Genomic DNA, 71,812 nt, shown 5'->3' with positions numbered 1-71,812 from the left:
GTCTAATTTATCACACTGTTAAAAAAAATTAACATCTTGTAAGAATCCATGAAAGAAGAAAGAAGTTAGAGAAGAAAACAGCTCAAAGGCAACTGATTGCATTAACCCTTCACTTATAGTGGTTTGCTTCAAACAACGGTTTGTAGTGCTCAAGAGGCCCTAAACTGGCAAGGCATATAGAGTGGATTATGTCAATATTTATCTACTAGTTTGTGTGCAATATGCTATGTACATATATCTCTGTACAGTATCATTGAACTAGTTTGCAGGTGGACTGGGACCATAAAGGAATCTTCATTCCCTCTTACAGGCAAATACCCATATGTCATAGAATGTAATTCTGTAGTGAGATACATTCCCTGTCTCACAATTTGCAATCTATGACAATTATTGGTGCTATTTTATACAACTGTAGGAACAGGAATAAGAGATGGAAAAAATAGCTTTTTATCATGTTTAAAACAATGGGTAAGATCTAATACAACATGCAGTAACTCCTGGCTGACACCTCTATGCACCTGGCTATTGCAATCTTCAAAGGGCTGTAACTCAGTACAATTAAATTTAATTGGGAGAATTAGTTCCATGGTAAATTTCTGTTGTTTATTTCCAGCCATTTCAACAAAGGGACTTAAAATTAGAATGACTTTATAATGAGAGACATACTTTTCCCGCTACTCTTCTGGAACTGAATTGTTTGCTTAGATTTTCTCAAGTGTATGTACACAAAAAACACTTTAGCAGTGTCCATACCAGGAAAACTTCAGCTTGACAGGTGAAAAATCAAGTAGGTGTGAGTGACTGAAGGCAGGGTTAAAGTTAAGATCACACGCTTGATTTAATAGTAGCTGCAGCTCGTACTATATTGAGATTGGGCTGCTGGAATATGCCTATCACGGGGGATAGCATTTTCTGTTGTTCCAGGAACATCTCTGGAAATGAAGTGTGGTTTCAGAAGCCACCTTCCTCCAAGGGATAGTAATTTGCTGCTGACTAGAACTGTGCAAAGGATGGAAGTTTTGTTTTGAGAAGGATTTTGTTCCAAAATGGAAAACATTTAAATTCTTGACAAATAACTTTTTTAAAAAGTCATTTGAAATGTTTCATTTTGATTTTGACTGTAAGTCTGTTGTTCTACATAAGTGGTTCTCAAACGGTGAGTGGAGGCCCAAAAGAGGGTTGAAACCAGGGCTAGTGTTAGAGTTGCTGGGACCCAGGGCTGAAACCCAAGCCCCACCCCCACTGCCCAGGGCTGAGGTGACAAGGATTGGGTTTTGGCCCTGGGTGGTGGGCCTCAGGCTATAGGTTCCTTGCCTGAGGCTGAAGCCCTTGGGCATTGGCTTTGGTCCCTCTGCCTGGGATGGCAGGACCAGCGCTTTGACTTTGACCCCCTGCCCAGGGCAGCAGGGCTCAGGTGGCTTCAGACTTCTGTCCACCCTCTTGGGGTCATGTAATAATTTTGTCAGATCACAGTACAATGAAGTTTGAGAATCCCTGCTCTATATAATAGAAGAGACAATAAACAAATTAGACATAATTACAAAACAACAATACAAACTAAACCTTTTGTTCCAACCATGAAAGGGGAACCCTGTTAGAATTGGTGAGGAGGGGGTCTGCCAAAATGAAATTCTGACCCAAGCAACCCTATTTCATGAAGCATTTCTCTTTTAGCAGAACTGTGAATTCCACTGGAATATGATTCCATCAAGGACTTCAGCCAGCTCTTCAGCTGATCTGTATCTGAAGTAAATCACTAAACTTCCCCTGCTGTCTCAGCTCTATTGGACAATGTACTTGTTGGGCAGATCCAGGACTCTGCCCAGTCCATTCCACATCTCCTGCCCCCTGAAAACAATGGGGACTGGTCAGTAAACAGTTCCTACTTACATCTGCAAGCCCAGCCCTAAAGTTTATGTGCGGTGTAAGGAGGGATGTGAGGGCTTACTCATCCATGTAAAGGAAGAGTGTCCAGATACTTACTCTGTTTTAAAAAGAACTGTCCCGTATTCAAGCTTTCCTGCAGGTCTGCTGACTGTCCTGTATTTTCTGTCTTCCCTGCTTCTCCATTACCCCACCCCATCCCAACATAAGTACTGGTATAACCTGCTTCTGGTGGGATCCCTGCTTGTCAGCTGCCTGCCCACCAGCAGTGAATGGAGAGATCCAGTGGCCAGTATGTAAGGCTGGTAGCAGGGCAAAAATGTGTGGGGCTGTCTGCTAGTGGAACAAGGAGTAATGGTAGTTCGGAATAGGAAGCCTAGTCCGAACAACCTAGTTCGTGCCACGTGTAGCCGTGGGGCACGGAGTCCGAACTAGCGGACATTTAAAAATGGCAGTGCCCGGCAACATGCAAATGAAGCCCGGGAAATTCAAATCCCGGGCTTCATTTGCAACTCCGGTTGACTACATTACCACCCTAGTTCGAACTAGGGTGGTAGTGTAGACATACCCATATTTATTAATAACTTGGGTGCCACAGTGACACAGCCAAACAAGCCACATGAACTCAGTAGTGGTGCACAACACAAAATTCATTCTGCTCATGGGAGGAAACTCTTAGAGGGAACACTTCCCCCAGCCTCTCCGCCCCCGAGTTAATGTCACGCACATTGGGGTAATGCAATGCAATGCAAATGCAGGACAGTTGCGTGAGGGGTATTGGGGGGGCAAACTAATCCCTATTGGTAGGAGGACAGTGGGAAAAGTCCTTAGAGGGGAGTTACATGACACCTTTTGGTCATGTGTCCATCTTGCCCGGAGAGTGTTACCTCCAGAGATGTGTCGAGGAGGGGTCAGGGGTGTGGCTAATGGGGGTCAAAGTACATTTTTTAAAAATTCTTTGTGTGCACACCCTAATGAAATGTGCTGCGCACACCTATGGCCAAAAGGCTGCTGTTATCCACATTCTGGTGTGAACCCTGGCAGAAATCTGGAAGGAGGGAATGTGAGCCTGCATGCCCTCTGCCTATGTGTTGCCTCTGAAAGATGTATAACATATTGAGAGAGGCAGGTCTGTCCCAGGGGCCCAGCCAGGCATGGAAGGTGAAAAGGGCCAAGCAGGAAGGGTTGGGTCAATCGGTCATGTTTCTGCACCCTCCCATTTGATAGAGGTGTATGGCAATGTGTGTGTGTGAGTGACCTCTCCTCATGTGGGGGGAGTATGCAAGAAGGGGGTGAACCCTAAAGCCTTAAAGAAGTTAAATAAAAATCTAACTATGCAGTATTTCTTGATAGTGATAGAAATGTAGCCGTGTTAGTCTGGTGTAGCTGAAACAAAAAACAGGACAATGTAGCACTTTAAAGACTAACAAGATGGTTTATAAGGTGATGAGCTTTCGTGGGCCAGAGCCACTTCCTCAGATCAAATAGTGGAAGAAAATTGTCACAACCATATATACCAAAGGATACAATTAAAAAAAATGAACACATATGAAAAGGACAAATCAAATTTCAGAACAGAAGGGGGATTAGGGGGAAAAGGTAAATGTCTGTGAGCTAATGATATTAGAGGTGATAATTGGGGAAGCTATCTTTGTAATGGGTGAGATAATTAGCGTCTTTATTCAAACTTAGGTGTAAAGTATCGAATTTAAGCATGAATGACAGTTCAGAGGAGTCTCTTTCAAGTGTAGTCTTAAAAGGCCTTTGAAGCAGGATGCAGGTAATCAAGTCGTTGAGACAATGTCCTTTCTGGTTGAAATGGCAAGAAGCTGTTTTTTCTTTGTGATCCTGTCTAATATCTGTTTTGTGGGCATTGATCCTTTGGTGAAGTGTCTGAGACGTTTGTCCAATGTACATAGCAGACGGACACTTTCGGCACATGATAGCATAAATTATATTTCTGGATGCGCAGGAATATGTGTTCTTGATCTTATAACTCACTTGGTTAGGTCCAATAATGGTATCAGCAGAATGAATATGTGGACAAAGCTGGCAACAGGGTTTGTTGCAAGGGAAGGTACCAGGGTTGGTATTAGTGTGGTATGTTCTGTGGTTGTTGGTAAGAATCATCTTGAGGTTAGGTGGTTGTCTATAGGAGACTATGGGTCTGTCTCCCAGAGCCTCTCGGAGTTTAGTATCCTGTTCCAGTATAGACTGTAGTTTATTGATAATGTGTTGGACAGGTTTAAGTTGGGGGCTGTAGGTGATGACAAATGGTGTTCTATTGTTGGTTTTCTTGGGTCTGTCTTGAAGTAGATGGTTTCTAGGTATTCGTCTGGCTCTTTCAATTTGATTTTTTATTTCTCCAGGTGGGTAGTTGAGGTTTATAAATGATTGGTAGAGATCCTGAAGTTTCTGGTCTCTGTCAGTGGGTTTAGAGCAGATGCGGTTGTATCGAAGGGCTTGGCTATAGATGATGGATTGTATGGTGTGTTCTGGATGGGAGCTGGAAGCATGTAGGTAACTGTATGAGTCAGTGGGTTTTCTGTTGAGAGTGGTGTCTAATTTTCCATTGCTGATTTGTACTGTGGTGTTCAGGAAATGGATCTCTCATGTAGAATGGTCCAGGCTGAGATTGATGGTGGGGTGTAGGTTGTTAAAATCTCTGTGGAATGTCTCCAGTGTTTCTTGGCCATGCGTCTAGATCATAAAGATGTCATCGATGTAGCATAAGTAGAGAAGGGGTAAAAAGGGACGGGAGTTGAGGAAACATTGTTCTAGGTCAGCCATAAAGATATTAGCATACTGTGCAGCCATGCATATACCCATGGCTGTGCCGCTGATCTGGAGGTATAAGTTCTCAAACTGGAAATAATTGTGGGTGAGAACAAAGTTACATAAGTCTGCTATCAGATTGGCAGTGGTGTCCTCTGGGATAGTGTTTCTAATTACTTGTAATCCCATTTTTTTAAATTGTATCCTTTGGTATATATGGTTGTGACAATTTTCTTCCACTATTTGATCTGAGGAAGTGGGTCTGGCCCACGAAAGCTCATCACCTAATAAACCATCTTGTTAGTCTTTAAAGTGCTACATAGTCCTGTTTTGTATTTCTTGATGTTCATTTAAACATTTGTCAGCTTGGTGTTAATTTGAACATTTGTATTGCATTATTCTGATTGCTGTTGAATTTGCTTAAATATGAGTAATTTTACTAGGTGTCCTGTGTTCAGCATGTGGAAATATGGTCACCCTGTGTAAAGATGTGAAGCCAAGGGCTAACAGTTACTAAATGTTTCCTTTATTGCTGTGCTGCATTTCACATCCTAAAGGACAGCAGTCAAAACTGCATATTTAAAAGGAAAATGAAATGAAGCACATTTGGGCTTCTGAGTACTTGTTTGAATTCCAGGCCTCATTGTGCCATTCTTACTCAAACTGCTGAAGAGGCTCACTGGTGCTTTTTGCTTTTGTTTTGAAAGGTGAAGAAAAACACTTTTGTCTATTTCTGAGTAAAGGGGCCATGGGAGTTACAAAACAACGACCTTTATACATTCTTTATAAAATTCCTGTCACCTTTTTTTGAACAGCTCTAAAGGGAAAATGGATAGGTGTGAAAACTGAAATTTGGTAAGAAATAAGGAGTCTGACCCTTTCATATTTGCATGCTGCGCATGTGCAGTACTCATTGTCTTTCACCACTACAGGCAGTCCCCGGGTTACGTACAAGATAGGGACTATAGGTTTGTTCTTCAGTTGAATTTGTATGTAAGTCGGAACTGGCTCCAGATTCAGCCGCTGCTGCTGAAACTGACCAGGGGCTGACTACAGGAAGCTGGAGGCAGAATTGCTCTGCCCCCAGCTTCCTGGAATCAGCCACTGATCAGTTTCAACAGGGGCTGAATCTTGAGCCTGGGACAGAACAGCTGGGCTGCCAGGTAGGTCCCTGCAGGACCAACCCGGCAGCACCCCAGCTGCTCTACCCCAGAGTCCACAACAAAAGCCTGGTCTGCTGGGAGAGGGGGGGCGCAGCTAGTGCGCCCCCCCCCAGCAGACCAGGGACACAGGGAGCAAAGCCGCAGCGGCGGCGGGGTGCTGCGCCTCTGAGTCTTTGCTCTGGGAAAGCCTCAGAGGCGCGGGACCCCACCGCCGCTGCGGCTTTGCTCCCGGTGCCTCTGGTCTGCTGGGGACCGTCTCCAGCAGACCAGAGGCACCGGGAGCAAAGCCGCAGCGGCGGCGGAGTCCCACGCCTCCCCGGCTTTGCCAGAGCAAAGCCTCAGAGGCGCGGGACCCCTCCGCCTCCCCAGCTTTGCTCCAGGTGTCCCTGGTCTGCTGGAGACGGTCCCCAGCAGACCAGGGGCACCCGGAGCAGCTTTTCTCGCCCCGGAGGTCGAAGTGGCGGGATCACTGTGCTCTGGGCGGTCCCGCTGCCTGTGAGCTCCGGGGCGAGAGAGCCCCGTTCGTAAGTGCGGATCCTACATAAGTGCAGATCCGACGTAAGTGCGGATCCAATGTAAGTCGGGGACTGCCTGTACTGTAAAAGGTTTTGTACATTTAGGTCCTGATCCTCCAATACGCAGATCCTTACCTTCACAGAGAGTCAGTGGAGTTTTGCATAGTGTGCCTGTGTGCATAATTGAATGATGGACTCAGGATTTGACTAAAAAGAGATTCTCACTGTCTGTTATTTGGTCTATCAATCCTTTGGAAATATTCATGAAAATGCATAACTCACAGTCCCAAATATTTTTATTAGTGTTTTTTGGCTTTTGTATCATGAAGTTTAGTTACATAATACACATATTTTTACATAATCTTCTTTATTGATATTCCATTCATGGTCAAACAGGCCTACAAAAAAACCTGTTTTTGTTTTAAAAAACCCCACTTCTATGGATAGAGAGGAGGAGACTAAAATATGTCAAGCAATTGCCATCAGCTATATGAATACATATTAGATGGGATTGTAGAATACTTTTGGTGGGGAAATAGGGAAGTTAAATACCAGAAATGTACAAGTGCCAATACAGAACTGAAGAAATATCAGTAAAAAGGGATCAAATGTAGAGAAATATTCACACAGGAGTGATAGTAACTATCAAATATATGGAAGTATACAGTGTTATTGCAGATGTGGTCCTAGGACATTAGAAAGACAAGGTAGATGAGGTAATGTCTTTTACTGGACCAACTTCTGTTGGTGAAAGTGACAAGCTTTTGAGCTTATTTAGACCTAAAAAAAGAGCTCTTTGTGAACTTGAAAGTTTATCTCTTTCAATAAGAGAAGTTGGTCCAATAAAAGTTATTGCTTCACCCTCTTTTGTCGATCTTTGGAAAGACAGGTGTGACTCAGTGGTCGTAAAGTGCTTTAAAGATCGTCAGCTGTAGGTAAATCAGTCTGTTTAGCTACTTGTGCAGCCTCCTACACTCCTCACAGCATTTCACAAAAAATAAGAGCATGGCTCCACTACATGGATGCAGCTGTACTCTAATGTAGCTGCTGAAGCCAATTGAAGAGAGCTGTCCAATTGGCTTAACCACTCAGCACCCCAAGAAAAGTTACAAAGGAAACTACGGCAGAGCTGGAAATCAAACCCAAACCTCTTGAGCCGTGTTCCTGTACTGTAAGCTGAGTGCTTGGGTAGTCACCCAAGAAAGATTCTAATGCCACTCTGCTGTTTAGCAGAGCAGCCTCGTTTGGCAGCATGTGATTCTACAGGTGGTGCACATCTTTACATGCCTTGGTACACTTAACAAAATTTATTCCACTCATGGATGTAAACAAAACAAAAAATAGTGGGAACATTGCTCTTGAGTCCTAGGCCTTGTCAATACAGGAAAGTTGCACCAGTTTAATTCAAATCAGTTTTTAATTGAATGTAGTCTACTTGGTGCACACCCCTGCATCAATTTCAGAGAAACATTTTTGGTTTAGATTAAACCTGCTCCAACGAAATGTAAGTTAAACTGCCTTAAACTCTCAAACTGAAATAAGGCTGTCCTCAAAGGGATTTGGACCAGTTTAATTAAATCAGTTTAAAATCATACATTAACTTAATCCAGTGCAAACTTCTCATATAGGCAAGCTGCTACATGATGCCTTAGCCATTGCTTTCTATGGTACTGCTCATGTGAATACATTTATTCATGTAGTTAAGTGCTTGCAAAATCAGGCCACAGACCAGTCAGGCTTTGCTCTGTATCAGATTTCAGATAAAACATCACATATAAAAACAATTTTGCTACCTCTTACCATTTTATTAAAGTCCCTGTGCCTGGAGCCCTTGTGTTATCTGAGTATCTCAGTTTTAATTGTTAAAAAAATGTTTCTATACCTTGTGGTTGTGAAGGAAATCATTAATAACAATACTTCACTTAGATCTTACAGAGCATTGCTCATAAGCAATGATCAAAGCACTTTACTAAGGAGGTCAAGATCATTGTACCCTTTTTACAGATAGGAAAACTGAGACAGAACCAGGGGTTACTTGCCCCAAGTCACTGTCATAGAAATAGGGTCTTCTTAGTCCATGTCCAGTTTTTCCAATCATAATTGTTCAAAAATTACAAAAGCCAGAAAAGGAAAAGGCCCAAATGTTATTTTTAAATAGCTTATGATTTTTAGCCAATGTTTTTGAACATTTGATGTTTGCAATGCTGATAGCAATAATAATATCAGTAAGGAAGCTAGCAGTATGCAGACAGAAACTCCTTGATTTCAGGCTCTTGAGAAAAACATCTTGGTTTTATGAGAGTCATGGAGAAGCAAAAATGGCTTGAAATGCTGTCAGCTCAGATTAAGACACAATCTAAACCTGGCTGGTTTGCTTTTGCAGATGTTGGCTACATTCTGCAGGTCCACCATTTTCATTCTACAAGTACAATAGAAAATCAGTGTACGGCAGTCTTGCTTTATCTACATAAGAACAGACTGACCCACAAGGCCACTGAATAGTGGTTTTCCCCCATTCTCCTTCTCAGAGTGCTAACTTCAAAACTTTGTTTTGGCTATTGAAATGCCAAGTCCATTAAGCAAGCGGTCAAAGCACCAATAGCCAGTTGGAATTGCTGAATTTAATTCTAAGGGAGCAGCTGGGTTCACTTTTAGGGTTGCCAGATGGTTTCAACAAAAATACCGGACACACTTGACATTACATCACAATCTACATTACATCTTATTTAGAAAATACCGGACATTTATATTTTCTCATTTATATTTTCTCAATTTGTTTCCTGAACAGAAAGCTCAAATACTGGACTGTCTGGTTCAAAACCAGACACCTGGCAACTCTACTTCTGATTGAGTACCTATAGGAAAAACAAACATGCCAAACAAAAGTCAAAACTAGGCCCTCTGTCTGCTCCATGACAAACACAATGTCCATCACTTCTAGCTAGACTTCAAAGATGAACGATTTCAGAGCATGTGCAACTTAGGCATGCTGCATAAGCACACTTTTACAAGGGCAGTTATTTTTCTATAAATTGCAAAACCATCTTTTTGCAAATCCACCCTCCCCCCTCACCTCTACTCTTGCTGCCTAATTGAACTTGTCTGAATCATGATTTATGATTCAGGAATCAAACAAGAGTGGGGGTTTTCCAGAGATCACAGTTAATGGCAGCTCCTGTTTCTCTCAGGAGACTGCAGTTTAATTCATATCTTTTTAGCTGAGTCATGAGTCATAATTATGTAGTTGTATGTTTCTTTGTCTCAATGCACTAGGCAAGGAGGTTACTGTTTAGAGCCGCTGTCCCTGATTGCCAGAAAACACAAAGGAAGGGATTTAGAATGACTGAAAACACATTGCTGAGCTGGTGCATGCTTGTGGAACAATAGAGTGCTGGCTGGTCCCCATGCTATATAGAAAAGCTTGCAGTACACTCAGCATTCCCTCCCCCTCCCTCAAAATGACATTATGTTATGGACTCCCAGCAGCAAAGAAAAGAAGGTATATGTGGAGAATTACAGAAATTTAAGACATGCAGTTAATCAAAGTGAAAAACGCTTGGACCTAATTATAATTATATATTTAAAACTGATGCATTAAAGGATTTTTGGATCTGAGTCAAAAAAGAAACAGCAGAGCAGATAACACATTAGTTCAATAATACCAAAGCATTATTAGTTGTTTTTCATGATGTTGATAGCACCAAAATAGCACTTGATAATTTCAAACAGGTTTCAATCCTTTCCTGGGGAAGGCCCCTGCACTCACATGCCGCTGGTTGCTTGATTAGCACCTTACGCTGAGAAGTTTTAAAAGCATAAGGGCTTCATGTTGAATTTTAACACCCCTTTCTTCAAGATCAAAAGGGAAAAAGCTATACAAGACTTGACAAAAAAAAACCACTTGATCTTGGCATACCAAGGATTTGATTAAAAACTACTTGGTTCTCTGAGAAAGGAGGTTGGTTGGTAAAGTATAACCCTTATTCATGATGTGGTGATAAAGCATGAATAGCCATGCTTTATGCTTATCTACTGCTTTCTGTCTGGGGGTCTTAAAACAAGTTACAAGCAGCCAGTCTGCCATCCCCTCCCATTGGAAGGAAAGTATTAGAGTACATCTACCCTGCAATAAGACACCTGACAGCTGATTTGGGTTTGAGCAAAGGGGCTATTTAATTGTTTGGGCTCAGGCTGAACCTTGGACTCTAGGGCATTGCAAGGGGATGAAGGTCTCCAAACTTGGACTGAGCAGAGGCAGTCTAGGAATGGGCAGAAGGGGATAGACTGTTAGGTGACTGCCTTTTCTGTTCGGTCCTTCTGGGGCACATGACATTAGCTTCTGTTGGAAGACAGGCTACTGGGCTAGATGGACCTTTGGTCTGACCCAGTATGGCCGTTCTTGTGTTAACTGAAGAGCCTCTTAGCCCAAATCCTGCAAGTCTGAGTCAGTTGGCACAGGCTGATGGTGGTTATCTAATTGCAGTATAGGCGTGCCCTCACTGTCAAGGCTAGCCACGAGTTTGATGGATCATCCAATATTAGGATGATTACAGCCACTCTCCAAGTTACGAACAAGTTACGGACCAACATTTGGTCTGTAACTTGAACTGTTCGTAACTTGGACCCCATTGAGTTACACGTGACCACGCTGTTCGTAAGAGTGGGTCGCGTTTGTAACTCGGGAACCACCTTTACGACCGCTCCATGGGAGCTTTTGTTATAAGTGCAAACAGTCATAACTCGACTGTTCGCAACTCGGGGAGTGGCTGTATTTAACAGTCTTCTAGTGCAAACACAAAATGAGTAAGTAGCTCCTGGTTCCTTGCCCCCAAAAGCTTTAGGACTGTAACCAGTTTCTGATTGTCAGGAGGCATGAATGTTTTTTATTTCAGCCATTTGCTCAGGTTCTGAAGATGGTCTATGCAGTGATAACTGTTAGGTGGTTTCCATTTTTTTCCACAGCTATGGTAAGCATGGACACTGATTCTACAGCTTGGAACCTGTGTACCCAAAGACAGAATCCTGACCCCATTTTACAGAGAGGAAAACTGAGGCACACAGACACAAAAGGCTGTGCTTGAAATAGTCTGTGGCTGAGTTAGAAGGAGATCCAGGTTCAAACCACCAGACAGCTCTGTCTCCCAATGAAAGCTGTGATTGTTTGTAATGCTATTTGAAGTACCAAAGTTAAAATGAATTCACACTCTTTCGCAGCTAAGCCAGGGCTGGACTAAGGGGGGGGGGGGGGGACTAGCCAGGCAGCTGCCCAGGGCACCAACCTATGGGGGGCACCTGATGGTGGCTCTAAGGAGCGCCACGTGCCTGGGGCTGGGGGCCGCACGGTGCCCCTTAGAACTGCAATCAGGTGTCGCGCGTCTGATTGCAGCTGTAAGGTGCGCAGCACGCCGGAAGGCAGGGCCCGTATGGGCCATGCACCCGGGGGTGGAGCTGCGCATGCGTCACGTGCCCGCTGCCCGGGGTGCAGGAATAGCTCGAGCCGGCCCTGAGCTAAGCTGAAGAAGATGCATTAGTGAAGAGAGTGATATGATGTTTTCAAAAACAGAGAAATTGACTACTATTGAATCCCTAATGTAGTCTAGTCCAGCTTGAAACTTTGAAAGACAAATATTTAAAAGAGATTGGGTAGCGTTCTCTGAAATGCTTCCAGTTCCACATACAGGGTCAGATAGGCAGGCAGAGCTTCAGAGTTTCAATACATGGATGAGATGATGGGGTAGAAAGGAGGGGTTTAGATTTATTGGAACTGGGGAAACTTTTGGGATATGGGAGCCTATGTAGGACGGATGGGCTACACCTAAACCAAAATGGAATCAGACTGCTGGCACTTACATTAAAAAGGTTGTAGAGCAGTTCGTAAACGAAGGGCTGGGGAAAGCCGATGGGTGCAGAGGAGCACGTGGATTGGACAAAGACATCTCTTAGGGGAGGGTCTATTAATAGAGATTCTCTATGCTCTAGTCAAGAGAAGAGGATGGAAGTATGGGTCAAATAAGACCTAGTCAATTAAAAAAGAGTCTTAACACATCAGGAAATGGCAAACAGATAAATATTGACTAATTTTTAAAGTGGTTATACACAAATGCTAGAAGTCTAAATAATAAGATGGAGGAACTAGAGCGCCTCGTATTACAGGAGGATATTGATACAATAGGCATCACAGAAACTTGGTAGAATGAGGACAATCAATGTGACACAGTCAGATCAGGGTACAAAATATATTGGTGGGGGAGTGGCACTATACATGAAAGAAAGTGGAGAATCAAGTAAAGTAAAAATCTTAAATGAACCAAAATGTTCCATAGAATCTCTATGGATAGTAATTCCATACTCCAATAATAAGAATATAGCAGTAGGGATATATTATTGACCATCTGATCAGGATAGCGATAATGACTATGAAATGCTAAGGGAGCTTAGAGAGGCTATCCAAATAAAAAACTCAATAATAGTGAGGGATTTTAACTATCCTAATATTGACTCGGTACACATCACCTCAGGACGGAATGCAGAGATAAAATTTCTTGATACTTTAAATGACTGCTCCTTGGAGCAGCTGGTTCTGGAACCCACAAGGGGAGAGGCTATTCTGGATTTAGACCTAAGAAGAGTGCAGGATCTGGTCCAAGAGGTAAATATAACTGGACCACTTAGAAATAGTGACCATTATGTAATAAATTTAACATCCGTGTGGTGGGAAAAACACCTCAGCAGCCCAACACTGTGATATTTAATTTTAGAAAGGGGAACTACACGAAAATGAGAAGATTAATTAAACAGAAATTAAAAGGTAAGTGACAAAAGTAAAATCTCTTCAATTTGCCTGGAAACTTTTCAAAGACTCCATAATAGAAACTCACCTTAAATGTATGCCCCACATTAAAAAACAGTGAGATAACCAAAAAAGTGCCACCGTGGCTTAACAGCCAGGTAAAAGAAGCAGTGACAGATAAAAAGACATCTTTTTAAAAGTGGAAGTCCAATTCTAGTGAGGAAAATAGTAAGGAGCATAAATGTTGTCAAATTAAGTGTCAAAATATAATAAGAAAATCCAAAAAGGAGTTTGTAGAACAGCTAGCCAAAAACTCAAAAAGTAATAGTAAAATGTTTTTAAATACATCAGAAGCAAGAAGTCTGCTAAACAACCAGTGGGTTCCTTGGATGATTGAAATGCTAAAGGAGCACTCAGAGATTATAAAGTCATTGCAGAGAAGCTAAATGAATTCTTTGCTTCAGTCTTCACAGCTGAGGATATTGGGGAGATCCTGAAACCTGAGCCATTATTTTTTGGTGACAAATCAGGTATTGTCCCAGACTGAGGTGTCATTAGAGGAGATTTTGGAACAAATTGATAAACTTAACAGTAACAAGTCACCGGGACCAGATGGCATTCACCCAAGAGTTCTGAAAGAACTCGAATGGGAAATTGCAGAACTATTAACTGTGGTTTGTAACCTATCCTTTAAATCAGCTTCCATATGTAATGACTGGAAGATAGCTAATGTGACACCAAAATTTTAAAAGGGCACTAGTGATGATCCTGGCAATTACAGGCCGGTAAGTCTAACATCAGTACCGGGCAAATTAGTTGAAACTATAGTAAAGAATAAAATTGTCAGATACATAGATGAACATAATTTGTTAAGGGAATGTCAACATGGTTTCTGTAAAGGGAAATCATGACTCACTAATATGCTAAAGTTCTTTGAGGGGGTCAACAAACATGTGGACAAGAGGGTCCAGTGGATATAGAATACTTAGATTTCCAGAAAGCCTTTGACAAGGTCCCTCACCAAAGGCTCTTAAGTAAAGTAAGTTGTCATGAGATAAGAGGGAAGGTCCTTACATGGATTGATAACTGGTTAAAAGACAGGAAACTAAAGGTAGGAATAAATGGTAAGTATTCCAAGTAGAGAGAAGTAACTAGTGGGGTTCCCCAAGGACCTGCCATGGGACCAATATTATTCAACTTATTCATAAATGATCTAGAGAAAGGGGTAAACAGTGAAGTAGGAAAATTTGCAGATGATACCAAACTTCTCAAGAAGACTGTGAAGAGCTTCAAAAAGATCTTACCAAATTAAGTGATTGGGCAAGCAAATGGCAAATTAAATTTAACATTGCTAAATATAAAGCAATGCACATTGGAAAAAATAATCTCAACTATACATACGATATAATGGAGATTAATTTAGCTACAACTACTTGAGAGAGATCTTGGAGTAATTGTGGATAGTTCTCTGAAAACATCCATTCACTGTGCAGCAGCAGCCAAAAAAGCAAATAGAATATTAGGAGTCATTAGAAAAGGGATAGAGAATAAGACAGAAAATATCCTATTGCCTCTATATAAAACCATGGTACGCCCACATCTTGAATACTGTGTACAGATGTGGTCACCTAATCTCAAAAAGATATATTGGCATTGGAAAATGTTCAGAAAAGGGCAACACAAATTATTAGGGGTTTTGGAACGGGTCCCGTATGAAGAGAGGTTAAAAAGACTTGGACTTTTCAGCTTAGAAAAGAGGAGACTAATGTGGGATATGACAAAGGTCTATACAATCATGACTGATGTGGAAGAAGTAAATAAGGAAAAGTTATTTACTTATTCCCACAATATAAGAACTTGGGGTCACCAAATAAAATTAATAGATGGCAGGTTTAAAACAAACAAAAGGCAGTTTTTCTTCTCTCAGCGCACAGTCAAGCTGTGGAACTTCTTGCCAGAGGCTGTTGTAAAGACCAGGACTTTAACAGGGTTCAAAAAAGAACTAGATAGATTCATGGAGGTTAGATCCATCAATGGCTATTAGCCAGGATGGATAGGAATGGTGTCCTTAGCCTCTGTTTGTCTGGAAATGGATGACAGGAGAGGGATCACGTAATGATTACCTGTTGTGTTCCCTCCGTCTAGGGCTTTTTGTATTGGACACTGTTGGTGGACAGGATACTGGATTAGATGGATCTTTGGTCTGACTCAGTATAGCTGTTCTTAACCTCCTAAAATAGTATGTGGAACAGATTTTTAACAAAAGGCATCTGTATAATAACTCTTAAGAGTTGCAGCTGAGAATTTACTAGATTTTTTTTTTCTTTTTTAAAGACAGGTTTGTAAAGGCAGTGTTCATAGGGGCAGTCCCTGGAGCAGATTGCCTACATGCTGGGTGCAGACTTCATCATAACATTCAGAGATCAAAGGCAAGAATATTTAGAAAAAGCCAGGTACAGCTGCAGTAGACTGAACTTTTTCATTTAACAAGCAGGGAGAAAAGGACACTGGTGAGAGAGTGCATTACACTCATAGGCTATGTCTACAGTACAGCACTAATTTGAACTAACTTAATTTGAATTAGTTAATTCGAACTAAGCTAATTCGAACTAGTGCATCTAGACCTAAAAACTAGTTCGAATTAGCATTTTGCTAATTAGAACTAGCATGTCCACATTGAGTGGACCCTGAACCGGGGTTAAGGATGGCCGGAAGCAGTGCCGGCAGGGCATCAGATGAGGACTTAGAGCGTGGAACTGCTGTCAGGTGAGGTCCACGATCTCCGCACTAGACCAGGTGGGCACCCGCCTCTTGCAGACCTGGGCAGGCTCCCGGGAGCTGCCAGCCTGGTCCCGGAAAGAGGCGGAGGGCTGGGTGGCAGCGGGAGGCTGGTTCGTGCCGTGCCAGGTGCAGGGTCTGCTGGCTGGGTGCTGGCAGGCTTGCACCTGGCACGGGCACCGTAGCCAGCCCGTGCCCCTTTAAGGGCTCCGGGGCCGGGAGGGGGGCAGAAGAGTATCCCTGGTGGTGCCAGGGATATTAATTTTTGTATTAATTTTATTTGTTGCACATGTTGTTAATTACACATATATTGAGATTGCAAATAGATAAGATAGTAAAGATATAAATGAAATAATATTTTAACTTTCTAATTTTTAATTTTGCGCCCCTAAATGTACTGTGCCTGTGGCAAGTGCCCCACTTGCCCCACCCTTGTTACGGCTCTGAACCTTTTTCATGGTCACATCACACTTGTGGCTCATAGTCATCCTCTGATCAGCCACGACACCCTGGTCTTTTTCCTCCTCTGTAGCTTCCAATTGCTGTGTCCCAATTTATAACAATAGTTCTTGTTGTTAATCCCTAAGAGTATGTCTACACTACGGTCTTATTTAGAAATATCTTATCTTCTTATTTCGAAATAGTTATTTCAAAATAGCTTATTTTGAAATAACGCGTCTACACACAAAATGCATTTCGAAATAGCATTTTGCTATTTCGAAATAGCACGTTCACACTGAGTGGACTCTGAATCACATTTAAGGCCGGCCGGAATCAGTTCCAGCAGGGCACCAGGTCAGGACTTACTGTGTGGGGCTGATGCCTGAGGTCTGTGCTTAAAACTGCCAGTTCTCAGGTTTCCCTACTTGCTTGTCTACCTCGATGAGGAACGGCAAAGCATTTTGTATCTGCTTGCTCTGGTTGCCTTCACTCGGGACACCACAGCACTCTTCAACATGGAGCCAGAGCTGCCCCTGGGCACTCTGGTGCTTCTCTTGGACGTGTTGCTGCGAGCCTGGCTGCACTTTCTGCAGGCTGCCATCCAGGAGGTACATTGGGGGGCTGTCAGCATCCAAGAGGCCCTGCGGGAGAGCTTCCACCCTGAGGAGCACTAAGAGCCTCCCTGGTCTGCCCCACTGGGGGCTTGTGCCTCATTCTTCCCTCACATCCTTCCACTTACCCCTCCCTAACCTCCCTTCCTGATGTCAAATAAAATACACATATTTTCATGAACACAAACTCTCTTTATTTAACAAAACTTGGGGGAGGGAATGAAACTCTGGTGAGACTGGGGAAAGGAGGCAGGAGAAGGGAGAAGAGGAGGTGGAAGAGGAGAGGGGGAAACCTGGGAGGAGGGAGCTGGAAGGGAGAAGCAAGGGAAAGAAGGGGGAGGGGAAGCTCAGGGTTGGGGGGTCTTGCGGGACCAACTTGATTGTCATGCAAACCTGTTCCTGGATTCGGATGTGGCCTTTGGTGGCCAGGCAGGCAGCTATCCTGCCATAGACCGCCGCATTCCTCCATCTAGTGTAGAGATCATGGACGTTGGGGGCATCTCCCCCAAACCTGAATAAGGTCCATGATCTCCACCCTGGACCAGGAAGGTGCCTTCCTTCTCCGGGCCCTGGCAGACTCCTGGGAGCTGGCAGACTGCTCCTGGGAAGCGGTGAAGGGCTGGCTGTCAGTGGCTGGCTGGCTCATGTTTTGGGGCTACTGGGTCGGGGCAGTGACTGCTGGCTCTGGGCTGACAGGCTTGGAGCTGCACAGGCACTGTGGCCAGAGTCTACCCCTTTAAGGGCTCCAGGGAGGAGGGAGGGAGAGGAGTGTTCTTGGTTGAGGCTGGAGTGGCCACCAGGGCACCCTGGGAAGGCTAGAGGCCCCCTATTTTGAAAAAAGTGTCTACACAACACTTATTTTGGAATAGCTATTCTGAATTTGGTGTTATTCCTCTTAGAATGAGGTTTACCAAATTCGAAATAAGCACTCCGCTATTTCAAATTTATTTCAAAATAGTGGTTTGACTGTGTAGATACTAGGAAAGTTATTTTGAAATATCTTCTCTGTGTAGACATACCCTAAGTGTGTGACTTTACACTATTCATTTTCATCACTTTTCTATTACTCAAGTTTCCAATCCAATCTTCCTCTGTACTGACTTCTCAACTTTGGCTTCTCTGTACTGTACTTCTCAACTCAAGAAAAGAGTTCTTTCAAAAAAAGGCATGTGTGGACAGGGAAGAGGGAGTTCTTTTGAAAGAAGAGGAAAGAGGAAAAAGCACAAGTGCCCTGGTGACCACTCCATCCATAGTAATCACAACTTAAATGCAAGATAGCATTTGAGTATGGATGCTATCTTTCAAAAAAGCAGATTGCTTTTTTGATGTGCTTTTTTAGTGTGGAAGCTCTCTTTTGGAAGAAGTTTTTCTGGAAGATCTCTTCTGGAAATGCTTCTTTCAAAAGAAGCCTTGCAGTCTAGACATATCCTCAGTTATCTTCTCAAGGAAAGATCAAGTTGGGTTGGCATGATGTATCTTCTGTAAAACTATGTTGTATTTTATCCCAATTCTGTTTTCCTCTATGTCCTTCACTATAGCTGCCTTCTTTTCCAAATTTGTTCTAAAACCTTGCATACAATGAGACCAAACTAACAAGTCTGAAGTTCCTTTTCTCCTTTCCATTTGTACCAAGTTTTATTAAAAAAATAAGTAGTTCGCAATATGTCATCTGCTGCTAAGAGATCCCTTTTTACAAGCTATAAAAAACTGTTGGGTCAATACAGTCCCATAGTTCTTGAGGCAATCTTGGAGCTAGTCTACACGGGTGCACCAGTCAGCTGTACCACTGTACTGTGTCTGGTGAAAAACACCCTATGCTGATAGGAAAGATCCTTCCTGTCAGTGTAATAGCTACCGCCTCGTGTGGAGGTGGTTTTATGTCAGTGGGAGAAGCAGCCTTATCAAATAGTACTGTCCACACCAGGACGTAGCTGTTTAGATTGGTGTTATTTACGTTACGAGGGAGGTAACATTATTGGCATCATTGAGTGACATAACGCAGCTAAGAGAATCTGTATCTAGACAAGCCCTCACTAAGAAAAACACAAACAAAACACATCTCCATAACACAGACCCTTTTTTACTTTAGCTAATTTTTCTCTTTTCTTTCCCATTTGCTTTGGCTTGCACTTGCTGCACTATGCTGATCAGGTATACGTGGTAAAGGAGACCACCCAGGGGGCACCAGCCACATGATCTCCCCATCCCAGGACAACCCCCTCACCGCTCTCGTGCTCCACCCCCATCTTGCCTCGTCTCTCCCCTCCACTTCTATTACCTCCCCCAAAAAATGCAGCCGGAGGGACCTCTCTCCCCACACTCCTCAGCAGTGGGAGGGAAGGTGGAGAAATGTGGCCACAGCTCATTCTGCTCCCCTGGCCATGCTGCTTCCTGTCCATGAGTGCAGGGGCACTCCTGCCCCCTCCCTCCAGTGACATGGCTGGAGAAGTAGAGCAAGCTTGGAGCCACCTTGCTCTGCTTGCCCACTGCTGCTGGTGAGTGTGGAGGAGGGGGCTGGACCCCTGCTGCAGGCACAAGGCCACCCGGGACTGTGGCACCACTAGCTGCTGGTTGGCCCCTTGCCCTTCCCACTCATGGCATTGGGGGGCATGTGCTCCCACACATTGTCTATGATACTAACCCTGTGAGATATAGCCAAGACAAGAAAAGTGACAGCTTCTGCCCCATAGTTGAAAATAGGAATGGTCTACTTACTAGGACTTAGATTGAATGTGGTGTTAAAGATTGGGAGTGGCTGATGGATTACTTTCACCCAGTCAAAGAAAGTAGTAGAGAGGTAGTTGTGTTAGTCTGATCTTGCTAAAACAAAAGGAAAAACTATGTAGCACTTTAAAGACTAACAAGATGGTTTAATAGGTGATGAGCTTTCGTGGGCCAGACCCACTTCATCAGATCATATTCTGAAAGAGAATTGGCATGACCATATATACCAAGTGAATACAATGAAAAAAGTGAACACATTATTAAACTGACAAATCAGATTTAGAACAGAAGGTGGGGCAAAGGAGAGGGAGGAATGGAATAGCTGTTTATAAGTCAATGAATGGCTAATCAGAGGTGATAAGTGGGGAAGCTGTCTTTATAATGTGTAAGGTAATTAGCATCTTTGTTAAGGCCCATTCCTAAAGTCTCAAATTTATACATGAATGAAAGTTCTGAAGTTTTTCTCTGTCATCTGGTGTTAAAGTCCCTTTGAAGTAAGATGCATGTAGTAAGGCCGTTAAGACTATGTCCAGGTAGGTTGAAATGCAAACTGACATGTTTTTCCTTGTGAAGATTTCTGATTTGTGGGCATTAATTCTTTGGCGAAGTGTCTGAGAAGTCTGTCCAATATACATAGCAGAAGGACATTGTCAAAGAAATACTGTGTAAAACAGTTAATAATAATCTTTGCAGTTAGTTTCACCCCTCTCCCACCAAAAAATGATTCTTGAAACTCTCTACAAAGTTCTTTATTTGGGTTTGTCTTTATTGTGAGCTATTGCTGGTGAGCACTGCTTCCCACAGTTTCCCCTCTTAATATGATTATGGCAGACAAATAGTTTCCATTTCCCTGCTTTATTTAGGACTGAAAGCATAACTTGGCTACATGGCTCACTGTACAGCACTATGAAGTAAATATTTATGAATGTGTTAGCATACGAATGAAGCAGAAGTTATTTCCTTCAGCGATGTGATTTGCAGCTCACTTTCTATGACTCTGAAAAGTTGAATTTAGAGATGAAATCTAAAGTACCTTAAAATAGTATGTAGGGTAACATTCTGTATCCAAGTATTCACTTACTGTATCCACTTGTCCTGTTTTTCACACTGAAAAGATATTCTAATTTAGGTGCACATGTAATGGAAAAATAGTGCAATCTGTGCATGTAACTGAACTGTAAAATACCTCCTAAAGTTGAAATTCTTTATGCTCCTAAATCAGTCAAGATATTTATGTAAATTAAAATTTCTAAATGTATCTGACACTTGGAACATCCTATTTTGTGTGTGTATGTTTCAATGTGCTCTATGATCTTAAATGATCAGGAAATGTCCCAAGCAAACAGTTTTGACAAAAGCTTTATTAAAAAATGGTTTTCCTCAAAAAAAAAAAAATTCAGCAATTAAAATACATTAGGTAAAAGTTTTTGGTTTTATTGAAAACTTTCAGCACATACGATAAAAACTGTCAGTTGCCAAAAACCAACAATATTTGGAATATTGGGCTTTTAATTAATTGTTCCCTCTTTCCCCCAGAAAAGGTCTGGGGTAGGAGCTTTGAATAAGAGTTCAGTCAATTCTGATAATCATATCCATCTGCAAGCACCTTTAACAGTAATTGTATGTGTCGGTATTGGAACAAAGTTCTACTATGATTACTAGTTAGTTATACCTTGAATTGCTTTAGTAATTAGGCTTCATTGTGCTGCAGAATGTATCACATTTAAGTATCCAGCAAAAACAGAACTTTATAACCTCTTGCTGCATCTACCACTTGGTTTTAGTTAGCAGTGTAAGTACCATACACATCTGAATAGTTCCAATTCCAGCCAGTAGAGGGTAATAACACATGACTCACTGGGTAGTTTATTATCAGCTGACCTCTTTCTAAACGGCACTGCCCTTAAGCATGTTTAACTTGTGTAATGATTCCCTGACTGTAATGTGACTATATATTTTAAGTTCAGATTTGTGTGTCATATTTCTCCCACTTCATCCTTCACTCAACTTCTAAATCCTCTCTCTATCTGTGGCATTAGAGCTTGGCAGAGTTTGACAGTTCGGCATGTCAGTCTTGGCTGATGTTCATTCTTGAATTCCGCTTGAATGCCATGGGAGCTGACTCACATGAGTTGATGGTTACAGGGGCTAAAGTCTACTTTTCGCAACCTTAAATACAGGCTTTTAACCTGTACCATTCCTCCACACAAGCATGACTGTTATTTTAGAGAAGCATTACAGTTGAATAGATTAAGAGAGCAAGTAGTATATATGAATCTATGCTCATGATATTATATTATTTAACTGTTCAATAGCCATATTTCCAATAGCCATATCTGTTTTACTAACAACTGTGGGAAATCACGGGCTGTTGTGAGCACATTTTTGATCCTCAGTCAGGAATACAAGCTTTGCCAGATGTGTTATCGTGTATGATTGTAGTTGTTCATCTAGTCCAATATCCCTTTCTTAAGATTGATCAGTACCAAATGCATCAGAGAAAGATGGAAAGATCAGAAGGAGCATGTGATCATGTAATCTAATGACCTGCAGAATGCAGGCCTGTAAATTTCACCCAGGAAAAATTTTCATTCCTGTTTTCAAAACTCCAAGTGGTGGAAAAGCTACCACTTTCCTGAGAGGCTCTTTGGTTAATTTCTCACTATTAAAATCTTGGCCCTTCATTTCAGGCTTTTATTATTCTAGCTTCCACTTCCAGTCATGGGTTTGTCTTATCCCTTTGTCTCTAGATGAGATTCTTCTAATGTAGGACAGTCTGCTGACATAGGTCCCTATAATATAGACTGGCCTGATCTACACCTAAAACGTAGCTTGACCTAGCTACATCATTCAGAGCTGTGAAAATGTTTGCTGAGAAGCTGCAGTGCTATAGCTGTCACTCTGTAGCATAAATGTATTCTATGACTGGATTACCTATTAAAGAGTTGATTTAGATTTAGCACCTCAAGTCACTGTAAGGCGTGTTTTCCAGACCTTGAACTGTTCCCATGGTGGTTCTCTGAATCCTCTCCAGTTTTCCAGCATCCTCCTAGATTTTTGCAAATGGCTTGATGTGGTAACCATGGTTACCAAAGTGATGGTAGGCAAGTAGTGGAACTGCAATAGTATTCTAGGGACTGACTGACTTGTATGTTGCCACAGCATCAAGACAGGCTGAATGAAGCTAAGAGGTAATACTGAAACTGAACAAACTACTTGACATAGCCTTTCCTTCCCAGATTTTTCTGGAAGGAAAAAAAAGCTAATTTTGTTTGGTTCAGATTAAATTATCAATGGCACGAGAAGCAAGAGATTTAACCTTTTTAAAAATGCACTATGGAGACGATAAAGCATGTATAAAAAACTGAGAATAATCCACCTGACTGACCCCAACCAGCAGGCTTCCGTACATGTTCATGGCAGTCTGTCACTGTGCACAGTGAATACACATATCTTTTGATGAATTCCTTAGCTATTCCTTACAGTGCATAGGGGCTGCATAAGGTATCTGTATTTTGAGGTCTTTGCATGATTTCCATAGAAAGTGGTAACATTAAAATACCAATGTTTGTTTCACTACAAAATAAATAGGCACACCAGAAAGAGAGAGGAGAATTTTGTAACACACACACATATCAAAAATATTCAGGCAAAACCACACAACAGTTTAACACTAACAAATTATATCGTAGTGGTTATTCCTCAACTTCCTCTCCCTTTTACCTCCCAAATACTCTGACTTGCATTGGTGTTTGGTCACTCTTTCAATGCCTGGGGTGGGGCCATACTGTCAGCTGGGTTAACACTAAAGGATGTGAAGCTATGTCAGTTTATAGCGGTGGAAAATCTGGCCACTTTGCTTGGAATTAAAAGGTTCTAGTATTCTATAGTGATAGAAATGTATTCTATAGTGATCCTTGGTCTCTTCCCCATTCCTTATCCTGCCCCCGAAGAGGTAACTTTGTGAAATAGCTGCCCCTATGCAAGAGATTTGTTTTTCATGATGACTTGGGATATGTAGAATAGTGGTAGAAATGTAGCCGTGTTAGTCTGGTGCTAATTATCTTACCCATTACAAAGATAGCTTCTCCAATTATCACCTCTAATATCATTAGCTCACAGACATTTACCTTGCCCCCTTCCTCCTTCTGTTCTGAAATTTGATTTGTCCTTTTCATATGTGTTCACTTTTTGTAAATTGTATTCTTTGGTATATATGGTTGTGACAATTTTCTTCCACTATTTTATCTGAGGAAGTGGGTCTGGCCCACTAAAGCTCATCACCTATTAAACCATCTTGTTAGTCTTTAAAGTGCTACACATTCCTGTTTTTTGGGATATGTAGTAGGAGAGGTGAAAGTAGGCTGGTACGCAGATTTGGCAAGAGCTGGCTGAGCTGCAGCAAAAGCCAGCAGAGAGCTATTTAGAGTTGGCAGGGGCCCGGTTTTCAATAGGACAGTACATGTAGGAAATTGTAAGTTATTTTCACCGCTGTGCAGTAGAGACAAACTATAAGCAAGCCCCTTTTTCCTTTTAAAATGGGAATGTTCAAGCTGCCATGGAACTATTCTCTCCAGCATAGGTGAGCTATAGAAGTTCAGCATCAATGAGGCTGTGTCCAGACTGAGTTTTTTTGAAAAAAGTGGCCTTTTTTCAAAAAAAAACTTCACCTGCATCTAGACTGCCGTTGCATTCTTCCGAAATTAAATTGAAAGAACATGGCAGGTTTTTTTCAAAATTGTTAAACCTACTTTTACCAGGAAGAACACTTTTTTCAAAAGAGCTTTTTCGAAAAGCATTCTTGAATGCAAACAGGGCTTTTTCAAAAGAGAGCATCCAGATTGCAAATCGCTTTTTTGAAACCCTTTGGCTGTCTAGATGACCTCTTTGAAAAGAGGCTTTTTCAAAAGAGCTCTTTCAAAAAAGGTTCTTTTGAAAGAGGCTTGTAGTCTAGACGTACCCTGAGTGTCATTCCATACACCCAAGACAGTCACACTGGCTTTTTGTTTTTTATCATACTGGGGCATTTATCAGGCATTGACAGTCTAAGATGGTCCTATCAAATATTTACAAATTACATATTTCCCTGTAAATGACAGAGTTAAAGAAGTGCCCAGAACACAGCTTTTAAAATAGTTCAGACAAGAAAGAGGGATTCGGAAACAGCACTTAACCTGGAACAGTTATGGGGGAAGCTTGTGCATATCTGTACATACTGTGTCTGATTTAAACCAGCATCAGTCCATTTTCATGATCAATAAAATATTCACATGTGTAAAATCCTGTTTGTTGGGCAATAGACTTTCTGTTCTCTGCTCCTATGTGGCTAATCCAGTCAGGATGCTTTGGAATGGTAACTGCTGGGGTTTATTAAAAGTTGCTCAACTATAGGCCGTTCTCACTGATCTTAAACTTCTCTGTGATTTGATAGTAGAGATCTAGTCATGTCCTGGACGTCATGTGTTTTATGAGCAGGTAGAATGGGTGGAAAATCTGGCTTCTCTCTGAGTAATGGACTTGTTCATTGGCTTAACAGTTTAATAATGAAGAATAAATCTCTCAGCTGAACATCTCAAGAATCAATGTAATGCATTTTCCAAAGGATTAGGTAGTAAAGTGCTTTTTAGAGGTTGTGAGCAAGACACAAGAAGTCATTCTTCCCCTCTACTCTGCATTGATTAGGTCTCGGCTCTGGTATTGTGTCCAGTTCTGGGCACCACATTTCAGGAAAGATTTGGGGAAGCTCCAAAGAAGAGCATCCAAAGTGATTGATTCTAGGTTTAGAATAGGGAGTTTAACTGACTAGTTAATTAACTGATATTCAACTCCTGAATTTTTATTGGTTACTCAACTATTCTATAGACCTGGGGAGGGGGGCGGCAGCCAGTATGCTCCGGCCCCACTCCCAAGGAGCCCCCTGCCACTCTGCGCTGCTGCCTCTGTGCCAGGCAGAAGCTGGTCCATGAGGGGAACCAGTTTAAAAAGCAGCTCCACTCACAGGACTGGCTGCTTCCTGCCCTGTGCTTTTTCCGTTGATACAGAGGCATCAGCGCAGGGTGGCAGCAGCCCCTGTCTAGACTTGATTATTCCATCCACTTCTAGTATTCCATGAAGTCTCTTAAAAAAAAGTTTCCTATTTCTTTTACATCTGTTCCCCACTATTCATACATCTAAGTGCTTGTCTACATGTGGAGCTATTCCAGAAGTTATTCCTGAATAACTTCATGTGTGGACACACTCATTCCAGAACAAGTGTCCTGTTAATGATGATTAGAAAGTAACAGGTGTTCACTCTGTCAACTCTTCCCATGCCTACACTATAGGCCTGACTTATGAGTTTCTATAGCACTCTCACCCTGTCACCCTCAGGAATTAGGACATTCCTTGCATATTTAGCTGGTGGGTTCTTGGTGATTCTTATGAGGTCCAATAGAAGGGACTCCATGAAGCTGGGATAAGCCATGCTGCAACCCATGAAGGTACTTAGACATCTAAGTACCCTATTTTAGACTCCATTGCAATCTGCTAAACTTCCATTTGGGGGGCTAGCGACCCCTGTAAGTGCCTAAACTAACTTTGCACCTAAGCCTTGCCTCAGGACATGCATGCTGCAGTCCCATTCTGGGCACCGATCCTCCACCTGAGTATGTGCAATACTGCCTCCGGATAGGTGTCCAGACACTTATCACCTCTGTAAACCATAAAGCAGTTCTCAAACTGGGGAACAGATGGTTGGCCACGTAACTGATATGTGGGGACCCAGTTCAGGCGCACAAACCTCCTGAAGGAGAAAAGAGATGGGACCAGAGAGTTAGAATGACTCTATTTCCTCTAGTGTTTAGGAAACCTGAGAGATGGTAAATCCCTGCTCAAATCCCTTCTCTGCCTCTGGAGTAGCGGAAACTTGAATTGGGCGGGGGAGAAGGTTTCCTGAATCATGTGTGAGTACTCTAGACCAGTAATTGCTGACCTTTTTATTTTTTCATTTCATTTATGACCCCTCAAAATTTCAAATAGAGGTGCAGACCCTTTTGGAAATCTTTTACAGTAATACATAGTGGAATCCCAAAGTCTGGTCCACAGGTTGAAAATCACTGAGCTAAACTAAAGCTTGTAAGGAAGGTTGCTGCCTCTCCCACTGTTTGTATTTGACTCCACTTTAGTAAACTGTCAATGCCTCTTCCATTGATTACAAGCAGAGCTAGGCACCTCAGAATCTCCTATTGGTTAGCCTAGGCATTTCACCATCTACTGTACAAGCTTTGTGGATTTCATTCAAAGACACCCATCTCTTCCCATTCACTGAATAGGAAGCCTTGTATTTATGCTGTTCCTGTAGTGTTTTTTTTTCTAAACACCTGAAAGTTAAGTGTGTTAGTACTTGATGTTGCAAAACCTACCTTGAGTAATTAAAAGGTATCTCTCATAGAGGAGCATGTTATTAGGACAGAGAAATGAAAAGGCAAGTAAACTTGCCATGCAAAACTTTTTTTGTTTTAGTCTGGACTTTGAGCCCCTTCGTGATGTCTCAAGTTGGACACTGAAAAATAAGATGCCCAAAATTACACATCACTTTTGGAAACCTTGGCCTTTGTCACTGTCACTTTGTAGCCCCTTCTGAAATGTCAGACAGTTGTATCATGCCCCATGTAGGAAGGGCAGGTTACAACTGCCATTCATATAAAGAGAGAGACTACTGTTGACTCTGGCAGGCAGATCAATAGTCAAATAGATATTTCCCATGAAATCCACAGACTTTCAGCTGAATTACCGAAGTTGTTACTATCTTCAGGAATACGACTTCTGATTCAAAATTACTTTATTGCTGTAAATATAACTTCCTTTATGATCTTGGTATAATACTTGGAGATGCTGGATTTATAAGTGGCTATCAAGAGAAATAAGAAGGATTTTTGGTTTGGTTTTTGCTCAATGTGAAACAAAAGTCACTGAATACTCCTTGAAAGACTAAAATTGAACTGTTTGCATTCTAAATTAACATTTGCTTTAAATAGTCTCGTTTGTGAACATTCCTGCAAGCAAACTGAGATTGGTTGACTTAGAAGGGAAGATGCCAATTTCTAATGTTCAGGACAAGGGAGAAAAGGTTCCATTTGTTAAACTCGGCATTTATCACCTAAGAATAGTTCTGGGTGGGGAACAGTGAGTGCTGCAATTATATCTTTTACAACTTTTTAAAGATAATGTTGTCAACCATTCAGTACATTCTAATCTACGTACCAGAATGGGTGGAGGGAACTGAAAGATACTATTTCCAAAAGCCTTTCTTTTTAAAGTAAAGGCTAGAAATGGTGTTCAATTTTCTGATCAGACAATACTCTCTCAACCCAGATTTCAACCTTTGCCTCTGTTAACAATAAAGTATGTTGTCTTTTGGTTTAGAAAAGGCACCAAATTTCATGTCGGGGACTTCATTTCCCTCTCACCATACTGCATGTTCTCTTAGGTGATTGTTTGCTGTGACTGAATTAATTTTTTACCTTTTTGGTATGATCTGTAATATTAACATTCTGAAAAATAATTGAATTGCATTTAAATTATCCATGCTTTTCCTTGTATACATTTTTAGGAAGAAAATTGAAATTACCAACCTTTTACAATTTGTCTTTTTCCCTCTTTTATAAATCAGTGAGCTGATTTAATATTATCTGAACCTGTTTAACAGATTGTTATTGTTTGTCCTTACCCCTTCTTATTTGTTAATTATGCACTTTATTAAATAAAAATATTTAAAAATCAATTAACATTTGTGAAAAATAGGCTTTGAGCTTTAAAAACTCCTAGTTTGGCCAGATCTGTGTAAAATATTATATGCATACACAGGATGCAGTTAATTCAGGCAAACTTATCAAAAATTATGTTCACTTACATGTTGGAGTCAAATTCTAGTCTTCAGTTATTTTAATGTTAAAAGAATGCAACAGTTCACTACAGCTTGAAGAGAGTTTCATGCGTGTCTATCTTCTTAGTTGGAAAAACTTCCAGTAAGATTGGATTGCTTAACTTAAAGATAACTATTTAAAACTGAAAGTTCTCTTTGCAGTATAATGCTTCTCCACTTCTTTATTGTCCCTGTTGAGTGCAGGCATATGTTCAAAAGCATGTGAACAGAGCATTCTCACTGATTTCAGTGGACATGACTTGTGCTTAGTCACACGTGTTTAAGTGCTTTGCTCCATTGAAGGGGTATTTGTATGTGTGAGTGTGTGTGTATATATGTGTGCATTAACTTCTAATAGAGGCACTTATCATAAAGAATAGCTATGCGTAAGGAACAGTGAGGGCTTCGATTAATTTTACCATTTGGAAAGAACAGTTATTGGAAGTGGTTGGGTATGTTTCTTTAAATATTTCCCCTCATCCCTATTGTGAAAGCCCTCATGCTGTATTGACTTTTCTACTAACTTTCCCTATTCTTTCCCCCAACCCCAATGATAGCCAAAGGAAGTTGCAGCTAGAAGGAATCACTAGCAGTGCAGCTCCATTGCAGTCCTGAAAGACTGATAAGGGACACAAGATGCATTATGAGTGTTGGATGTGAAGTGGAAGTGTTCTCACTATGACCAGGATTTCTATCTAGTGTGAGTATATATATGTATATTTGTGTGTGTCACACATACAGGCTACAACATTTCAGTCCTCCTCTGGAGCATGATGAAGCTTCCCTCCACCCCCTGGTTTGCAGGGCACCTTTAAAAGTGACAAATAGAAAACTATTTTAGTCTGTTGTCTTCAAGTAATTTCTGTTCAAACTGAATTTCCTTTTGATACATTTATGTGACTTTTGGAATATTCCTGAGTTGGTTTACATAGTTTATTTTCAGATTTCTTACTTAGATTACTCAAGAGAATAGGCCAGAAATAATTCAATCCATGTAAATCATCAAAAAATTATCCCTAACAATATCCTCTTTTGTGAGCTGTTTTATACCTCACATAACCCTGACAAATAAGTTCTCATATTATCAGCACACTCAATGGTTCTCTTGCTCCATTGACATGTAAATAGAATATGTCCTTTTTTACAAAAAAAAATCTGACTTCTTGCATTTTAGAACATTGTAGAGGCTCAAAAATTTCTCTCAGCTTAGATTTTAAACTTTTTGTTTCTTACTCTACTAAAGATTCAGCCACAGTTGCAAAAAAGATGGACAAGAGACTACTTTGACAAACGCCCTTGGGAAGTGTGGCCTGTCTTGATGTAACTTTGAAGATGTATGTATAAAATGTCAATCACCTTTTGTATTTTTGTCTGATGTGAGGAGAAAAGTCCATTAAACCAAAATCCACCATACCACTACAAGTGTATCCACTGTGATAAAGCTGCTTTGATTTTTGTCATTCCTGTGGAAGTCCTGAGATAAAATGTCTTTCATAAAATTCTTGTGTGTTGGATTGAAAAACATTTTCCTATTGCCAGACTGAAGATCTTTGCATCTGTGTTAAGGAGCAGAATCGGTGTGTCTGAGGGCATTCACTAGGACAGAGCTATTCAACTTTGGAAGCCCTGGGGGCCACAATCATACAGCACTTGCCAAGGGCCGCAACTTAAGTGTGGTTGCATATACATGCAAATATATATGTACAGGGCTTGACTCGCCATCCCCACACTGTGTATGCGCAAGACCCGCATGGAGAAATCTACTCGCAATCCCCACACTGTGTATGCGCAAGACCTGCATTGCGCATGCACGTGCCGCCGGTGAACAGGGTGACCAGCTGAAATCTACTCGCCACGGGCGAGTAGATTCACTGATTTGTCAAGCCCTGTATATGCACATATATATAAATAGCTTCTTTCATGCTGTTGGGCATGAATACAAAGATTAAGGCAAGACTACACAACATGCAGGCCCCATTTAAGTCAATTCTGCTGATATTAATAAAATGCAATATTTACCCAATTTCCACCCATATGACAGCACTTTTAATGAGCAAAGACAGTCTGGGAATTTAACTACTAAAATGCATATCCACAGAAGACCATTATATTGACTACTTTTTTGTTTTGGCTCCGACCTGAGGATCGCGTGTTGATCCCCACATAAACCCAAATCACTACACAGGCCACAAACAAACAGGCCGCATGTTGAGTAGCCCTGCTCTAGGAGGTTTGTTAGTCTTATAGAAAAGGGCTCCCTGTTCTGTAGCAAATGTGGCAATAATCCAGTTAGCACAACTTGTGCCTTCTTAGTGGCACAAATGTGTGTGTCAGGAGGTGGTGTATGTTTAATTTTTATTAGATAACCAAACTTGCCCCATCCTATGCCCTTTAGGAAGAGAAATTACAGCAGTATCCTGCAGAGGAGTTGCTGATCATTTTTTATCTGTCTGGCTGAACAACTCCACCCACAATTCTCCTGTGCAGAAGCAGCTTTATCAGTAGAAGAAGGCTCCTACTGACACAGTTTGTGCAGGGAAGTGGTGGTCTTACACTGAGGCTGCGTCTAGACTGGCAAGTTGCTTTTGCGGAAAAACTTGCCAGCTGTCTACACTGGCTGCTTGAATTTGCGCAAGAACACTGATGATCTAATGTAAGATTGTCAGTGTTCTTGTGCAAATACTATGCTGTTCCCGCTTGGGAAAAAGCCCTTTCACAAATGCTTTTGCGCAAGAGGGCCAGTGTAGACAGCTAAAAACTGTTTTGCACAAAAAAGCCCCGATGGCAAAAATGGCGATCGGGGCTTTCTTGCACAAAACCACGTCTAGATTGGCACGGACACTTTTCCGCAAAAAAAATTTGCAGAAAAAACTTTTCCGTTTAAAGCATTTGCAGAAAATCATGCCAGTCTAGACGTAGCCTGAGAGAAAAGGCCCTTCTATTGGAATAAACTGCATCCACATTATAGGGTTACACTAACTGTATTCTCCGTTGTGTAGATGTACCCTAATCTTATCCTAGGAAAGGAAATAAATCTTGATTCTTCCCACATGTTTTAGGTAAGGAAATGAGGGAATTGCTCTGGGTAAGAAGAATCAAGGTGATGTATATGGAGGTTAAACAGGCTGCTTTTATGCCCCACCATAGAAACCAAATGGCAATTATTTGTTTCTGGCATGGTCAGGGAATCCTATCTACAAATAATCCAGATCATCTGGCCCCTTTCCCACTCTCCACTTGCTGCAGCTTTTATTTTGCTGTTCACTCAAAGCAACTGCAAGGGGACTTGGGAGAGGATTGAGAGGAGAAGCAGGGAAGAAGTAGTGGGTAGGGGAATTTGTAGGTCCCAAGGGATGTTACTGTCACCACATTTGTTCCATCTCCCTTTTTAACATAAGAACATAAGAACGGCCGTACTGGGTCAGACCAAAGGTCCATCTAGCCCAGTATCCTGTCTGCCAACAGTGGCCAGCACCAGGTGCCCCAGAGAGGGTGGACCGAAGACAATGATCAAGCGATTTGTCTCCTGCCAACCCTTTCCAGCCTCTGACAAACAGAGACCAAGGACACCATTTTATCCCCTGGCTAATAGCCTTTTATGGACCTAACCTCCATGAAATTATCTAGCTTCTCTTTAAATTCTATTATAGTCCTAGCCTTCACAGCCTCCTCTGGCAAGGAGTTCCATAGGTTGACTACACGCTGTGTGAAGAACTTTCTTTTATTAGTTTTAAACCTGCTACCCATTAATTTCATTTGGTGTCCTCTACTCCTTCTACTTAGGGAACTAATAAATAACTTTTCTTTATCAGCCCTCTCCACACCACTCATGATTTTATATACCTCTATCATATCCCCCCTCAGTCTCCTCTTTTCTAAACAGAAAAGTCCCAGTCGCTTTAACCTCTCCTCATATGGGACCCGTTCCAAACCCCTAATAATTTTAGATGCCCTTTTCTGAACCCTTTCCAAGGCCAAAATATCTTTTTTGAGGTGAGGAGACCACATCTGTACCCAGTATTCAAGATGTGGGCGTACCATAGTTTTATACAGGCGCAGTAAGATATTCTGGGTCTTATTTTCTATCCCTTTCTTAATAATTCCTAGCATCCTATTTACCTTTTTGACCGCCGCTGCACACTGCGTGGAAGTTTTCCGAGAACTGTCCACGATAACTCCAAGATCTCTTTCCTGATTTGTCGTAGCCAAATTAGCCCCCATCATACTGTACATATAGTTGGGGTTATTTTTCCCAATGTGCATTACTTTACACTTATCCACATTAAATTTCATTTTTCAATTTTTGATGCCTAGTGCCACACATCCTATATGAACCAATCTAAGATTGGCCTTTGGTGGTGGTGGTGGTTGTTTTTTAATACTAAGAATATGGGTGTTAGTGGCAGCAAAAGGATCCATTAAATATAGATGTATTTCTGATCTTCATTTGTTTGAAAAGAAGGTAGTTGCCTTAATTTTTCCATGTCTTCACACCTCAATGCTAAACCAATGGAAAACCATTGTCTGGTGTAACCATCTTTCCCAAACAAATGTCTCCTAGAAATAAGAAATAATATGGAACAGTGAACAGAATGGAGTTAAACCAGTGGTCTCCAACCTTTTTGAGCACAAGATCATTTTTGGCAATCCAAGATCTACCTCAAATATAAATACTCTTGCCCCACCTCCTTCCCACAGGTCCCACCCCAGCTCCCTCCAGCCTCCCTCTCTTGTCCATCCTCACTCACTTTCATCAGGCTGGGGCAGAGAGTCGGTGTCCAGGCTCCGGTCTTGGATTAAGGGATCTGGAGTGTGAGAGGGGCTCTGAGCTGCTCTTGGGGCAGGCAGTTGAGATGTAGGAGGGGGTTCTAGGTGCAGGCTCTGGGATGGTGTTTGGATGCAGGGGTGCTCAGGGCTAGGACAAGGGCTTGCGGTGCAGGAGGGGGATTCATGACTGGGGTAGGTGTTTGGGAAGTGGGCTCCAGCTGGACACTGCTGGTGGCTCCTGGTTAGTGATGCAGTGGGCTAAGGCAGGCTCACCCCTGCCCTGGCCCTGGCCCACTCCCTAAAGCAGACAGCAAACTCCATCCCAAGTCCTGTTGTGCCCCCTCTCTGCTCTGTGGAAAAAGGATACAGAGTGGGAGGGGGCACCTTGACATCAACACACCTCTTCTTCCCCTGCCCTGCACAGAAAGCAGGAGGCTTCCAGGAGCTGGGGGGGGGGGGGACAGCTCCAAGGCAAAGGGCAGGAGATGAGCAGCAATGGTGGAAGGGGCAGCTGAAGTGCAGGCATTTGATAGCATCTTGGCCAAACCAATCAGGATCACCTATCAGAGGCTCCAGGATCTACCAGTAGATCCCGATCTATTGGTTGGTGATCACTGAGTTAAACAGATGAGTTTCACTTAAAATGTCTTGATCATTATCTTCTTGTTCATTTCTTACACCCTTTCTTATTAGGTTCCTGGTAGGGCTAGTCATGGAGAAATACTGCACAGTGTGTAAACTTTCTGTATCTTTTCACTAAAAGATAAGACTTGTCATACTGGATCAGCTCAGAATTCCATCTAGTCTATTGACAGTAGCAAATGCCATCTACTTGAGAGGAAGGTGCAAGAAAACCTGTGGTGGATACTTATAAAATAACTTGCCACCAGAAGTTTCTATTTATCAGTCAGTGGAGGAAGGATTTAAAAGTATCAGGAACTGAATATTTGAATGGTCAGACCTGAGTGGTTAGACTATTAGAATACTTTGCACTTACACATACAAAAGCATTTGACTGATATTATTCCTATTTTTCAGATGAGGGAAGTGACATGAAGTCATTGCAGAACATGGATTGGATGTTGCACAGTGCGCAGCTTACAATAAACTGCTCCTAGAAGACCTAGAATCTAGATCAGCTCCTCCCCAGTGTTTATTGGAACTTTATTTTCCTCACCTTTCATCTTTCTCAATCATATCTGCCACCAGCCTGAAGGCTGAGAAACTCTTTTTATGCCATGTGGAACTGAGAGATCACTTGAAATTACAGCAACAAATTAAAAATTATTGCAGATACTGGATGAATTGGGGAACCAATGGTTGGACAGAGAGCTCTTTTACCTCCAAGACTGATGGCTGAGTGTTCAGAAAATACTGCCTATTTGACTGGTGTAGGAATAAATTGAGTAGACTTTCTAGGAGACACTATGTAGAACTCTGACTACTCTTGAAAATAGTCACTTATTTGCATGCTTAATATGGACTCTAGACCAGTGGTCTCCAACTTTTTAAAGCACAAGATTACTTTTTCAATGTAAGTCAATCCAGGATCTACCTTAAACCCAAATACACTTGCCACCACCTCCTTCCCCCCTACCTTCTTGGAGGCCCTGCCCTGCTATACTCTTTCTCAGAGGCCTCACCCTGCCCACTCTGTGGAGATGTGGTACAGAGGTGGAGAGAAAGGGAAACCCTGACATCACCACTGCCTTTTCCCCCCTCCCCCACCCGCACAGCAAGCAGGAAGATCCTGGGGTGCAGCTCCAAGGCAGAGGGCAGGAGAATCATAGTAGTGGGGGGGAGAGGCAGCCAAAATGCTGGCAAGTGATAACCTCCTAGACAAACCGGTTACGTTTTTAAATCAGTTAAAAAGCAAATAGCTGTTTATGCAAGAGCTTCCACTATTTCAAGCCCTAGTGGAACTGACCTGATGGTGGCAACCAAAGGATATCTAAAGGAAAAACAAAGACTATCCTTTCTCCATACAAGTTTTTATTCCCTTCCCCAGATTTGTTTAGAAAATGATCTTATAGGCTACATCTACACTGTAGCCTTCTTCCGCAAAAGCTTATGCAAATGAAGCACAGAGTGGAATATTGCTGCGCTTCATTTGCATAATTAATTAGCAGCCGCTTTTGCGCAAGAGGTTCCTTTTTTTGGCGTAGACGGCTCCTTTTTGTGGAAAATCCCCCTTTTGCGCAAGAGCCATTCTTCCTCATTTTTTCAGGAAGAACGGCTCTTGCACAAGAAGGGGTTTTTGCATAAAAAGGAGCCGTCTACACAGCTCCTTTTTGCGCAAAAGCCTCTTGCGCAAAAGCGGCTGCTAATTGATTATGCAAATGAAGCATGGCGATATTCCACTCTGCACTTCGTTTGCATAAGCTTTTGCAGAAGAAGGCTACAGTGTAGATGTAGCCATAGAGTGGACAAGAGCAGTCTTTATGGATTGTGGTCATTCCAAGCACAACTAAGCACAGCTCCAACAATGTGAGTGTTGAATAATATGTCTCCAAACTAATTACATGAAGAATTTCAGTATAAAACATTGAAAAATATACCCCCGTCATAATCCGTGGTCAAATTCAGTTAAAATGATTGCTAATGCATGTCTCCGTAATATGTGATAATCCATTGTAACACCTCAGTATGATTAAACTAAACTGTAATTCTTCAAATATACTCATGTACACATACCATGCAATAGTCACATAGAAGACTATTATCTAAATATGGTTAAATATCTACAAATACATTGAAAATTCCTTTGATTACCCAAAATCTCAAATATCCATTTGCTAAATGACAATGACAGGAAAGGTGGTGGTATTGAAGCTGCACCTTTATTTCAACATGTGCTCTGCTAATTTCTAATCTGCTTTAGTTTCGCGGGCTGGGAACCCTAATAATATGATGTACATCAGTCTCAAAATTCAATGTCCTGTGAAGTGCATCACAGATTCCCCAGGTAATAAGAACACTCTTGAACAGCTTTCACAACCATATTAAAGCAAAGTTTTACGCTAATGGCTGCGTCTAGACTTCCTGCTTTTGTGGAAAAACTTGCCAGCTGTCTACACCGGCTGCTTGCATTTCCGCAAGAACACTGACGATCTCATGTAAGATTGTCAGTGTTCTTGCGGAAATACTATGCTGCTCCCGTTAGGGCAAAAGCCCTGTTGCGTAAATGCTTTTGCACAAGAGGGACAGTGTAGACAACGCAATATTGTTTTGCGCAAAAAAGCCCTGATCGTGAAAATGGCGATCGGGGTTTTCTTGCGCAAAACCATGTCTAGTTTCGCACGGACGCTTTTCCACAAAAAGTGCTTTTGCAGAAAAGTGTCCGTGCCAATATAGACGCTCTTTTCCGCAAATGTTTTTAAAATGTTTCCGTTAAAAGCATTTGCGGAAAATCATGCCAGTCTAGACGTAGCCTACTGAGTGTCTATTCAAAAATGACAACACACATAAATATAGGGAGCAGACCTCATGAGTATTCAGTGATATCTGTTTATTCTAGTGAGCAAATTAAATCTTTGCTGCAGATAGCACTGCAAATTTGTGATATTTGTGCAAATAAGTGCCTTTGTCACAGAGAAGGAATCAAACAGTTGTTTTTATTCAGAGGGTCCAGCTAAATTCATCTATGGAACCCCACAGGAGAGAATAGCATGCATGCAGCACCACAAAATATATGTAACGCAGAATCTTATTACTAATGGCGATGCATAAGAAAATCCCAGCTTGACTTTGAACGAGGAAGACTGAGAAAAATAATCTTTTAATTTGTAAGAGCTTGTATACACCTGGAATTGTACAGAAATAACTATTTTGGAAGAGAGTCTCTCTTTGGAAGAGTAATGGTGTTAGTCTGTAACTTCAAAAACAATAAGCAGTCCTGTGGCATTTTAGAGACTAACAAATATATCATGAGCTTTCATGGGTAAAATCCACTTCATAAAATGGGTATTTTGGTAGAGTTAGTCAACAGGTGAATCCTTGAATTTCTGAAGTCCCAGTTTAGCTTAATTTATGCACTAACCAAAAGCAAGGAACACTTATTCTGGGGTAAGAATGTCCATGCATTGATTTACTCAGGTTTCAAATTCACACACACCTTCCTTTAATTCAAATTAATTTAAAAATGCTGACAAGCCCTAACGTAAGCACACTTAATCCAGAGAAACAATTAATAGTGGAACCTTAAGTTGTCCTTTTTATAAAAAGCTGTTGTAGCAGTGTTGGGCCCAGGATAGTAGACCTAACAGATAGTACCTCTTACAGGACCAAGTTCTGTTGATGCAGAATAAATTTTATGTGCACCATGGCATGTGCAGACATGAATCTCCAAAAGAAACACATGCTGCAAGCTGTTGGAGGCTGTGGGCGCTGTGCTGATCAGCTGGATGGTATTTAAATTTCATATGCAGCTCCCCAAGTGCTCAGTTTAAAGGGAACACGGGTGCATTGGGTGGGGGTAGGGGACTAAAGTAGTATGGTGTTTTCAGCAGATATATAAGGATAGAGTAGCACAGGTGGCGGAAAAGGTGATTTTAACACGGAGGGAAGCGTCATGATCTCTGGGGATCAGGAATAATGAATGGGATGGAAAGGGGCAGTCGGTGGAACATAAGGAAAGCGGGAGATGAAGGCGAGGCTGCACATACCCAGGGTGGGTAGGAGAGCTTGAACGTCTGAAGGGGAAAGCAAGTAGCTATGGTGACTAGACAAGAGGACTGGGCGCCTGGGAGCTTGTGTGAGAAAGAGACGGGCTGCGGGGCACGGGGAGCAGCTGGAGGAGGCGAGTGCCGAGGGACGGTGCGTGGCGGGTAGCACTGCGCGGGCTGCTGTCCCGGGACAGGCCCATGGGCAGGGTCTGGGGGGCAGCGCAGGGGGATGGGACACAGGCCAGGAGATTCCTTCCCCCCGACTGCCCTGCCCTGGTGACCGTGTCTGAGTAGGAGCAGGTCACGCTCAGAGAGGGGGGAGGGGCTGCCGCGATTCAGGGCGCGCGGGAGGGGTCATCACCAAATTCCGAGCGGAGACACCCAGCGGGGCTGCGGCTGGCAGCGCCCCCTGTCTCGCAGCGCGCAGAGATATTTGTCCCGGCTCCCTGCCCAGCCCGACGCCAGCGGCGGTGGGAAGGAGGAGCGAGTGGAACGCTGGGAACGGTGACGTGTCCCGGAGGCTCCGCCCTCGCACAGGATATATAAGCGCAGCGGCTCACATTGTCGGTCTTTTTCGCCACGGGTTTGCCGACGCTTAGCAGGTGAGAGGCGGCCGCGTGGAGCAGGCCTCGGTGGGGGGAGGGGTAGGCCCGCCCTATGTGGCTGGAACAATCGAGCGCGAGGCGCATGGTGGTTGAATGCAGCCTTGAGCGGGGAAGCTGCGGCGCGTGCTGGGGCTGGCGATAGGCAAGGGAGCCGCGAGACGATGGGGGCCCTTCTGTGGGCGGGGGGGGGTTCACAAAATGGCGACGTGGCCACGCGCTGCCCCCGGTGGGTAGCGTATGGAACCCGGACTGGGGAATCCCCTTCGCGGCGCGGGAGGGGGGGGGAGGGCTCCCCATCTGCCGGGCGGTGTGGGCCGGCCAGACGTGCGGGGGGTGGGAGCGGGGTCGCGCTCCCTAGTGCGGGGCCGCTCCCATTCCTCGCCGCCCCTTTCAGCGAAAATGGCCGCGTCTCCCGCACACGCGCCACAAAATGGAGGACGCGGCGGTCCGGGCGGAGTGAGTCAGTGACACAAAGAGCCGGGCCGGCCGGCGCTCGCCAGGCCGCATGGCCGCTCTTTCGCTCGCGGTGGGAGGGAAGCGTTTCTCGCCTTGTGTGCCCCCTCCCTCGCGGGGTGGGCGGAGCCGCGGCCCTCGAGTGCCGCCTGGGCCTAGTCGCGGCCGCCACGCCCTGCGCCGGGCGCCGCCCCGTTAGCGGCGCTCGGGCCCGGGCTCATTCCTGCCGCCTTTTCCCTGCCTAGGAGTTACCCTTGTAACGCGAGAGCGGCCGCCGCGAACCACCCAACATGGGCAAGGAGAAAACCCACATCAACATCGTCGTGATCGGCCATGTCGACTCCGGCAAGTCCACCACCACCGGGCACCTCATCTACAAGTGCGGGGGCATCGACAAGCGAACCATCGAGAAGTTCGAGAAGGAAGCCGCGGAGGTACCGCCACTAGCTTGCTTGCAGTGCAGAATGGAGGCTCAGCAGCTGGGTGTGGTTGCTCCAGGCCACAGTTGGTGAAATAGCACCTCTTTTAAACTGCTGCAGACTGTAAAGATAAATCCATCCGTCCGGACTGGGAGAAAAGACCTGACCTAAGTACAGCAGGGATTTTCAGAGTTCCCAGCCTCTGGCAGGGGTTTCAATTAGACAACACTAAGCTGCTCTGTATCAGCAACTGTTAAATCTAGGTTTTTTAAAGGCTGAGCAATACATGGCTCTTGTACCACAAAGAGCACCAATGAAAAGCATTACAACAGACTGCATCTCAAACTTGAGTGACAAGATTACCCTAGCCAAAAATTGCCCCAGGGTAAATAGTACATACTCTAGCTGTGGAAGAGATTACAGTACTATGAAAACAAGAGCTTATAGTGGACACTTGATACAGCCTTGGCTCTGCTTGGTCTAACTTTAAGAGATGTATTAAATATAATTAAGAGATTGAGGGCCAATGTGGTGTCAGGTCAAATACCAGAAAACAGATGGTATTTCTCACCAGTGATGCCAAATGTATTCAAGCCAAAGTGCTCTTAGCATTACAGAAAACTAGCTGCAATGGAAGCTCTTTACTACTTTGAGATGTTCCCACTAGCATTGGAAATAATTTAAACTGCTATAAAATAGTGCAAGATGTACTAACACACTTTTTTAAACACCTGTAGATGGGCAAAGGTTCCTTCAAATATGCCTGGGTTTTGGACAAGCTGAAGGCTGAACGGGAGCGAGGCATCACAATTGATATTTCTTTGTGGAAATTTGAAACCAGCAAATACTATGTCACCATTATTGATGCTCCTGGACACAGGGACTTCATCAAGAACATGATTACTGGCACCTCACAAGTATGTAAATGTGAATTCAGTTGGGTTTGTTATCTATTTGTGGTCCATGTAAAAAACTAATTATCCTCTTCTCCAAAGGCTGACTGTGCTGTCCTTATTGTTGCTGCTGGTGTTGGTGAGTTTGAAGCTGGTATCTCCAAGAATGGGCAGACTCGTGAACATGCCCTTCTGGCTTACACGCTGGGGGTAAAACAGCTGATTGTTGGTGTGAACAAGATGGATTCCACTGAGCCACCATATAGCCAGAAGAGATATGAAGAAATTGTCAAAGAAGTCAGCACTTATATTAAGAAGATTGGCTATAATCCAGACACTGTAGCTTTTGTACCAATTTCTGGTTGGAACGGGGACAACATGTTGGAGCCTAGCTCTAATGTAAGTTTGCATTTATTTTGTATATCAATTGAATTGAAAAGACTGCCAGAGTGAATTGTCACAATAATATGCATTTGAATGGAGATTAAATTGTTAAACTTGTCAGATCAAGGCAAGTTTCAATGTTTCACAACTTAAGATACAAAGAAGAAATACTCGTAAATATTCAGATATGTGAATAGGAAGGACACAAGTTATGTTTGTGCTGCTTTTTGTTTAGATGCCCTGGTTTAAGGGATGGAAGGTTACCCGTAAGGATGGCAATGCAAGTGGAACTACCCTGCTAGAAGCTTTGGATAGCATACTGCCACCAACTCGTCCAACTGACAAGCCTCTGCGCCTGCCTCTGCAAGATGTCTACAAAATTGGCGGTTAGTATTTTGTGTGAAGACTAGTTCTGTAAATTTGTCAGTTTGCTAGTGACATTCCAACCCTTAAACTGCAGAAATGGTAACATTTGTCAATCTTTGTATAAGTTTAAGTTGTAAGAAATAAACATCCTAGAGGGTTTTTTCTTTCAGGTATTGGTACTGTACCAGTTGGTCGTGTGGAAACTGGTATCCTGAAACCAGGCATGGTGGTAACATTTGCTCCTGTCAACGTAACAACTGAAGTAAAATCTGTTGAGATGCATCATGAAGCTTTGAGCGAAGCTCTGCCTGGTGACAATGTTGGTTTCAATGTCAAGAACGTGTCTGTGAAAGATGTTCGCCGTGGTAATGTTGCTGGTGACAGCAAGAACGACCCCCCAATGGAAGCGGCTGGCTTCACTGCACAGGTACTGTTTGGAACCATTTGAAGGTCTTTGGAATTCAGTTTATGGATTGATTCCAATTGTAATTCTCATGTCTCCTTCAAAATGAATACTTTGACATTCTTTCTAGAACATAAATTACTTTTGACTTACACTGGGAAAGTCTGATCAAACTCAGTTACTTGGTGGTTACATTAGGGTGTGGTTTTTTCCTTACAGGTAATCATCCTGAACCACCCAGGCCAAATTAGTGCTGGTTATGCCCCTGTACTGGATTGCCACACTGCTCACATTGCTTGCAAATTTGCTGAACTGAAAGAGAAGATTGATCGTCGATCTGGTAAGAAGCTGGAGGATGGTCCTAAATTCCTGAAATCTGGAGATGCTGCCATCGTTGACATGGTCCCAGGCAAACCCATGTGTGTCGAGAGTTTCTCTGACTATCCTCCTCTGGGTAAGTGGTCCTCTGAAATGCTGTATCTGTGGCATGTTCGTCCCTTGCTTTTAGTGCCTCAATTCATTTCTCTGGCATGATCCACGTTTGTGAGGTGTCAAACTTAAAGCTTCCTTTAAGCACAGTGCTCCCATAACACTTTCTATTGTGAAGGCCAAATTCCAGTTTGAATTCAGATACCTTGCAGTTTGTTTTTACTTTCTACCTATGTTGTGGGGTGGTGGTGGTGGTGGTGGTAGAAACAACCCTGAATGAGACAACCTCTATATATGAACATGACAACTTTGTATTTGTTTCCAGGTCGTTTTGCTGTGCGTGACATGAGACAGACTGTAGCTGTTGGTGTCATCAAGGCAGTTGATAAGAAGGCTGCTGGAGCTGGCAAGGTCACAAAGTCTGCCCAGAAGGCTCAGAAGGCTAAATGAAAATTCTATACATCAGCTGCCACTTCAGTCTTAATCAGTGGTGGAAGAAAGGTCTCAGAACTGTTTGTCTCAATTGGCCATTTAAGTTTAATAGTAAAAGACTGGTTAATGATTACAATGCATCGTAAAAGCTTCAGAAGGAAAGGAATGTTTGTGGACCATTTGTTTCGTGGCAGTTTAAGTTATTAGTTTTTAAATCAGTAAATTTTTTTAATGGAAACAACTTGACCAAAAATCTGTCACAAATTTGAGACCATTAAAAACAAAGTTTAATGATAAGTTTGTGTGTGGATTAATGATGCTATAGGAAAGCTATACACAATTACAATAAAATTGAAATGTATTTGGGTGAGTTAAGGTGAACTGAAGAGCAGGAATAAAAATGGAATCTCTGCTGATTGTCCTTTTAATAGTTCAGTGGGATTCATCTCTAATTCTTTTATCCATTTTTATAAGCCTTAAACATGTTGACAATCTTCCACTGCACAAATCAGATTCCCAATGTGCTGCATTCTACAGAGTAATAAATTCCTAATGTAAAAACATGGGATACAGTGAAGTGAAAGTGCCTTTCTGTGCCAAGTACAACTAGATTAGTTGGGTGTCTTGCACATAGCTGAATCAGTTTGTCAACTTAAATGCATAGGTAAGTGAGCAGTATATTCATGCACTTAGGTCACTTGAGTAATTTTGATTAGAATGTATGGAATAACTTCAGTTGACTGACTTAAATCAGTTGAAATACCAAAGAGGTGGTCTTGTCAGCAATTCCAGTTATTTTGATAAAATATACTTGGAATACTTTATGGTAACATTTGGAATCTAGAGCAAAAGTCATGGAGACTGCTTTGAAATTGCTGTCACACTTTTGTGTGAGCCTGTTGAATCTAGTTAACGCCATCTAAAAATCTTAGGAATTTTCAGTTACCTACTTAATATCTTACTCAATAAGTAAGTAAACAGTAGTTCTAGGCTTCCAAGTTTCAAAACTAGTGTGACAATGGTTCAGAGTAAATGTTAAAGGTGCATCTATACTTAAAGGGCTGGGCCTACTGGGTTTGAAATATTTTTGGCTGTTTGACATGAGCCTTCTGGGTGCTAAAGGAATCAAATCCAAACCTGCAGGAGAACTTGAAGGACTAGTTTAGTTTTTTTTCATGCTCTTATCAATTCTTAACTAGTAGGTGTGTAATTACTAGCAAATGTCTCTGCTGTATGAAATGTTATCAGTCCACTAGCTTTTGATACCCCTCAGAATAAAGTTAGTATGTCACCTTTCTCTGTACATTGAAAGCTTTCATCCTCCTAAGATGAGTGTTACTACAAACCTTACCCATTAAAATGCAGGATACTGTCACAAAGTGACCTTTGTAGCATAATGGCTTTGAAAGGTGATGGAGAAGTATCTACCTTTTACTCAAAAGTAGAAAATAGTGCAGGATGAGCAAAGCAACAAGATTTCTGGGAGCAGAACTCAGACCAAAAAGCTAGCTGATCAGGTTCAAACTGCAGGAGCAAAGGTCTGACAATCTAAAAAAACTCCCCTCCAAAAAATTCAAGAGTTGGTTAATTCTCTCAACCTATGCAAGAACCACCAGACTTTAGGTCAAAGGCAAGTTTATTTTTGTATGGTCTTGTCTACACTTAAGAGCTTGAGTTCCTTACTAAATGCCATCTTTGATTATTAAACAATTTACAGTTAACAGTCTCAATTTATGCTAGGACTGTGTTTGAGCACTACCAGATTTGACCATGTAACTAGGCTAGTTTTGCTTTTTTTGCTCTAAGAATGCTGTGGGGGAGGAAGAACACCTTTAAAAGCTATGAATATAGTCTTAGATTTTTGTAAGCTAAGTTTTGGGCTTAGTCTAATACCACAGCTGAGAGCAACATCTGCTCTGATGGGTTGGTTTCCTAAGCTATTGTCTTCCCAGCTTTTAGGCTGTCCAACTTATGTAACTTGATACTCATTTGTGCAATGCTTGATTAAAATTAGTTCAATTAGGAACAAGTTGGACTCAACCACAATAAGCCACTATTAAAATTGACTCTGCAGGGATGAGTGCCTTGTGCCTTCTTCCCCTCTTAATCAAAAACTCACTCAGAGTCTGCTCAATGTTTGAAAGCTGCTGCCTTATAGTAATAGGCTAAGCAGATATGTAAAGCCAAGGCTATGTATAAAGGACAATTTTGGGAAAAGCCAAGTAAACTGCTAATGAGCTTGTCTGAGCATGTACTCTTTTGTTCATGCATGGTCAAAGTAAGCCATATAGCAATTAGTGGGCGGAAATGTCCTGGATAAGCTATAATGCCCAACTAGGGATGTTAGATTCCATTTACGTAAGTGTATAGTCCATACAGTTTACTAACTACATGACTAGTCAATGAGGATCTCTGCAGAGTTGCAGCAGGGGTTGCTCCAGGAGCCAGCTTGGGTTAGGTTGCGCTCCCCCCCCCCCCCCAGCTCCATGTGGCACTGCTGCTTTGAAGCACCCCTTTTTTTTCCCCACCCTCTTTGCTACCTCTTAAAAGGTGGGGAGGAAGCAACTAGCTGATAAGAATTTGCTTATTGGATAGCTGACTAGTCATTCACATCCCCAGTTGGGTTTTTCCTGCTGAAATCTTTTGTCCTGGCTTGTGATAGCTACACCATGCTAAAATACAGAAGCTGAAAGATGGAACTATTGGATCTTATCCACACATGTTTTGATTACACAATTCAAAAGAATTTTCTTATACCTGCTGCACCCCTCACAATTCATTATTTACTGGCTCATTTGTTTAAGAAGCACCCACTTCCTTCAGAATGACTGACTGTAAAGCCTTCCATGGTGTGAGAGGGTGGTTGTGTACAGTGGTCAGTAAGCAGAGTGCAGGACACAGTGCATGGGCATGCTCAGCCATGATAAGGATGTGTGGGTGAATATTCCAATTTAAAAGCTCTTTTATTCTTTGGGGCTGACAGCTGTCTTAGTAGTTTTCTTCCATAACATTTAAAATATGTGAACATGAATATTTGTCAGTAACTGGTGGGTGCAACAATGGCACACATTCTAACAAGTGTACTTGACCTCAGTATTAATGCACAAGACAACACTCACTCTGCTCCTGGCTGAAAAATCTTAAATGGAACACTAGCAGTGTCTTTGCTGGCACCTCCAGGCCCTATGCCAAAACAAGGCTGCTGTTCTTTTGTTTTAAAACTGTTTGTAGTTCCCACAAAATAACTAAGTCTGAAGTAAAAGGAGACAGGGCCCTTGTTAGCCACAACTGAATATGGTTTTTCAGTTAAATGCTCATTTTACCCTGTCCAACAAAAGTAATGACCCACAGAAGCTACTTCTTGCTTACAAATCAGAAGGACAATCTTTCCCTGGTGTACCCAGAGATGTGACAGCCTCTCTCAAGACTGTAAAGAGGAAATAATTCAAGCACTTTGCCTAGGCTTACTGATGGAGAGAGGAGCAAGTGTAGGAGCACTGTTTAAGAACGTGGTTGTATGCTAACCAGGTGCCTGCTAGACCCCCATTTACAGAATGGGAAATAAATTCTATGGCACTATCACGTACAATGCTAAGTAACATAGCAGCTATATAGAGGAGAAGGGAAGAGGTACTGGTCACCCTACTGTAAAAAGCCCTGATCTCCCAGGCAGTCAACAAAACCTGCCCACCTCAGTGCTGAATGCCCTGGTAAAAGAACACTCCTGTGAAAAGAGCAAAACATCAGGAAAAATATTCAAACCAACCCAAAGGATTTGCCTGGATTTAAATCTTGGCCTGACAAATGAGTACTGGTCAGACATTCCTATTGCCCACATAATCAATGCTACATTATTTGCAAGAGTAAGTAAGATGTGTTTGCATGTCTATCAGTGCTAGGCAAGATGGTCCTTCCACTTATTCATGTCTCCACCAAACCTGCTAAAATAGCTGTAGAAACCATTGTCTGGCAAAGTGCCTTATCACCTCCAAATGCTTTTCCCAGACTCGAGCACATGGGTCAACTTGGACATTAGTTGGGTTTTGGAATCCATGTGCTTAGTTTTGGCCAGCTGGCAATTATGGATTTCAGCAATGGCAGATTGAGCAGGAGGATGAATTAACATGAGCAGCCTTCTGAGCCTCTCTCCATCCAGGTATTTAAAAAGTTATTTTGCTGGAAGAGGCTGTCTCAGAAGCTCCCTTTCCTGAGTTGGTTGTGTGCATGGACTGTTAAAAGGGTTCCTGCTACTTGTGAGACTGCTTCTTAAAACCTGCTTTATTTCAGCTTGTGGTTTGAGCTGCTGAATAATCTCAGGTCCTGTGAAGTTGGGCCTACGTACCTGCAAGCAGCCAAGATTCTGTAAAATGACTTTGCATAGAGGGAAGCCAGCTGACCCCAGGGTGCAATAGGGAGCGCAAAGAGCTCTTTCAGTTCCAGGGTTGCAGTAGTGAGAGATTGGGTGTGGCACTTCATCTGCCACCCACCCCTACACATCTACAGGGCATCAAGGTCAAGGGCTTTTTCCACTCTGGAGATCGGGTTGGGCATAGGGATTTGCCCTGTTGCCCCATGGTTTCTGCCAGGGATGGAGTTGGGGGCTTCCCATATGCTATGGCTTCTGCTTGGAATGGGGTTAGGGGCATATGCCAATTTTGGTTGGATGCATGCCTGGAGGTTTTATTATGACAATCTTTCATTAAAGATTACTTTTTAATTCATGGAGACTCCAGGCCAATCCTAGATGATTGGCACCCTACAACCCAGTGGCTAATCATGCAGGAGGCAAAAGACATCACAAGCCTATTGCTTGGAGGAACTGCACGAGTTACAGATCTCATTCTTGTTAGCTCTCGATTTGTTCTGAAGGATCTTTCCATCTTATTCCTCACCATCACTTCCACTTCTGCCTTAAAAAAACTAATCAATGCAGAAGAGTCTTGCTGTAATGAGGTTGCTTTCCCCACCCCAATAGCTGTCATCTGATGTTATCTAGTTTCCCAATTCCTGTTTTTAAATCTTGGGCTCTGATTATTAAACTGTTTATATACCATTTTGGACAGCCCAGAGTCCCTACTTACAATAAAACTTAAAAAATATTTGTTAGCAAGCCCACAGGAAGATGATGTTTAAAATGATGTTAAAAACATGTTGCCCATTTCCTTTGTAGGTGTGCACCTGCCTTAGAGGTACCGCTGGGGCTAGCTGTAGCGCCCCTTAGCCTGCCATGATCATACTGCAGAATATTGGGTGTTGCCAGTCCACATCCTCTCAGTTCCTTCTTACCACTTGTTGGTAGTCAGAGTGCCTCTCTTGCTTGTGAAGACCAAGCAGTTTTCTTCCGTAGGTTTTTAGGCCTTCTGGCCTTTGTTTGATTGCAATTAGTATTAAGTAGTTGTTTAGTAATGAATTTAGCTAATGGGTAAGATCCCCACTGGGACTTCATCCCAACATGACATGCCCTAAGTTCCTGGGTTTACACCCTGCTTGGCCTGTGGCAGGCCTATGCCTGTGAGTGATCCCCTGCAACAGTTGTCTTAAGTGCTTGGGGGAATCTCACACATCAAGGATAATTGCTGGTTCAGCAAGCACTTTTAGCTTCACACCCAGGAGGAAGAGGACATTCATCTCAGGGAGCACCTGATGGCATCAGTTCTCTGCCAAGCTTCTGAGCCTGCTATGCTGCCCTGAGTGCTATGGCCTCCATTTTCAGTGCCCGGCTCGGTTCAGCACCAGTCACTAGTGCTGAAGGTGAAGAAGCGCTTGCCAGTGCTAAAGAAGATCCAAGGTCATCCAGTAGAGAGACTAGGCCAGTTTGCCAATCGGCTCTAGAGCAGCACGAGTACCCCAGAAAGGACCTCTGAAAGGACTCTGATAAGCAGTATGAGACCACCCTGCATGCACCATCATCATTCCAGGGACACATCCAGAAAGACTACAGGTCTCTCCTCTGACATCTCAGGTGCCACCAAAAGTTATAGCTCTCCAAAAGGGCAAGGGAGTGCCGCCTGTTGCTGAACAACCCTGCAGCAGGTTGCTACCATTCTGCCAATTGCTCAAACTCTCTCTCCAGTCATAAAGACTTTCCATGCAGGGTTGACTAACAACATTCTATGACTAACAATGTTCACCCTCTCGTTGATCAACATCAGGCACTGGCAGCGTGGGACCACTCGCCTTGTATTACTAGTCTCTTCAGCACTATTCCCCTGACACTGATGGCACTGGCACTGATGGCACTGGGACTGTTCATGCCAGATCAGTGCCAGCTACGTACATGCCAGATCAGCTCATGCCAGATCAGTGCTTTCTGGTAGCCACAACCAGCAACAGACCTAGGCATCAATTGCGAAGCCCCCTCCTGTATCAACAGCAACACCATCACCCCAGTCGACAGAAGGTAGCTGCTGTGATGCAAAGGTCCAGTTCAACCTATCACCCTGGTCTCGGAGGCAGGATTGAGCACCAGTAACTACTCTAGCTTTCACAGCTGTGCAGTGGCAGCAAGGCCAGTGGCCAACACAGTGGCCATAATGGAGAGCATGAGACATGCCGGTGATGACAATACCCCCTTTGCAGCACACACCAATAGCTACATTGGAGCAAAGATCAATTGGCCAACTGGCACCATGCCCAGAGCTGGAAGCTTGCTCAAAGTTTGGGGTGTAGGGTCCAGTGCCCACCCCCAAACCTCCCTTTCCAGTGGCTGCTGAGCCCTCAGTGCTTCCACTGACAGTCAGAACCTCCTTCACGTCCCCATATGGAGGCAGTTGCAGGGCCTTCCCGGGATGGCTCTCTTCATGAATTTATAGAACACCAGGCCCTTCCCCAGGCAGGTGGTCAAGAACTTGGAGCTGGAAGTGCAAGGGTTCCCTGTCAGATGCCTTCTGGATTACATAGTTGGGAGTGCTCGTGTATTGCCTTTCCACCAGTGGCACTTAGTTCTGTTAAAGCTGAAGCAGGACAAAGTGCAGGTCAATCTCATAGCCCTGGTATGGCCTCACCAGCACTCGTTTGGCGTCTTTCTGTGGTTGGCCAGCGGCAGTTACCTCTCCATTCAGATTTGCTGTCCAAGGATCACTGGACTCTACTGCATCTGAACCTAGCATTGCTGCACCTGACAGTGTGGCTGAGTATGGACCAGCGAAAGTGCTGTGTCAGTCCAACAGATCCTTCTGGGCAACAAGAAGCCATACACCCAGGCTACTTATATGTCCAAGTGGAAGTGCTTTGCATGTTGGATCTCAAACAAGCAAGTTTGCCCTGAGGCGGCCTTGCTGCAGGTCATCCTCTGCTTCAGGCAGGTTGGTTTTTGCCACCGCATGATGGCTCAATTCTTGAAAGGTGTGGAGTGCCTGTACCCATACATCTGAGACCCATTTCCCCTTAAACCGTTAGCTTCCTGCTCCCCTCCTGCTCTTTCCCTGGAAGGCATCCCTTTTTGGTCACCAGAATGTTGGTGCAGTGGGTGTCCAAGATCAGGGCCCTCATGATGGAATCTCCTCTACAGTCTTCCACAGGGACATGGTCCAACTGTACCCACATCCAGCTTTTTTGACCAAGGTTGTTTTTCATATCCACAAGGACCAGGATATCTACTCACCAGACCTCTTTCTGAAGCCCATGCATTAGATAAAGAGCACTGGTTGTATACTCTCAATGTCAGACAGGCCATGGACTCCTAAATTGATACAATGCGACCATTCTGTAAGCTATTTGTTGCTGTTGCAGAAAGAAGAGCTGTCCAGTGTAATCCCATGTAATTTCGTCCTTGCTAAGAGCTGTTAAGAGTGCTCCTGCCAGCAACTGCAACAGCTCATTCCACTAGAGCACAGGCACCTTGGGCGGGTTTCTTGGCTCAGAAGCCAAGACTCTTAATACATCTAAAAGGCAGAGTTGCAGCGGGATTTGCTTGCGAGCCGGGAGCTAACCCTGCTGCAGCTCGCTGCTTATTGACTAATCGACCAGTCAATGGAAAATCCATCAACTAGTAAATTAGCTGATTAAACTAAATTTAACATCTCTAAGCATGAGTTGTTTGTCAGGAACACAAATGCGAGAATGGGTGAAGATAGCAACAAAAGTTCCTTTGAACTTTCAAAATAGGTCTAACTTTTCTACATAAAATTGTTGCTTAAAAACAGAGCAATAGCAGGGAAATGACATGTTCCTTTTCCAGTGAATCACAGATCAGCAAAACTCAGCTGGTGTAACTGGTATAATGCCAATGAAGCCAACAACAAAGCCCTGTGGTTTCGTGCCAGTCTAGTTTCTGGTCAATTTCTTTAAGTGCTGAGTATAGTATGCAACTTCCACCACAAAAAGTTAAAATTCAAGACTCTCAGGTAGATTGAAATTGGTATTATAACAAATGAAGTTCCACAAGATTTGTTGATGCTAGGCACTGAACAGTTCACAAGCAGAGGGGCAGAAACTCCTGAGCCTTCCAAATCCACTTGCAACCAAGTGCCAATCTCACCAATTGAGACTGTGATAATAAGTTACACATTAATACTTTGCATTACAGCAGCCCCTAGATATGCCAACAGAGGTGGTGACACTCTTCCCCCCCTCCCTCCTTGTGCCATGCATTGTACACACAGATAATAAGAGAAAATCTCTACCTTGAACAGCTTCCAGGTTAAGTGATGCACATAATATCAATCTGTATTGGGTTCTGAACCCTTATAAATTTCATTCAAGCCTCTGGGCCAGACAAAGCAGCAATATTTGTTTTTTCATATTTTGTTTGCATTTGCTCACATTTAATCTTTTTAAAAGTAACAGTCAGTTTGCAGGAAATGTCAATCTCGGCCTTTAAGTGAGGTACAGCCACAATGTACTTCATTACATGCTATTATTTTGAGTTGTTAATATCACAGTCTTCAGCACAAATATGTTACTATCACACTGCTGGATGGCTGGAGTTTAGAGATCTAGGATTTCTTCATATTGCTTAAAATTGCGCCTAGGTAACAAGATACCTTTTCCTCTTTTATAGCAGCGGAGAGTGGCGAGCCTCCTTCCCTGAGCTGACAGAGCATTGGATCTAGGGGATAGTGAATAAGCCTGCTCATTTGCAGCTTTCATACTTGAAAGGAAATACCCTTTAAGACTCCTCCTTATCCCAAGAAACAGATATCCTGGTTACTTCCAAGGGCTGGTAATCAATTCCTAAGACACTTGCTGAATGTTAAGCAATTCTTTTTTGGAAAAGGCACTATCTTTTTAACATGGAAGGAGATGGGAAAAAGGCCTATAGCTAGACATGTTCTGCAAAGCCAGTTCCAACATGGAATTTATAGCAGCGCTGTTTTCTGTTAAAAGACAATATTTATGTCCTTCAAAGATTTATAGGGAAAAACAACTAAGAGAGTAACAATGTAAACAATGATTTCCTGTGTACTAGTCCTAACATGCTTCTCTGCAGCACTATTAAGTCTATATTATGTTCCATGGACAATAGGTATTTTAAGCTCTGTTCATCCTCAGAAGTGTGTGTTGCAGCATTATAAAACTAACTGCAATCTCCAAAAACAGCATTATAAATATATTCTCCATTCCCATTGCTGTTTTTGCAATAAGTGATTTACCCCTATGTTTTCAAACAGACAAGACACACTTGTGCTATTGTTTTGACATTGGTGAATTCAGGCTTATGACAAACTCCATTCAGTTTCCCAAGAAGCCACGCAGATGAAAAAGCAGTCACTTGAAAGCTATTCCATATCTGACCTAAAAAAATGTAGTGCTGCTCTGAAAGATGCCTGCAGAAATGGCATGGGGAGAGAGGACTGTGCATTTGTCTCATATTCACTAAATAAAAAGATGTTTTGTCTCTTAAATGCCAGCCCTGCAAACTCAACCTAGAGTAAAGCTGGGGTCTTTCTCTCTCACACCTATCAGCCAGTATTAAAAGTCAAATCAGTCCTTCAGTGAAGCCCATGCAAACGCGTTGTCTTTGCTGGGTTATACAGGTGTAACCAATAGAAAGTTAACACACAACTCCATTGGTGGTGTGAAAGAACAGACAGACTCTGGGTTCCAAAGCCTTACCAGTGTTGATTATGAAGGGCTAACAAGAACAGAGTTTAGTTTTGTCACTGAAGTGAGCAAGTTTGTTGAATGAAGATGACATTCTGCAATATCACTTTTCTGAGGAAAAACAAATAATGGAGTACAACCAAACATTAAGGCTACGTCTACACTGGCACCCTTTTCCGGAAATGCTTAAAACAGAACAGTTTTCCCATTATAAGTATTTCCGGAAAAAGGGCTTTTCCAGAAAAGCATCCTGCCAATGTAGACGCGCTTTTTCCGGAAAAAAGCCCTGATCGTCATTTTCGCGATCGGGGCTTTTTCCGGAAAAAAGCCCCGATCGTCATTTTCGCGATCGGGGCTTTTTTGCGGAAAAGACTACTGGGCTGTCTACACTGGCCCTTTTCCGGAACAGTTTTCTGGAAAAAGGACTTTTGCCTGAGTGGGAGCAGCATAGTTTTTCCGGAAAAACACTGACAATTTTACAGTAGATCATCAGTACTTTTCCGGAAATTCAAGGAGCCAGTGTAGACAGCTCGCAGCTTATTGCTTTTCCGGAATAAGTGGCCCAGTGTAGACACAGCCTAAGTCTTCCCATCCTACCATGCTCTGGGGTAACCATTTCTCACTTTATATGCATGGCATGAGTGAATAGCTTCTGGAAAATAAATAAACAAACTTAATAAAAAGTGTTCCTAAGCTTCATCTCAATTTGAAAGCCAACTTTTCTTCATGATCATATTAGAAACCAGCCCTCAGATGAGTTACCTTCCAAAGTTAATTTTAAAATTTGAGGCCCAGGGGGTTGTATTTGAACATTATCATCAGCCCACTTCAGAACTGGCGACAAATATAAAATAGCAAGCATACTGAAGACAATAAGCCGAGAGTTACTGGGCTCTTGGCTTTCTAATTCTCACTAGCCTCTCACGCTGCTTGCTGCTCAACACTGGGCGAGGGAGACAGGGCGTGTCAAGGACCATTGAGTGATTTCACTTGGGCCCCCTAGGCTGTTGGCTGTGTAAGTGAAACTTATGCCATGAGGGCAGGGGACTGGACTTGATGACTCTCGAGGTCCCTTTCAGTCCTAGTATTCTATGATTCTATTCTATGATTCCTCCTCGGTCAACACCTCTGAAAAAATTGCTGAAAAAAATCACTTCTTGCCTGATATCCCCACCACCACTTTATTTTAACTCATGAGATGCATGGCATACTGATGAGCTACTTAGATTGCTGGTCACTCTAGGAGTTCATGGGGCTACTGACTTCAGCTTAACCTGATGACAGATATAGGAGACAGCTACAATGGTTTTTGGCTCTAGGTGTGCCATATCCATCTGCATACTGTCTATAGAAGGCATTTTGACACAGCCATTCTCTGGTTCCTCCTCATGAAGCACAGCTCAAGCTTGAGTTCTGAAATTTACTCTTCCCAAAAGCATTTCCCTCTGGTAAGGACTTGCCAATCCTTCTGTGCTCTGTGTTTTGCTTATTGGTCTTCACAAATCTCAGCAGGTTAAGGATGGCGGCTGGTGTAATTCCAGGAATACGGCTGACTGCTCCAATCTGTAGACACAAATAGTAATGAATCAAGTGGTGAACACCCATTCTCTAAAGCTTTCCAGTGACCCTTATTCTAGCCAGTGAATTCTAACTCCAAAATAGACACACCCAGTGTGTAATTCTATCCCAGCTCCCCGAGAAGGTAAACATTAGACACCTGTACAAAGAGTCCCTTGTGTAGACATGGACGCATATAGTGCTTAGATCAGATTCCATAACTGTTCCACCCCAGCCCCTGACCCAATGCCTCACCGTCTGGGGGCGGTTGGAGTCTAGTTTTTCTCGCACTTCCTGTGACAATGATGCATCAATGGCAAAGTAATCTAAATCCTCAGGCAGCTGGAGAGCTTCATCTCGACGTACCTCCTCTATTTCCTGTTGCTGGCTGGCTACATGGCACTCATAAATAGCTGCAGTGGGAGTTGGGGTGGGCAGAGAGGAAAAAAATTATAAAAATACAATGTATTTACAGCATAGGAGCTCTTGCTCCCAGAACTGGAATTCTGAGTAGTATTTACAAAAGTACCTAAGAAAATTAGGCCTCTAACTGTTAGGGACTAGAGAGCTTAACTCCTGTATGTGCTTTGGAAAGTTTTACCAACTCAGCTTGTAATGGGAATAAATAAACTATGTTCGTCTCACCCCAGGAGAGGCTGGTCCTTTGGGGCAACTTGCAAGCCATTGTTGGAGTGGCATGGTAGGAAAACACAGGACAGAATGAACATGGAGACAATTCCTCTAACACCCCAAGAGGAGACGAATAAGGGCCTGTCCAGGAGAGTTGATGAATGGGTCTCACGCTGTGGTAACAATTCTTCCTCCACTGAAATCCATGCAGAGATGACAGGGGTTTCTGCTCTATACTCATTTGCCACTGAACAAGCTCTAAAGCCGTTGAACAGTTCTAGTTACGGAGGACTCACAGACCTCCTACCTTCTATTTTCAACCTCTCTGCCAGTTCTCGCCATTCAGCAAACTTTTTCAGGGGCTCTGGAACAACTCGTGCCAAAAGCTCCATGGTGACCTCTGGATACTGAAGGATGTCCAGGGCACTGTGACAACAAAAATAAATTTCCACAGTTATCAAGGCCAGCAAATTACCTAGAACACGTAAGCAGCTGTTCACAGCAAGAGCCCCTGAATATAGCTTTGGTAAGGTCAGTTCAGAGATGAATGATAACGGAACCTGTCCACTTTTGGCACCACACCAGATGAGTAAGGGAAAGCAGCTTTCTGTGGAGAAGATGGCACATGGGGGTAGGTGAATAGAGAGGATGTAACTAGATAAAAGCATCTGAGGAAGCTTGGAACTGGAAAGTACCTACCGAGGGAGTTTTCAGGTACTGACCTGAAAAACAACAAAAGGAAAGATGAAGAGAGGGGAGATGAGGGAGTAGGACCACAGTGTCCAAGAACTGCTACCACCTGGCTTCATGAAATGATTTGGTGATCTCTGTTTAGCTCAGGGGTGGGCAATAATTTTTGCCCAGGGACCATTTTAAATTTTTTTTGAAGTAGCCCCGGGCCACCCCAGAAGGGGAAGGGCCTAAACATGAAGGGGGGGTGCTTCTCCCCCACCTCCAGACCATTACTGATCTGGGGGTGGGGGAGCCCCTTTGCCCCCCTTCCCACTAGGCACCATGCCCTGGAAGAGGCTTGGCATGCTCCCCCAGGCCAATCAAGGCCTTGGGACAAGGGAGTATGGGAAGCCTCCTCCCACCCTGCGAGGAGCACGTGGCACTTTCACACAGCTGCCTCGCCCTCAGGCCCTAATTGGCCCGCAGAGGTCCTATTGCCCACCCCGGTCTAGCTCATAGTGCCCACATCATCAAATCATAAACTCCTTTGCCAGCAGTCTCAGCAGAGGTGGGAAGGGCTGACCTGCATTAAAGAGGGAAGAACCTTCACACAACCAGGGAGATAGTTACTCCAGAGCAGGGTTAAGGTTCACTGCAGAGAAAGTGCTACTTTGCCACAGCCTCTTCGGTTGTTGCCTGCCTGCCACCACACCACCTCCACAAAATTAGATTTACCGAGTTTTAAAAAGTAGAGGAGAGAAAAGGGGTCTTCTCCAGAAGCACACTCTAGACAGACAAGAAAGGATCAGCTGTTGCCTTTACCTGGCGAGTGACGTTCGACCAGAGCTTATGGAAGCCTCTGGAACCAGCTTGGCCCATTTGGTGGCACTGAACTGAAGAGATTTTAGCACTGCAATTGCCTCCTCTAAAGCAGCCTCCATCCGAGATGCTTGTGCATGTCGTTGTTGGGACACACAGCCAGCTTCCTCAAACCCTTTACAGAAAGAGTGGACATGAGCGAGAGAAGGTGCACAGTCAGGGCAGTGGACATCACCAGAAGAGATTGCCTACCTCGGAGGGTGAGCCTTCTGTCCGCGTTATCAGGCCGCAGAGACATACGGAATTCCGCTCGGCTGGTGAACATGCGGTACGGTTCTTTGGTACCCAGGGTGGTGAGGTCATCAATCAAGACTCCAATGTAACCCTCTGTGCGGCTAATGATAAAAGGGGGCTTGCCTCTGACCCGCAGGCCAGCATTGATCCCAGCAATTACTCCCTGCCAGAGAGTAAAATGATCACAAATTGCTGCAAAGCCAGCACAATGGCAATCCCTGATCCACACCTGCTACCAAATATAAGCCACTAGGTCTGTATAGCACACTCCATATCACAGGAAGTGTGTGATGGTCTGTGATGCTTTAACAAACCTAGTGGTCTTTTAGAAAAGAAAAGATTCTTCACAGCCCTTCCAGAGCTCTGAGGATCCCTTCCTCATTCTCCCCTACCTAAAAGCAGGGTGTCAGGTGACTATCTTTCAGCCTCAATGCTAGGCCAGACTGCTTACAGTTATCATCTTGATATTTAATCAATCCAGAGGGGCTCAATGGTGAGCACATGTCCCCCACTCTTCTTCTGCAGCTCTTCCAGCTGCATTAGTTCATGCTACCAATGATCACACCTAAGCACTAGGGCAATAGCCTCTCGGGTGGATATTAAGATTCATTGGTATTTTTAGAAACAAAGTTTGTAGAAAAGCTGTCCTTTGCTCCTGAATGCTCTGACATTCATATGTGCACAGTCCCAGAATATATCCAAAATGCAGGCAGTGCCTAGCTGGGAACAGCACTGGTATCGCTCATAGGAGGAGAGCAACAAGGCAGCCACTGTCCGATGCAGTATATGGTTTGCAATGCTGTTCAGTAACACTAGATAGTGGGTTTTTTACTGCTAATGTTTTTCCCCTCACAGTCTACTGCTGATTGGGGTTAGAGTTCTAAGACACTGTCAATCGGTGCAGCCACTGGAGATTGTTCACATGTGCTCCCAGTCATGCTCATCAGGATTACAGCCTACACACTACCCATTTTGCTGTGTCTACACTAACAAACTTCATAGATCTAATTCATCACTGGTATGAATTCATCAGTGGTAACTGTCATGGAAGCCAAGTGCAGGCAGGATGCAGGCAGGCTGTGAGGAGAGTTGGATGGACACGGGCTATGTCTATACTGGGAAGGTGACAAAAGTGCTCTCGATATGCAAAAGTCACCGAAAGTGAAAAGGTCAGACCAGATTTCTGTCTCCCACTGTCGACATTCATTGGCCATACTGCTACCACCCTGATGACAGACAGAGCAAAGCTATGTGGGTAAGCATCCCACAATATAGTGTTGTGGGAAGGGAGAACTGATCCTTGTGTTTGTTGAGATTCCCTTGTAACTCTGTGAGCTCTCTGTCCTAAGGAATGTCAAAGTAGCACAGCAGTCTCTCTAGCCCTCCCACTACAGCAGAAAAGCAGCATTCCAATTATCTGTTTTACATTTGTTCTCTAAAGGGAGCAGCTCACTCAGCTGTCAGATACTTCCTGGAGCTTTGAAATGGGAGGGGCACATGCCTGCAGGGCAGCAGAGATCAAAACACTGAGAAGAGCCATCAAGGCAGGCACTGTAGGATACTGTAGGAATCCAGTTTCTTTCAACAAAATAAACAGCAGAGTTTATTTTGGATCTTTGTTGACAATAAAGGGAGGGGAAAAGATAAAAGTCTTTTGCAGGGGTGGAAGTTTTTTGTTGCCAAAACTGAGTGTTTTTCTGACAAAAGTTGCATTGTAGTATAAACACTCTCGCTGTTTTGTCACCAAAAGGCAGGTTTTGGTGACAAAACATGCCAGTATAAACAGGTGGCAAAGTTGTTCCCTGGGTGCTCTCCAGTGAGGACTTCACTGGAGATGTATTACAGCTCCTACGTTTGCAAATTCAGAGGCCTTTCAGGGAATATCCATTTCCCTTCTGAGTATGAAGCATACCCTCCCAGATCTGCTCACCTGAGCTGCAGCTTCTTCATAGCCTGTGGTGCCATTTATCTGCCCAGCAAAGAAGAGCCGCTGAACAAGACGGGATTCAAGGGAAGCACTGAGCTGACGGGGGTCCAGAAAGTCATACTGAACCCCATAGCCTATTATAAGCAAATCAGAAACACAAAACCAGTCAGTCACCAGAAGAAGAAATTCAAATACCCTTACCCCATTCCACACTGTAAAGTTATAAGAGTTCCCACTGAAAGCCCAGCAGGATATAATCCGCAACCCCCCACAGCAAATGCAGCAGCTTGTATGCTTTATCACATTCCCTCTGGATAGAATAGGAGAAATGTTTCTAGATACCTTTGCAATGTAGATGCAACGTAGACTCCTTGGCAACCCCTACAGAGGAAAGCTGAGAAAGGGACAGCTTACACTGGTTGGAGTGATCTGACCCTCAACTCACCTGGCTGCACCATCTTGGCTTTCTCCAAGCCACGGATGCAGGCAATCACCTGCTCCTGTAGCTCCTGTGGTAGAGTCATTGACATCCCTTGGGGGTAGATGACATTGGAATCCAGACCTTCAGGTTCCAGCCATAGCTGATGAATGCGATTTGGGAAGCGCAGAACTTTTGATTCAAGAGAGGGACAGTATCTGCAAGAGGGAATAGCCATCAGTACAGGGATGTTGGTGTAGGAAAAAAGCAATCTGTGACAAGCCTCCCTGAAACCACACAAGGAAGACCCACAGAGCTTCAGATACGATGTCAGATCACTACACAAAGATCTCTCCAGGATGCCCTATACTCACCGGGGCCCTCTTGTCGTCTCCTGTACATGGTTGTTCAGGTGCAGGTTATCATGGATGATTCGATCCACTTTGGCATTGGTGAGAGTCCGGTAGCATGAGAGCTGATCTTCTGGCTAACAGAAGTCAAGAATCACTTGGGCTTAACTCAATAATAATACTTTGCTCTTATTTAGCACTTTCCATCTAAAGACCTCAAAAATCTCTACAAATGTTACCTGACATTCATAACAGCACAGAAAGGGGGCAGTGTTGTCATACCCTCTGCACAGATGTTCAGTGATGTTAAACAACAAGCCAAAGAGCAAGTCAGTAGCAGGGAGCAGTAAAACCTTGGATTCCTTGAAACCAGGTACTTTGCTCTAATCAACACATGCCCTACCAAATCACAGCATCTCAAGGAAGGTGATGGGAATGGGGTGAAGTTCCATGGCATTCCAGATGGCCTTAGTTTCCCATCTAAGGGCTGATGTCTCAGAGAAGCTAATTTCTAAGTCACCAAGGTGAGGTAATTGGACAGCCTGACTGCATGGGTCCAACACTGACAAGACAACTTCCTCAGCCAACAGATCCCTCTCACACACTGACTTAACAGTGCACATCACAGCAATACAATGATTACTCCGAGAGCACTCTCCCAGCTCACCCCAACTGTATGTGCATTATCAGCATTCCATCTCACCTTGATCCATACAGCCTCACTGAGGAAGCTGAATGGCACAGGAGCGTTGTCAGCCGTGTGTTCCTCCAGCACATTGAAGTCAATAGAGTCTTTGGCCAGTCGAGGTGGGGTCCCAGTTTTCAGCCGCCCCACAGCAAATCCCAGTTTCTCCAAGGTCTGAGCCAGCCCAATGGAAGGCTGATCCCCTAATCGTCCAGCAGGATGCATCTCTAATCCAATGAAGACCATCCCCCTCAGGAAAGTGCCCGTAGTCAGGATGACACTCGTAGCATGGACTCTGCTTCCATCCCCTGGAACACAATCGGTTTATAGAAATAAGCACATTTCATAATAACAAGCCCTCCCTGTTTCTAGTGCTAGTGCCAGCTCACATTCTCCACTGAATTTGCGGTGCCTCTTGTCAATAAAAAGAAAACTAATGGAGACCCAAAACCAGGTGCAGTTTAATCTCTCTTCAGAGCCTTATGTTTATAACCTTCCCAGTATTCTGTCTCATCCATACCTGAGAAGACAAGACCAAGTGCCAGAGACCAGAGGAAAGCCAAATAAACTGGGGACCCAAATTTCAATGACTCTGCCCTCTCCTTCCCACCATAACTAATGACTACCCTGAAAAGATCACTTCTACAAGCCGGTCCCAGGCAGTCTTTCAGCTTCATGAGACCGTCAGAAAGGAAGTCAGTTGGTGCTACATGTGATGGGTCTAATTAGGATAACACTCAATAGACACTGTAAAAACTTGTTAGAGGGAAAGGAGTTTGTCTTCAGCACACCTGATTAATTGAACAAAATCTTCTCATACAACCTGGGACATATTCTGAATGACCAGTCAAGAGATAAAAATGTTTGTAAATCTGTTCTCCAAACTACCTAGTTCTCACATTTTTCTTTGTGATAACTAGATTGTTTTGCCCGTAATCAGCCTAAACCAGAAAGACTCCTTATCCTTATACCCAGTCAGTCAGTTTGAGGAATCAGACATGTTTACACTCATGGTCTTACTTAGAACCAAGACATAATCAACCCAATGCAACTCCTTGAGCTTCCACAACATACCTAGAATGACCCCACTGACTTGGCATTTCCCAGGACGATCTGGCTCTGGTTCCAATAGGAGAAGATCCTCTACAGATGCTTCATGAACAGTCAGCAGTGGAGTGTTAAGGATTTCTTTCTACCATGAAAGAAAGGAAGTAGTGAATGTCTATCCATACATCACTAAGATGGGCCAGCCGTCCTTTCAAAATAATATCTTAGAACCTCTTTCCAAACACATTCAGAAACAGCTTCCCTCCTGAGCTTTCCTCACCCCATTCATTTCCCACTGTCGTCAAACCATTTCACAGTACTTGTGAAACTCTCTGTCCAGGAGATCCAATCACTGCACTGTTTGGGATTTATTAAATGTAAATGAAAAAAAAAACCTAGCAGATTTTAAGGGCAGAAGGAACAATTAGATCATCTACTTTGATCTACAACAAAGGACGGTGTTTAGCTAGTTACCCTGTATTGAGTAAATAATATAAAATAGCCTGTGTTTGACAAAAGTATCTTGCAGAATGGCTTCCACTCTTGAAGGCTTATGAGATGGAGAATGTACCATTTCCTATTCCATAGTGGTTAATCATGTTCACTGTTAAAAAACTGTGCCCTTGTTCCACTTTGTTTAGTTCAGTTTCCAGTTATTGGTTCTTGTCATGTTTTTTCCACTAGTTTAAAGAGTCCTTTAGTAGCCAATGTTTTCTTCCCGCAAAGTTACTTCATCATCGCTAGATTTTGTCTGATAAGATAAACAAATTGAGCTCTTTCAGTCTCATATTGTAAGATGCTGTTTCCAGCTTCAAATTAATTGTTTTCCCCTCTCAATTTTTCAACATCCTTTAAAAAATGCAGCCTCCAGAACCGCAGTGTTATAATTAGACCAAAGTATTACTTTTCTCCCATTTATTCTGACAAGTCAAAAAATTCCCCCAGCCCATTTTGCCACATTATTTCTCTTCTTCCTTGCCACGTCATGCTCACCTGCATGTTTTCTTTATAGAGTTTTCTATCAATCTGTGCACGGAGACCCCACACAGCAAGCCCCTTACGCCGGTTGAGCACCTTGTAATGAACTCCAGACTGATCACAGATCCGAGCACACAGCCCATCCAGGGCATCTACTTCTCTCATGAGATGCCCCTTTCCAATGCCACCAAAGGAGGGATTACATGACATTTGCCCTAGATAAAACACAAGAGAGCCTTTAACGTCAGCTAATGGCTGCCCTACATTTTCTGAACTCTAGCATTTATTATTACTGTTTAACAAGAAGGCATCACAAGGCCACAATATCAGTTCTAGTATTAGATTAGTTATCTTGGCTCCTAGTCTCATACTCAGTCTACATACATCACAGAAACTACTAAAAGTTGTTTTTGCATAGCTACAGAATCCACTGGGTTCTGCCACATGTGCAGAGCTGCTAAGGGAAACAGACTGTGCACAAGTATCCTGGTGAAGCTTAGCTGTTTCTTATAGTTATCTTTCCAAGACAATGTAGTCACTCAAGCTCCTGTTAGCTAAGGACAGTGTTTCAGTGACAGCTAGTTAGACATTCAACCTGAGGTCTGGTCTACCCTACAGATTTATATGGGTACTGTTACCCAGCAGTGTGAAAAATGCACATCTCTGTGTGATGTAGTTATTCCAACTTACCCACCCCTGATGCAGTACTATGAAGTACACAGAAGTACTATGTTAGCGGGAAAGCTTATCTCATTCACATAGCTACTGTATTTTGGGGAGTCAAATTAACTATGCCCACAGGAGAGCTCTCTTCCATCAGGATGAGTGTCTTCGTATAAGCACTACAATGGCACAGCAGCAACAGTGCAGCTGCACTGATGCAGTATTTTGAGAGTATACCTGCCTGCCCATAAGATGGAATGGAAGTTATATCTACACTACCAAGTTTTAGTGCCAAAAGCTGCCTTTTGGCAACAAAACAATTAGAGCATTCACACTGTAATGCGATTTTTGTTGAGAAAAACCCCCAGTTTTGCAAAAAAAAAAACCTTCCATGTCTACTAGAGACTCTTTCTCCCTCTATTGTCCACAAAGATCCACTGTAAACTCTGCTGTTTCTTTTGCTGACAGAACTGGCTTCTACCACTATCCCACAATGGCTGTCTATACTAGGAAGGTGTGGAGACAAAAGTGGTGTCAACATGCAAAAGTTGCCAAAAGTGAAAACCAGTCAAAGCCAGTTTTTCTGCCTCCCATTGTCTATATTTCCTGGGCACGTTGCTAGCACCTTGACGATAGATAAGCGCAAAGCAAGGTGGGTAAGCATCCTACAGTGCAGTGTTGTGGGAAGGCAGAGAGGATTCCTTCCTAGCTCTGTGAGCTCTCTGATGAGGAATATCAAAGCACCACAACAGTCTCTCCAGCCACCCCCTGCAGCAGCTGTCTGCCTGCTATTGAGTTTCTAGTGCAGGACAGAACAGAAGCATTCCTACAATTTTTTCTTTGTTCCACAAATAGAGCAGCTCACTCAGTTGTCAGATACTTCCGACAGCTTTGAAAAGGAAGGGGCACATGCCTGCAGGGCAGCAGAGATCACAAAACATTGAGCAGAGCCATCATGGCTAGCATTATGGGATACTGGCAGAAGCCAGTTCTCTTGACAAAACAAACAACAAGAGGCCACACTGGCTCTTTATAGACAAGAAACGAATGGGAAAAGGCAAAAGTCTTTTGCAAAAGTGGAATTTTTTTGTCACCCTGACTGGGTGTTTTTCCCAACTAAAGTTGCATTATAGTGTGTACAGCAGAGGTGGAGAGCCTTTTCTGGGTCAGGGGCTGTTGACCTCAAGAAAAATCAGTTGGAGTGCTGCACACAAGTGAGAAGCAAATACAAACAAGCTCTCACTGACATGGCCCCCGTCTGAGAAGAATACTCTTCACACATTCCCCTTGCACACCAGAGCCTGGGGAGAGGGGGAGCCCAGCCTAGTAGATTGTGTGTGCTCCAACCCTGCGGTGAGGTGACAGGGGAGAGGGGAAGAGGGAAGGCTGAAGTCTAGGTCCAGTGCAGGTTATCCAATGTTGGCCCTAAGTCTTGGAGCTGGATCCAGGCAAGCTGGGGGCCACATCCAGCCACCAGGATTTAGGTCTCTCAACCCTGGTGTACGCTCTCATTATTTTGTAAACAAAAGGCAGTTTTTGGTGACAAAACATGCCAGTGTACACAAAGCCAAAGCCTACCCTGATGGCTCTGCTCAGTGTTTTGTTCTCTGCAGTCCTGGGGGCACGTGCCCCTCTCCTCTGGTTTATTGGAATGCTTTTTGTGGCAGAATAACTGCTGCTGAAGCAGGCAGGGGACAGGCTGCTGTTTTGACGTTCCTCAGCACACAGAGCTACTCACGATGCAGCTCCCAGCAGCTGAGGATGCTGTGGGAGAATTCATGGGGAATCCCAAAATGTGCAGGGACAAGTTCTGCCTTCCCACAACATTGCACTGTGGAATACATACCCACATAGTTGATGATGGTGCCCCCAATGTGGGCATGATCTGTGGACGAAGTGAACAAGCATGAACACCCTTTGGCAATTTTTGTTTTGTTGACTTTCAGGAGTCAAGGTAAGTTTTGTCAACAAAACATGGTAGTGTAGACATACTCGCGTTCTAGGTAAGGACATAAATCAGAGCAATGAAAAACATCTACCTTTTGTGATTATGGCCACATCTACACTATGGGTGCCACTGCGCTGTAGCTATGCCATGACAGCAGTATAAAGGAGACCAATGGAAAGTTCTCTCCAATGTATGAATTCCAGCTCCCAATGAGTGGCAGCTAGTTTATGAAGGAATTCTTCCCTCCACCGTGGAGCCACTGCCCTCGGCCACATGCCCCCTCCCCCCAAGCGATGCAGCAATGTCGAGCTACAGTGAAAGGGAAACCAGGCCGAGGGCTAGCAATGGACGTGCCCGACTGCCCCACAGCACCGAGGGCCAGGAATGCGCTCCCCGGGCTCCCCACCATCAGCCGGGGCTGGGGACCGAGCGGCCACAGCGCAGCAGAGGCGGCTGACGCGGGCCCCGGAGGGCGCGGTTACCGATGGTATCGGCCTTGTGCGTGAGGAGCAGCGTCCGGGCCCCGGTCCGAGCCGCCGCTGCCGCCGCCTCCGTCCCGGCGTGGCCCCCGCCGATAACGAGAACATCCCAGCAGGCCGCGGCGCCATCGCTCCCCGCGCGGCGGCGCCAGGGCAACGGGTCGGGAGGCAGCGCGCGGCGGAGGCAGCGGCGGAGCAGGAACATGGCAGCGGGACCAAGCGCCGGAGGGGCGGGGCTTCTCTGCAGTCAGCGGCGCGATGCACCGCGGCTCCGGCGTTCCACCGGGCTCCCTCTGGGCGACGCCATGTCTGTGGCGTTCTGACCCCGCCCCGAAGGTCGCCGACAACGAGCGGGCGGAGCAGGAAGCAGGGACCATCGCGCGTCGCTCCTGCACTGGAGGCCTGAGGGAGAGGAGGTCGCTCCGCCTCCCCCGCCCGCGGAATTTCCGAGGCTGAGCGTCACGTGACCTGACAGCGTGTGGCTGTGGAGAGAGAGAGAAGCGCGGGACCCCGCCTTTCCTCCCCATGCAGTGACTGCCTGGCTGGCAGTGTCTGACGTCAGAGGCTGGGCCCTATCGATGGCCCACGAGCTCCCATGGCTAGCAGGGCTGGGGGCTCGCCTGCCCCTCCCCCAGGGGATCGAGCTGCCATGGCGGGGGGGGGGGGTTAAATGTGGGGGACACGTGCTGCAGAGCCGGGGGGGGGGGGTCGTTGCTTTGTTGTTTTCCCCAGTAGGTTAGAAACTGTGGAGCCCACAGTGCGGATGGAACATTTCGGTTAACGGATTAAAATGGGTGCGGGGGGGGGGGGGGGGGATTGGAGCAGTCCTCTGCCCATGGCGAGCTGGGGGGTGGGTGCTGTTACCAGGTAAGCCTCTCCCATTGAGGGTGTTGCTTCCCTGCTTCAGTCGCATCCCTAGCCTGCCCCTAGCAAGAGTCTAGTGCTGGCAAACCAGTGAAGCATTGTAAGTGCTATTTGCCATATTCAAGCTATTAGGCAGAAACTCTGCTTTTGATGCAGCCTCTTCACCACCTACTATGTTGTCACTGTTATGCACAGTGAGTGTGTTTTCAAAACAAAATTCGCCCGTCTCTGTTTCAGCCCAGATATATTGCCTTCTGATCCTGTTACAGAGAAGTTTTCTCAGGCTTCTTCCCTCTGTGGCTTGGTTGGCTATGGAAGCATATAAGCATAGGGCAGCTTATGTAGACCTAATGTCTGTATCTACTCTACTACCTCCTTCCCTTTGCTCCACCTGCCATCCCCCTGCACTCTCAGTGCATTTCTCAGCCCCAGGACCCCCAGCCAACACCAGCAGCCCTATGATCCCTGGAGAGGGGTGGTTCTCTGCACTGTCCATGCCCCAAGCACCCTTGTGGCCTAAGGGAGTTGTGGGAGGTGGGGTGGGGGCAACAGTGTGTGGAGACCTCCCACCCCTCCCTGCCTAGGAGCTTCTACCAGAAGGGAATGCTGCACCCTCTCCTATACCCCACCCCTTCTTAGAGCATACACCCCACTCCCTCTTACTCTTGCCCCCAAACTCCCTCCCACTATCCCCTCTCACTGCACCCTCTTCATCCCCCAATCTTTCCCCAGAGCATGCATCCTCACCCCCTCCCACACTCCTAGCCCTATCTCAGCCCAAAGCCTTCACCCAGCATTCAGCCTTCATCTCAGAGCCTGCACCCCAGACCCTTTCCTGCATCCAAACTCCCTTCCAGAATCTGCATCCTCTCCTGCACTCCAATCCTCTGCCCCAACCCAAAGCCTGCACCCAGACTCTCATGGAGAGCCTGCACCCCTTCCAGACCCAAATTCCCTCCCAGAGCCTTAGGAAGGCTGGAAGGAGGTAGTTTGGGTGGGAGCAGAGTGGAGGCTCTTGATGTACTAGGCATTACCAACATTTCTGCAAACCTGCCACCCTATGAGTAGATTGCACAGGGTATGAAGAAGGACTATACCAAGGACACACAGCAGTACCACATAGAAATCGAAGAACTGCAGCAAGCTTACCAAAGGTAAGGAAGGTGAAGAGTTGCTCTTTTGCAGCACCACAGACACACCACTTCTACAAAGAGGTGGATGAGATTCTTGGATGAGGAAGAGGAGGAGGAGGAGAAGAATGGGAAATGACTGCCTAGAAAGAAGTACTGCAGAAAAAGATTTAGGGATTATAGTGGATCACAAATTAAATATTAGTCAACAATGTAGTACTGTTACAAAAGAAATGAACATCATCCTGGGATATGTTAGCAGGAGCATTGTAAGCAAAGCACAAATGCTACATCTACATTGCACTCTCTTGTGCAAGAACATATGCAAATGAAGTGTGGTGATGAATATTGCCATGCCTCATTTGCATACTTATTGAGCCGCCATTTTGCACAAGGGGCTTTTTGTGCAAAAAGGAACAGTCTACACTGCTCCTTCTTGAGCAAGCACCCCCTCTTGCGCAAGAGCCGTTCTGGCAAATGAGGCATGGCAATATTTATTGCCATGCCTTATTTGCATGTGTTCTTGCACGAGAGAGCACAATGTAGATGTAGCCATAAAGTAATTCTTCTGCTCGGCACTGCCAAAGACCTCATCTGGCCACAGAGGATGCCTAAGCTCTAGTTGAGTGGGCTCTGATGATTGTCAGTGTTGGGACTCCTGCCAGCTCACAGCAGATCTTGATGCATGAGATAATCTGTTGGAAACCCTCTGTGAGGAAACTGGAAGGCCCTTCGTCCTATCTGCTGTAGCAATGAAGAGCTTAGTTGATTTATGGAAAAACTTGGTACATTCCAAGTAAAAAGCCATGGCTTTCTGGACATCCAGCATATGAAGATACCTCTCCTCCCTGGTTTTGTGTAGTTGGAGACAGAACACTGGTTCATATGGAAAGTAGACACTACTTTCAACAGGAAAGCTGAGTGGGACCGTAGCTGAACCTTATCTGTATAGAAGATCATATAAGGTGGTTCTAAGGTCAAGGTTTTAATCTCCAAGAGTCATCTCACTGACGTCACCACCAGGAAAGTGACCTTCTCTGACAGGTAGGAAAGGAAGAAGGAGCCTAGTGGCTGAAATGGCAGGTCAGTGAGCATACTGAAAATCCAGTTAAGATCCCACTGTGGAATGGGAGTCTGCACCTGCAGGAAAAATCTCTGAAGGCCTCTCGAGAATCTGACCATCATGTCATGATAAACACCATCTGGAAGAGTATGTCAGAATCCTGGTTTCTGAGATGCAGTAGGTAATCTAAGATGGTCTGCACCAAGGAGTGCAAGGGAGAGATGCTCAGATGCCCAGTTGGAAAACCTAGCCCACTTGGCGAGATAAGTGAGTCTGATTGATGGCTTCCTATTTCTCTGGAGGACTTGCTGGACTTCCTCTGAGCAGGTACACTCCTCCAGGTTCAGCCATGGACCTTCTACACTAAGAGGTATAGAGACATATGGCTGGAGTACAGGAGCTGACTGTGGTCTTGCAACAGGAGTTCTGGTCGATTGGGAACGGGCCAGAGAAGGACCACCTTCATGTTCATGAGCATGCTGACCCAGTGCCAGTGAGGCCATGCTGGAGAGATTATGATAAACTGTGCTTTGTTCCTCTTTACCAGGACCCTGTTGATGAGAGGGATCAGAGGGAATGTGTACATCAGGCCCTGTGAACATGATAGGAGTCATGATATCAGAGAGGGAGTCCTTGCTGGCAGCAAAATCGATGGCACTTTCTGTTTTGCCTGGTGGCGAACAGATCTACTTGGGGAGTTTCCCACATCTGGAAGATCATGCAGGCGGCTTTTGGGTAGAGTGGGCATTCATGGTGAGAGACGTACCTGCTGAGATTATCCACTAAGACATTCTGACATCAGGGAGGTGACAACCTTCCAGAAGGACATCATAGCTGATGTACAAGTTCCAGAGATGGAATGTCTCTTGGCTGAGAGCCAACAAGTATGAGGCAAGAAGACCTGTAGGCCAGTCAGACCACTTTGAATTTTCTGGTGTTTATATGTAATATTATCTCTTCTGGGGACCACTTCTCTTAAGAATATAAGCATGGTTATACTGGGTCAGACCAAAGGTCCATCTAGCTCAGTATCCTGTCTTCCAACTATGCCAGGTGCCCCAGAAAGAATAAACAGAACAGATAATAATCAAGTGATCTATACTCTGTTGCCTATTGCCAGCTTCTGACAAACAGGCTAGGGACACCATCCCTATCCATCCTAACCATTGATGAACTTTTGTAGCTCCATGAACTTTTTAACTCTTTTTTGAACCTTGTTATAGTCTTGGCCATGACAACAACCTCTGGCAAGGAGTTCCACAGAGTGTGTGCATTGTGCAAAGATCTATTTTTTTCATTTGTTTTAAACCTGCTACCCATTTATTTCATTTAGTGACCTGTGGAAGAAAACAAGCCTTCACTCTGCGTTTGTAAGCAACAAGTAGCCAGAGGCAGTTTTATTACGAGCTGAAGCAAGAGAAAAACTGATTCGAACGGGCGAGGGGGCGGAGCCCCCCACCAGGCAGATCTTCCAATACAAGCAATTATGAAGCAGTTTATATACTGTCCATTACATATAATAACAATAAACAATTAGTCTCCTTCCCATTACAAACACCAATGGCTAACAGTTATTTTAGTTCCACCCAGATGCTCCTTATCTCAAGGTCCCTGCCAGAGTCAGCATTCTATCCTTATCTCCATATGGAGGTGAGAGGCGAAGGCAGCGTCTTATTACAGTTCTTGCGTTGTCAAGAGTCAGAATTAGCCTGACTCTTGCTAACAAGACTAAGATGGCTGCATACAAATCCCTTGCTTCCACACTCCCCCCTTTTGTGCTTTTAGCACAAGTAACTTTCTAAACCTCTATTTTCATTAGGCATTGTATTTCTATTTCCAAATCAAGGGGATCTTCCCTACAAATTTTGGACGGTTATAACAGCAATACATAATTAGTATAAACATAAAAGCTATTTCTTTTATGACACCAACAATACAATAATCCTAAAATAACCAAAAGCAATAAAAGCATTAACATCCCAATATAATTCTACGATGGAGCTGTAATCATAGTAACATAACACAACATATCATAATTAGTACACGAGAGATATCCTATAGGCTAAATAAAAAGCATGCTTCTCAATCTGATATGTATTTTTGGGGCACATAAATTTGACCTTGTAATACAGAAATTTTCTGAACCTCTGATAAGACTGAAAGCAAATTTTGGAATTGGTCAGCTACTAAGGTAATCCAATTAAAGGGTATTTGGAACCTAAGGGTTAATTGCATTTAAAAGCCAATTAGGGAGGGCAGTACATGCTGATGGTACCTGTCCGTAAGCACAGAGCCTAGACCCTGAAAGAAACCCAAACCACTCCTACAAGTTTCTCCTTGCCAATATACAATACTTCACTTCTTCCACCAAGGCCAGTTCTTAATGTCCTTTTGTAGTCAGAAATCTTTGGGCTGTGGTGGTGTCAGCGGAACGGACATTCCTTTTTTTTTTTCCTGAAACAGATGTGGTTCAGCATCATGCAAGGGAGAGGTTACTAGCATGTCACCCTGTAATATTTCGGTTCTTCTGGCATCGAATGCATGGTAATGCTGTCAGTGGACAAGGGAGAGGTTACTAGCACTTCACCTTGTACTCATCTCTTATTGTCCTGCAGGAGGAAAAGCAGGACCAGAAGAAGAGAGAGGCTTATCAGCAGTCGGGGTTGAGTCATCTCGAGGTGAAGGGGTCTTTTTTTCAGTGAGAGCATGGGTCCAGATAGTCAGTTCTTGGAACTTCACAGAGGTATTGGTGGTTAGCAGAACTTGGTAAGGGTCTTTCCAGCAGAAGGCTAGAAAGGTCTTTCGCTGATGGACCTTTATGTAGACCCCATCTCCTGGTTCTAACGGATGTCAAGGTTGCTCAGGGTCCTTGGGTAACGCTTCCTTTACCTGGGAATAAAGAGACCTAACATATTTCATTAATACTTGACAGTAAAGAAGATAGTGTGAAAACTTCAGCCCAGCTTATTATGGCACCAGTCACTTTGATAAGGCCCTGTTGGAATGTGGTTGCCAGAGAAACCAGGGTCAAGTTAGTTGCAAGGCTGCATGAAGGGATCTGTGTATATCTTGGACCTCAAATTTAGGATTTATGTTGAAAGTTCTCAGCAAGATACCATGGACTGCCTCAGTTTACCCCTACAATTCCTTCCTCTTGACTTTAGGGTTCTTTAACCCACCGGGTTAAATACAGCAGTTTCAGGGTTTTTATTTACTTTGGAAGCACTGGTATAGCACCAGCACTATTATAAATGTTATAATCAAAACTCCTCACATAATTTAGCAGAACACTACCCAAATTCATCCCCAAAGTATTCCATCACCAATAAAGGTGCTGCCCATGATTATAGATTTGACCTCTACTACCTGGTTGAGTGCCGCAGAGTAAGGTGTTTTGGCATGGTCCATGGTTCTCCTATCTGTGTGTACCTCAGATGGCCAACCCTGATATGCCTTTGGGCGTCAGCCACCAACTCCTCAATCTCTGCCTGCAGGGCCAGCAGACCCTTCTCTAAGTATTTGCTTCCTCCATGCCACTCAGGATCCCATGTTAGGTTACCCGTCATTGCCGAAGTGCGGTAGAGCCGCGTCCCATCAACAGACAGTTGAATGGAGTGGTCTGTCTGTGTAGTCAAACACCAGTAGGTACCGTTTATTTGGACCAGCTCGGTTGGTGTGCATTTGTTTCTAGACAGATTCGTCATGATGGTATATGGGCAGGTACATAAGATTTCCTTATCAAAGTGGGGTACAGGGAGGCTCCCACACCTTCAGAATAAGCGATGCCCTTGACTCTGTCTCTATGCCCCTGCTTTGGTACAGGCAGGGAGGTTACCATTCTGGCTC

At 43.9% G+C, this 71,812-nt stretch overlaps 2 protein-coding genes and 1 long non-coding RNA gene across 3 annotated transcripts; 2 read left to right on the top strand and 1 right to left on the bottom strand.

The window, feature by feature from the left end:
* Window positions 1-29,144: 29,144 nt before the first annotated feature.
* LOC142827592 (uncharacterized) lies at window positions 29,145-34,759 on the top strand. The gene is made up of 3 exons (XR_012902275.1): window positions 29,145-29,283; window positions 29,827-29,917; window positions 34,389-34,759. It is a non-coding gene; the product is annotated as an uncharacterized LOC142827592 (long non-coding RNA).
* A 3,828-nt stretch (window positions 34,760-38,587) lies between these two features.
* On the top strand, window positions 38,588-42,695 carry EEF1A1 (eukaryotic translation elongation factor 1 alpha 1). Its single transcript, NM_001286922.1, is given in 8 exon segments — window positions 38,588-38,616; window positions 39,318-39,506; window positions 40,229-40,408; window positions 40,487-40,783; window positions 41,004-41,154; window positions 41,305-41,561; window positions 41,757-41,991; window positions 42,292-42,695. Coding segments are annotated over 7 exon segments (1,389 nt in total). The 5' UTR covers window positions 38,588-38,616; window positions 39,318-39,362; the 3' UTR covers window positions 42,417-42,695.
* MTO1 (mitochondrial tRNA translation optimization 1) lies at window positions 42,464-65,303 on the bottom strand. Its single transcript, XM_006129889.4, has 12 exons — window positions 64,913-65,303; window positions 61,835-62,034; window positions 60,869-60,986; window positions 59,813-60,102; window positions 59,134-59,246; window positions 58,787-58,977; window positions 58,345-58,475; window positions 56,373-56,577; window positions 56,124-56,295; window positions 54,937-55,055; window positions 54,255-54,412; window positions 42,464-54,005 (listed from the first exon to the last, which is right to left on the bottom strand). Exons 1-12 carry the CDS (start codon window positions 65,112-65,114, stop codon window positions 53,829-53,831), a joined length of 2,076 nt encoding a protein of 691 aa, XP_006129951.2. The 5' UTR covers window positions 65,115-65,303; the 3' UTR covers window positions 42,464-53,828.
* Between the last annotated feature and the right edge of the window lie 6,509 nt (window positions 65,304-71,812).

Source organism: Pelodiscus sinensis, chromosome 3 (assembly GCF_049634645.1).
Source record: "Pelodiscus sinensis isolate JC-2024 chromosome 3, ASM4963464v1, whole genome shotgun sequence".
In the NCBI taxonomy this organism is placed as follows: domain Eukaryota; kingdom Metazoa; phylum Chordata; order Testudines; family Trionychidae; genus Pelodiscus; species Pelodiscus sinensis.
The sequence above is the reverse complement of the archived record's forward strand: the minus strand, read 5'-3'. Positions and strand labels throughout refer to the sequence as shown.

Coding starts and splice junctions, on each gene's coding strand:
- MTO1 (XM_006129889.4), bottom strand. CDS start 65,114: ATGTTCCTGCTCCGCCGCTGCCTCCGCCGCGCGCTGCCTCCCGACCCG. Junction 62,035..64,912: donor GCACAAGGCCGATACCATCG/GTAACCGCGCCC, acceptor TGTTTTATCTAG/GGCAAATGTCATGTAATCCC. Junction 55,056..56,123: donor GGTCGAACGTCACTCGCCAG/GTAAAGGCAACA, acceptor TTGTTGTCACAG/TGCCCTGGACATCCTTCAGT.